Source organism: Oncorhynchus keta, chromosome 11 (genome assembly GCF_023373465.1).
Source record: "Oncorhynchus keta strain PuntledgeMale-10-30-2019 chromosome 11, Oket_V2, whole genome shotgun sequence".
In the NCBI taxonomy this organism is placed as follows: domain Eukaryota; kingdom Metazoa; phylum Chordata; class Actinopteri; order Salmoniformes; family Salmonidae; genus Oncorhynchus; species Oncorhynchus keta.
Window position 1 is genome coordinate 3,488,942 of NC_068431.1, and position 72,089 is coordinate 3,561,030.

General features: G+C 44.0%; 2 protein-coding genes and 2 long non-coding RNA genes across 6 annotated transcripts; all 4 read right to left on the reverse strand.

Annotated features, from left to right (window-relative positions):
* Positions 1-2,172: 2,172 nt before the first annotated feature.
* On the reverse strand, positions 2,173-36,138 carry LOC118390625 (transcriptional coactivator YAP1-like). Of its 2 annotated transcripts, none has more exons than XM_052529163.1 (8): positions 35,329-36,138; positions 23,811-24,010; positions 23,329-23,486; positions 22,705-22,806; positions 10,486-10,640; positions 8,442-8,530; positions 8,229-8,329; positions 2,173-2,365 (listed from the first exon to the last, which is right to left on the reverse strand). In XM_052529163.1, the coding sequence occupies exons 1-8, from the start codon at positions 35,536-35,538 to the stop codon at positions 2,217-2,219; spliced, it is 1,164 nt and encodes a 387-aa protein (XP_052385123.1). In that variant the 5' UTR covers positions 35,539-36,138; the 3' UTR covers positions 2,173-2,216. The 2 variants fall into 2 exon arrangements, with proteins under 2 accessions (XP_052385123.1, XP_052385124.1); XM_052529164.1 differs by having other exon boundaries at positions 8,442-8,515; positions 35,329-36,137.
* Positions 4,209-5,440, reverse strand: LOC127933006 (uncharacterized). Its single transcript, XR_008146743.1, has 3 exons — positions 5,306-5,440; positions 4,394-4,553; positions 4,209-4,297 (listed from the first exon to the last, which is right to left on the reverse strand). It is a non-coding gene; the product is annotated as an uncharacterized LOC127933006 (long non-coding RNA).
* LOC127933007 (uncharacterized) lies at positions 6,551-8,167 on the reverse strand. Its single transcript, XR_008146744.1, has 3 exons — positions 8,029-8,167; positions 7,597-7,884; positions 6,551-6,615 (listed from the first exon to the last, which is right to left on the reverse strand). It is a non-coding gene; the product is annotated as an uncharacterized LOC127933007 (long non-coding RNA).
* Positions 36,139-50,533: 14,395 nt separating the features above from the next.
* Positions 50,534-59,891, reverse strand: cfap300 (cilia and flagella associated protein 300). 2 transcript variants are annotated; one of them, XM_052529165.1, is made up of 8 exons: positions 59,751-59,891; positions 59,358-59,439; positions 59,191-59,260; positions 58,601-58,636; positions 56,381-56,538; positions 56,005-56,168; positions 53,557-53,623; positions 50,534-53,028 (listed from the first exon to the last, which is right to left on the reverse strand). In XM_052529165.1, the coding sequence occupies exons 1-8, from the start codon at positions 59,843-59,845 to the stop codon at positions 52,897-52,899; spliced, it is 804 nt and encodes a 267-aa protein (XP_052385125.1). In that variant the 5' UTR covers positions 59,846-59,891; the 3' UTR covers positions 50,534-52,896. The 2 variants fall into 2 exon arrangements, with proteins under 2 accessions (XP_052385125.1, XP_052385126.1); XM_052529166.1 differs by lacking the exon at positions 58,601-58,636 and having other exon boundaries at positions 59,751-59,869.
* Positions 59,892-72,089: the final 12,198 nt, after the last annotated feature.

Below are 72,089 nucleotides of genomic sequence, written 5' to 3' on the forward strand. Positions count from 1 at the left end.
CCCCCAGCATCTTCACAAGGTCCTTTGCTGTTGTTCTGGGATTGATTTGCACATTTTGCACCAAAGTACATTAATCTCTAGGAGACAGAACGCGTCTCCTTCCTGAGCGGTATGATGGCTGCGTGGTCCCATGGTGTTTATACTTGTGTACTATTGTTTGTACAAATGAATGTGGTACCTTCAGGCGTTTGGAAATTGCTCTCAAGGATGAACCAGACTTGTGAAGGTCTACAATTTTTTTCTGAGGTCTTGGCTGATTTATTTAAATTTTCCCATGATATCAAGCAAAGAGGCACTGAGTTTGAAGGTAGGCCTTTAAATACATCCACATGTACACCTCCAATTGACTCAAATGATGTCAATTAGCCTATCAGAAGCTCTCCAATTGATTCAAATGATGTCAATTAGCCTATCAGAAGATTCAAAAGCCATGACATCATTTTCTGGAATTTTCCAAGCTGTTTAAAAGCACAGTCAACTTAGTGTATGTAAACTTCTGACCCACTGGAATTGTGACACAGTGAGTTATAAGTGAAATAATCTGTCTGTAAGCAATTGTTGGAAAAAGTACTTGTGTCATGCACAAAGTAGATGTCCTAACCGACTTGTCAAAAATATAGTTTGTTAAAAATACATTTGTGGAGTGGTTGAAAAACAAGTTTTAATGACTCCAACCTAAGGTTATGTAAACTTCCAACTTCAAATGTACCTAATGTAAAAATCTTCCACTTTGACATTACTGAGTATGTTGTGTATATCGTTGACCATTAAATGCATTTTAATCCCACATGGCAACACAACAAAATGTGGAATAAGTCAAGGGGTGTGAATACTTTATGAAGGCTCTGGATGTACGTTATAACTGGTAAATTCTATTACAACTGCTGATGTGGAGGAATATTCTGTTAATCTCTCATGCCTCACAATTTAGCAGCCTGCAAGCTAAACAACATGTTGAGAAATTGTACCACTTATAAAGAAGATTGTTTGTTGATATATGTAGGCATAACTAACAATGATACATACTTATGGGAAGGGAAAGGTGTGAGGTATACAGGGATGAAAGGCAGGTGTGAGGTATACAGGGATGAAAGGCAGGTGTGAGGTATACAGGGATGAAAGGCAGGTGTGAGGTATACAGGGATGAAAGGCAGGTGTGAGGTATACAGGGATGAAAGGCAGGTGTGAGGTATACAGGGATGAAAGGCAGGTGTGAGGTATACAGGGATGAAAGGCAAACTGAAGATTCTATACCTGGATGAAAGGGAGGGAGGGTATACAGGGATGAAAGGCAGGTGTGAGGTATACAGGGATGAAAGGGGTGTGAGGAGAGAGGGAGAAAGGAGGAGGGAAGATTCTCTCTCCTGTGAAAGGGGAAGGAGGGAGGGAGAAAGGAGGAGGGAGAGGAGAGGGGGAAGGAGAGAGGGAGAAAGGAGGAGGGAGAGGAGAGGGGGAAGGAGAGAGGGAGAAAGGAGGAGGGAGAGGAGAGGAGGGAGAGGAGAGGGGGAAGGAGAGAGGGAGAAAGAGGAGAGGGGAGGAGAGGGAGAGATCGAGGAAGAAGACACTAGCCACATTCCTCAGTGTATCGCTCTATCTCCTGTCATCAAGGGCCACAGTGTCTCCTCAGTACCACATCATGTATCGCTCTATCTCCTGTCGTCAAGGGCCACAGTGTCTCCTCAGTACCACATCATGTATCGCTCTATCTCCTGTCGTCAAGGGCCACAGTGTCTCCTCAGTACCACATCATGTATCGCTATATCTCCTGTCGTCAAGGGCCACAGTGTCTACTGGGTTACATCCTGGGAAACCAGCCAATCAGTGGCCAGCTAAGTTCAAGGAAGACAGGTAACAGCCAGGAGAGGAAGTGGAGGGGCAGAGTCTGAGTCTCGTTCCCTATTGTGTAGTCTATAACCCATCAAGTCAGTTCATTATGTACTACTGTTGTGTAGAGTCTATAGCCAGGTAGGTGTGTCTATAGTGTGCGTGTGTGTGTGTCTATAGTGTGTGTCTATATTGTGTGTGCGTGTGTCTACAGTGTGTGTGTGTGTCTACAGTGTGTGTGTGTGTGTGTGTGTGTCTATAGTGTATGTGTGTGTGTGTCTATAGTGTGTGTGTGTGTGTCTATAGTGTGTGTGTGTGTGTGTGTGTGTGTGTGTGTGTGTGTGTGTGTGTGTGTGTGTGTGTGTGTGTGTGTGTGTATCTATAGTGTGTGTCTATAACCAGAGAACAGTATCCATGTCACTCAGGAGGTCTGAGCTCAGGGCTTCCTGGATGCTGGGCATTAGCTCCTCCCCATCGGTAGCCATGCACACCCCTGGGCCTGCCTCCAGGAATGCCATTGGCTGGCCTGCTCCAGAGTCACCTATCACAGCACATAATACAGTCATTAGGATGTTGTGGATGTTGCTAGAGCTCCAAGATGTAACCCCAGAGATTGAGTGCATTCATTTACACAGAGTACAACAAATGAACAACACCTTCCTAATAGTGAGTTGCAGCCCCCTTTTGCCCTCAAAAAAGCCTCAAATCACAGGGATGCTGGCCTATGTTGACTACAAATGCTTCCCACAGTTGTGTGAGGTTGGCTGGATATCCTTTGGGTGGTGGACCATTCTTGATACACACAGGAAACGGTTGAGTGTGGAAAACCCAGCCTGACACCTACTACCATACCCTTTTCTAAGGCACTTAAATATTTAGTCTTGCCCATTCACCCTCTGAATGTCACACATACACAATCATTGTCTCAATTGTCCCAAGGCTTAAAAATCCTCCTTTAACCTGTCTCCTCCCCTTCATCTACACTGATTGAAGTGGATTTAACAAGTGACATCAATAAGGGATCATAGTTTTCACTTGGTCAGTCAATGTCATGGAAAGAGTGTTCTTAATGTTTTGTACACTCAGTGTATATTAATGTGACTATGGTAACCTCCAGGTGTCAGTATATATTATTGTAACTATGGTAACCTGTCAGTGTATATTAATGTAACTATGGTAACCTGTCAGTATATATTAATGTGACTATGGTAACCTGTCAGTATATATTATTGTAACTATGGTAACCTGTCAGTATATATTATTGTAACTATGGTAACCTGTCAGTATATATTATTGTAACTATGGTAACCTGTCAGTATATATTAATGTGACTATGGTAACCTGTCAGTGTATATTATTGTAACTATGGTAACCTATCAGTGAATATTAAATGTGACTATGGTAACCTGTCAGTGTATATTATTGTAACTATGGTAACCTGTCAGTGAATATTAAATGTGACTATGGTAACCTGTCAGTGAATATTAAATGTGACTATGGTAACTTGTCAGTATATATTAATGTGACTATGGTAACCTGTCAGTATATATTAATGTGACTATGGTAACCTGTCAGTATATATTAATGTAACTATGGTAACCTGTCAGTATATATTAATGTGACTATGGTAACCTGTCAGTGTATATTAATGTGACTATGGTAACCTATCAGTATATATTAATGTGACTATGGTAACCTGTCAGTATATATTAACGTGACTATGGTAACCTGTCAGTATATATTATTGTAACTATGGTAACCTGTCAGTAACCTGTCAGTATATTAATGTGACTATGGTAATGGTAACCTGTCAGTTAATGTGACTATGGTAACCTGTCAGTATATATTATTGTAACTATGGTAACCTGTCAGTATATATTAATGTGACTATGGTAACCTGTCAGTATATATTAATGTGACTATGGTAACCTGTCAGTATATATTAATGTGACTATGGTAACCTGTCAGTATTTAAAAATGTTACTATGGTAACCTGTCAGTATATATTAATGTGACTATGGTAACCTGTCAGTATATATTAATGTAACTATGGTAACCTGTCAGTATTTAAAAATGTAACTATGGTAACCTGTCAGTATATATTAATGTGACTATGGTAACCTGTCAGTGTATATTAATGTGACTATGGTAACCTGTCAGTATATATTAATGTGACTATGGTAACCTGTCAGTATATATTAATGTGACTATGGTAACCTGTCAGTATATATTAATGTGACTATGGTAACCTGTCAGTATATATTAATGTGACTATGGTAACCTGTCAGTATATATTAATGTGACTATGGTAACCTGTCAGTATATATTAATGTGACTATGGTAACCTGTCAGTATATATAAATGTAACTATGGTAACCTGTCAGTATATATTAATGTGACTATGGTAACCTGTCAGTATTTAAAAATGTAACTATGGTAACCTGTCAGTATATATTAATGTGACTATGGTAACCTGTCAGTATATATTAATGTGACTATGGTAACCTGTCAGTATATATTAATGTGACTATGGTAACCTATCAGTGTATATTAATGTAACTACGGTAACCTGTCAGTATTTAAAAATGTAACTATGGTAACCTGTCAGTATATATTAATGTGACTATGGTAATCTGTCAGTATTTAAAAATGTAACTACGGTAACCTGTCAGTATATATTAATGTGACTATGGTAACCTATCAGTGTATATTAATGTGACTATGGTAACCTGTCAGTATATATTAATGTGACTATGGTAACCTGTCAGTATATATATAACCTGTGTATACTATGGTAACCTGTCAGTATATATTAATGTGACTATGGTAACCTGTCAGTATATATTAATGTAACTATAACCTGGTATATATTAATGTGACTATGGTAACCTGTCAGTATTTAAAAATGTAACTATGGTAACCTGTCAGTATATATTAATGTGACTATGGTAACCTGTATATTAATGTGACTATGGTAACCTGTCAGTATATATTAATGTGACTATGGTAACCTGTCAGTATATATTAATGTGACTATGGTAACCTGTCAGTATATATTAATGTGACTATGGTAACCTGTCAGTATATATTAATGTGACTATGGTAACCTGTCAGTATATATTAATGTAACTATGGTAACCTGTCAGTATATATTAATGTGACTATGGTAACCTGTCAGTATATATTAATGTGACTATGGTAACCTGTCAGTATTTAAAAACCTGTCAGTATATATTAATACTATGGTAACCTGTCAGTATATATTAATGTGACTATGGTAACCTGTCAGTATATATTAATGTGACTATGGTAACCTGTCAGTATATATTAATGTGACTATGGTAACCTGTCAGTATATATTAATGTGACTATGGTAACCTGTCAGTATATATTAATGTGACTATGGTAACCTGTCAGTATATATTAATGTGACTATGGTAACCTGTCAGTATATATTAATGTGACTATGTGACTATGTAACCTGTCAGTGTATATTAATGTGACTATGGTAACCTGTCAGTATATATTAATGTGACTATGGTAACCTGTCAGTATATATTAATGTGACTATGGTAACCTGTCAGTATATATTAATGTGACTATGGTAACCTGTCAGTATATATTAATGTGACTATGGTAACCTGTCAGTATATATTAATGTGACTATGGTAACCTGTCAGTATATATTAATGTGACTATGGTAACCTGTCAGTATATATTAATGTGACTATGGTAACCTGTCAGTATATATTAATGTGACTATGGTAACCTGTCAGTATATATTAATGTGACTATGGTAACCTGTCAGTATATATTAATGTGACTATGGTAACCTGTCAGTATATATTAATGTGACTATGGTAACCTGTCAGTGTATATTAATGTGACTATGGTAACCTGTCAGTATATATTAATGTGACTATGGTAACCTGTCAGTATATATTAATGTGACTATGGTAACCTGTCAGTGTATATTAAATGTTACTATGGTAACCTGTCAGTATATATTAATGTGACTACGGTAACCTGTCAGTATATATTAATGTGACTATGGTAACCTGTCAGTGTATATTAAATGTTACTATGGTAACCTGTCAGTATATATTAATGTGACTATGGTAACCTGTCAGTATATATTAATGTGACTATGGTAACCTGTCAGTATATATTAATGTGACTATGGTAACCTGTCAGTATATATTAATGTGACTATGGTAACCTGTCAGTATATATTAATGTGACTATGGTAACCTGTCAGTATATATTAATGTGACTATGGTAACCTGTCAGTATATATTAATGTGACTATGGTAACCTGTCAGTATATATTAATGTGACTATGGTAACCTGTCAGTATATATTAATGTGACTATGGTAACCTGTCAGTATTTCAACATGTAACTATGGTAACCTGTCAGTGTATATTAATGTGACTATGGTAACCTATCAGTGTATATTAATGTGACTATGGTAACCTATCAGTGTATATTAATGTGACTATGGTAACCTATCAGTGTATATTAATGTGACTATGGTAACCTGTCAGTATATATTAATGTAACTATGGTAACCTGTCAGTATATATTCATGTGACTATGGTAACCTATCAGTATATATTCATGTGACTATGGTAACCTATCAGTATATATTCATGTGACTATGGTAACCTATCAGTATATATTCATGTGACTATGGTAACCTATCAGTATATAGTATATATACATGTTTACCAAGCATTTCACTGTTAGTCCACACCTGTTGTTTACCAAGCATTTCACTGTTAGTCCACACCTGTTGTTTACCAAGCATTTAACTGTTAGTCTACACCTGTTGTTTATTAATGTGATTTCACTGTTAGTCCACACCTGTCAGTTATATTAAGCTATTTCACTGTTAGTCCACACCTATTAATGTGACTTTAACCTGTCAGCATTTCACTGTTAGTCTACACCTGTCAGTTTACCAAGTGATTTCACTGTTAGTCCACACCTGTTGTTTACCAAGCTATTACACTGTTAGTCTATGGTACCTGTTGTTTACCAAGCATTTCACTGTTAGTCCACACCTGTTGTTTACCAAGTGATTTCACTGTTAGTCTACACCTGTTGTTTAACCAAGCATTTATTAATGTTAGTCCACACCTGTTGTTTAACCTATCAGCATTTCACTGTTAGTCCACACCTGTTGTTTAACCTGTCAGCATTTCACTGTTAGTCCACACCTGTTGTTTACTATGCATTACACTGTTAGTCTATACCTGTTGTTTAACCTGTCAGCATTTCACTGTTAGTCTACACCTGTTGTTTACCAAGCATTTAACTGTTAGTCTACACATGTGTTTAACCAAGCATTTCACTGTTAGTCTAACCTGTCAGTTTATTAAGCATTTCACTGTTAGTCTACACCTGTTGTTGTGACTATGTAACCTGTCAGCATTATCACTGTTAGTCTAACCTGTTGTTTACCAATGTGACTATTCACTGTTAGTCCAACACCTGTTGTTTATTAAGCATTTCACTGTTAGTCCACACCTGTTGTTTACCAAGCATTTCACTGTTAGTCCACACCTGTTAACCAAGCATTTCACTGTTAGTCCACACCTGTTGTTTAACCTGTCAGCATTTCATGTTAGTCCACACCTGTTTTCACTGTTATGTCTACACCTGTTGTTTACCAAGCATTTCACTGTTATTCACCTGACTATGTTTACCAAGCATACACTGACTAGTAACCTATCAGTATATATTACCAAGTTACACTGTTAGTCTACACCTGTTGTTTACCAAGCATTTCACTGTTAGTCCACACCTGTTGTTTACCAAGCATTTCACTGTTAGTCCACACCTGTTGTTTACCAAGCATTTCACTGTTAGTCTACACCTGTTGTTTACCAAGCATTTCACTGTTAGTCCACACCTGTTGTTTACCAAGCATTTCACTGTTAGTCTACACCTGTTGTTTACCAAGCATTTCACTGTTAGTCTACACCTGTTGTTTACCAAGCATTACACTGTTAGTCTACACCTGTTGTTTACCAAGCATTACACTGTTAGTCTACACCTGTTGTTTACCAAGCATTTCACTGTTAGTCTACACCTGTTGTTTACCAAGCATTTCACTGTTAGTCTACACCTGTTGTTTACCAAGCATTACACTGTTAGTCTACACCTGTTGTTTACCAAGCATTACACTGTTAGTCCACACCTGTTGTTTACCAAGCATTACACTGTTAGTCCACACCTGTTGTTTACCAAGCATTTCACTGTTAGTCCACACCTGTTGTTTACCAAGCATTTCACTGTTAGTCCACACCTGTTGTTTACGAAGTGACAAATAACATTTGATTATGTTATTTTCCCTTTAAAATAGTCCAATTTAAACCAAGGTGTGTGTGTGTGTCTTACCTGTATCCATGAGTTCCACAGTGTTCAGCAGGTCATCAGGTGTCCGTGTGAAGCTGCTGACACTCAGACCACTGTCAGTACTCTGGTTACGGGAGTGGGCCCTACAAGCAGTGACCAACACACACAGTTGTAATATTGGCTAAAACACACACATATTTGTTTTGGAAGCGTGTACCTCCACATGCACACAGACACGAAGACAGACAGGCTCACCCGTTGAGGGCGGGGTCTACATGGTTGTTCCTCATTTTCCCATCATGCTCCAGTCCACTCCTCACCGCCACATCCTGACACAGGTTACACTATTTATTGATTATTTATTACTAGTTTACGTTATTTTACTTCCAGCATTATTATTATTGGTTCTGTAAAAACAACTAATGTTAAAAACTCTGCTGGTACTTTGCTGTTACAATAAAAACACACATTTTAAATAAATAACACCCAACATATTTACACACACATATACAGTGCATTCGAAAAGTATTCATTTTGTTGTTACAGCTAAATTCTAAAATTGATTATAATCATTATTTTCCTTCATCAATCTACCCACAATACCTCCATAATGACCAAGTGAAAACAGGTTTTAAGACATTTTTGCAAATGTATTACTTATTTACATAAGTATTCAGATCCTTTGCTATCAGACACGATATTGAGCTCAGGTGCATCCTGTTTCCATTGATCATCCTTGAGATGTTTCTACAACTTGATTGGAGTCCACCTGTGGTAAATTCAATTGATTGGGCATGACTTGGAAAGACACACACCTGTCTATATAAGGTCCCACAGTTGACAGTGCATGTCAGAGCAAAAACCAAGCCATGAGGTCGAAGGAATTGTATATAGAGCTCTGAGACTGGATTGTGTCGATTGTGTTTACCTTTATTTAACCAGGCAAGTCAGTTAAGAACAAATTCTTATTTTCAATGACGGCCTGGGAACAGTGGGTTTACCGCCTTGTTCAGGGGCAGAACGACAGATTTTTACCTTGTCAGCTCAGGGATTCGATCTAGCAACCTTTCGGTTACTGGCCCAACGCTCTAACCACTAGGCTACCTGCCACCCCGATCTGGGGAAGGGTAGGGTACCACGTTTTTTTTGCAGCATTGAAGGTCCCTAAGAACACAGTGGCCTCCATCATTCTTAAATGGAAGTAGTTTGGAACCACCAAGACTCTTCCTAGAGCTGAACACCCAGCCAAACTGAGCAATCAAGGGAGAAGGGCCTTGGTTCGGGAGGTGTCCAAGAACACAATGGTCACTCTACCAGAGTTCTGTGGAAATGGGAGAACCAGAAGGACAACCATCTCTGCAACACTCCAGCAACTGGCCTACCTGGTTAAATAGGTGAAAGGTGAAGGTGAAATAAAACATTTAAAATGTAGTAATCCGTTCACCTACTCTGCGTCTCACAAAGACACGGCGGTTGAAACCAAAAATCTTGGACTCCAGACCAAAGGACAAATTTCCACCAGACTACACTTTCCACTTCACAATAACAGCACTAATAACTGACCGTGGCAGCTCTAGTAGGGCCGAAATTTGAAGAATTTACTTGTTGGAAAGGTGGCATCCTAAGACGGTGCCATTTTGAATGTAGAATGGCCTTACTGAAGAGCTCAGTGACTTTCAAAATGGCACCGTCTTAGGATGCCACCTTTCCAACAAGTCAGTTCTTCAAATTTCGGCCCTACTAGAGCTGCCACGGTCAGTTATTAGTGCTGTTATTGTGAAGTGGAAACATCTCGGAGCGACAACGGCTCAGCCGTAGGCCACATAAGTTCACAGGACAGGACCGCTGAAGTGTGTGGCGTGTAAAATCATCTGTCCTCAGTTGCAACACTCACTACCGAGTTCCAAATTGCCTCTGGCAGTCCGACGGACAAATCTGGGTTTGGCCAATGTTTGTCTATGGAGATTGCATGGCTGTGTGCTCAATTGTATACACCTGTCAGTACCAGGTGTGGCTGAAATAGCCAAATCCACTGTTTTGAAGGGGTGCCCACATACATTTGTGTATATATAAAAGTGTTTTATTTTTCATAAATGTTTTACAAATGTTCAAATTTTTGTTCCACTTTGACAGAGTATTTTGTGTAGATTGTTGACATAACATTTTTTTTAAAGAGAATGAAATGCATTTTAAACCCACTTTGTAATAAAATGTGGTAAGTCAAGGGGTGTGAATACTTTCTGAAGGCACAGTATAGAACATAATATCCATATATATTCCAGTGTGTTTGACCCCTGACCTGTACTCTGATTGGACGGGCCAGGTCCTGTTGTTTCCGCCTCAGCCTGTCCTTCTCCACCTGCAGCTGCTGCCTGCGCTTGGTTACCACTGTCGCAATGCCAACCGGGTCAGAGGTCAGGGTTGAGGGCTTCACCTGGGCTACAGCACTCTGGACTGGAGGGAGGACAGGGTCAGAGGTTAGGGAGGGAGACAGGGTCAGGGAGGGAGAGAGGGTCAGGTTAATGTCAGGGAGGGAGACAAGGTCAGGGTTAATGGTAGGGAAGAAGACCAGGTCAGGGGTTAATGGTAGGGATGGAGACCGCGTCAGGGATTAATGTTAGAGAGGGAGACAGGGTCAGGGAGGGAGACCGGGTCAAGGATTAATGTTAGGGAGGGAGACTGGGTCAGGGGTTAATGTTAGAGAGGGAGACAGGGTCAGGGGTTAATGTTAGAGAGGGAGACAGGGTCAGGGAGGGAGACCGGGTCAGGGATTAATGTTAGGGAGGGAGACAGGGTCAGGGGTTAATGGTAGAGAGGGAGACAGGGTCAGGGAGGGAGACAGGGTCAGGGGTTAATGTTAGGGAGGGAGACAGGGTCAGGGGTTAATGTTAGGGAGGGAGACAGGGTCAGGGGTTAATGTTAGGGAGGGAGACAGGGTCAGGGATTAATGTTAGGGAGGGAGACAGGGTCAGGGATTAATGTTAGGGAGGGAGACAGGGTCAGGGGTTAATGTTAGAGAGGGAGACAGGGTCAGGGAGGGAGACCGGGTCAGGGATTAATGTTAGGGAGGGAGACAGGGTCAGGGGTTAATGTTAGGGAGGGAGACAGGGTCAGGGGTTAATGTTAGGGAGGGAGACAGGGTCAGGGGTTAATGTTAGGGAGGGAGACAGGGTCAGGGGTTAATGTTAGGGAGGGAGACAGGGTCAGGGGTTAATGTCAGGGAGGGAGACAGGGTCAGGGGTTAGTGTTAGGGAGGGAGACAGGGTCAGGGGTTAATGTTAGGGAGGGAGATAGGGTCAGGGGTTAATGTTAGGGAGGGAGACAGGGTCAGGGGTTAATGTTAGGGAGGGAGACAGGGTCAGGGGTTAATGTTAGAAAGGGAGACAGGGTCAGGGGTTAATGTTAGAGAGGGAGACAGGGTCAGGGAGGGAGACCGGGTCAGGGATTAATGTTAGGGAGGGAGACAGGGTCAGGGGTTAATGTTAGAGAGGGAGACAGGATCAGGGATTAATGTTAGAGAGGGAGACAGGGTCAGGGGTTAATGTTAGAGAGGGAGACAGGGTCAGGGGTTAATGTTAGAGAGGGAGACAGGATCAGGGATTAATGTTAGAGAGGGAGACAGGGTCAGGGGTTAATGTTAGAGAGGGAGACAGGGTCAGGGGTTAATGTTAGAGAGGGAGACAGGGTCAGGGGTTAATGTTAGGGAGGGAGACAGTGTCAGGGTGTGTGTGACTGTTAGGGAGTGTCTTATCTACCAGTTGTTCCTGTTTAACCAGACTGTTCTCTCTGGCCTTGAGGCAACTCTCCCTCTCTGTTTCGGTCTCTCGCTCCCTCCCTCCGTCTCTCCCTCCCTCCCTCCGTCTCTCGCGCCCTCCCTCCCTCCCTCCCTCCGTCTCTCGCTCCCTCCCTCCGTCAGTCTCTCGCTCCCTCCCTCCCTCTGTCAGTCTCTCGCTCCCTCCGTCTCTTGCGCCCTCCCTCCCTCAGTCTCTTGCGCCCTCCCTCCCTCAGTCTCTTGCTCCCTCCCTCAGTCTCTCCTTCCCTCCCTGTCTGTTTGTCTGTCTCTCCTTCCCTGTCTGTCTGTCTGCCTGCCTGTCTGTTTCTCGCGCCCCCCTGTCTGTCTCTCCTTCCCTCCCTGTCCGTCTCTCACGCCCCCCTGTCTGTCTCTCCTTCCATGTCTGTCTGTCTCTCCTTCCATGTCGGTCTGTCTCTCCTTCCATGTCGGTCTGTCTCTCCTTCCATGTCTGTCTGTCTCTCCTTCCATGTCTGTCTGTCTCTCCTTCCATGTCGGTCTGTCTCTCCTTCCATGTCGGTCTGTCTCTCCTTCCATGTCTGTCTGTCTCTCCTTCCATGTCTGTCTGTCTCTCCTTCCATGTCTGTCTGTCTCTCCTTCCATGTCTGTCTGTCTCTCCTTCCCTGTCTGTCTGTCTCTCCTTCCCTGTCTGTCTGTCTCTCCTTCCCTGTCTGTCTGTCTCTCCTTCCCTGTCTGTCTGTCTCTCCTTCCCTGTCTGTCTGTCTCTCCTTCCCTGTCTGTCTGTCTCTCCTTCCCTGTCTGTCTGTCTCTCCTTCCCTGTCTGTCTGTCTCTCCTTCCATGTCTGTCTGTCTCTCCTTCCATGTCTGTCTGTCTCTCCTTCCATGTCTGTCTGTCTCTCCTTCCATGTCTGTCTGTCTCTCCTTCCATGTCTGTCTGTCTCTCCTTCCATGTCTGTCAGTCTCTCCTTCCCTGTCTGTCTGTCTCTCCTTCCCTGTCTGTCTGTCTCTCCTTCCCTGTCTGTCTGTCTCTCCTTCCCTGTCTGTCTGTCTCTCCTTCCCTGTCTGTCTGTCTCTCCTTCCCTGTCTGTCTGTCTCTCCTTCCCTGTCTGTCTGTCTCTCCTTCCCTGTCTGTCTGTCTCTCCTTCCATGTCTGTCTGTCTCTCCTTCCATGTCTGTCTGTCTCTCCTTCCATGTCTGTCTGTCTCTCCTTCCATGTCTGTCTGTCTCTCCTTCCATGTCTGTCTGTCTCTCCTTCCATGTCTGTCTGTCTCTCCTTCCCTGTCTGTCTGTCTCTCCTTCCCTGTCTGTCTGTCTCTCCTTCCCTGTCTGTCTGTCTCTCCTTCCCTGTCTGTCTGTCTCTCCTTCCCTGTCTGTCTGTCTCTCCTTCCATGTCTGTCTGTCTCTCCTTCCATGTCTGTCTGTCTCTCCTTCCCTGTCTGTCTGTCTCTCCTTCCCTGTCTGTCTGTCTCTCCTTCCCTGTCTGTCTGTCTCTCCTTCCCTGTCTGTCTGTCTCTCCTTCCCTGTCTGTCTGTCTCTCCTTCCATGTCGGTCTGTCTCTCCTTCCCTGTCTGTCTGTCTCTCCTTCCCTGTCTGTCTGTCTCTCCTTCCCTGTCTGTCTGTCTCTCCTTCCCTGTCTGTCTGTCTCTCCTTCCCTGTCTGTCTGTCTCTCCTTCCCTGTCTGTCTGTCTCTCCTTCCCTGTCTGTCTGTCTCTCCTTCCCTGTCTGTCTGTCTCTCCTTCCCTGTCTGTCTGTCTCTCCTTCCCTGTCTGTCTGTCTCTCCTTCCCTGTCTGTCTGTCTCTCCTTCCCTGTCTGTCAGTCTCTCCTTCCATGTCTGTCTGTCTCTCCTTCCCTGTCTGTCTGTCTCTCCTTCCCTGTCTGTCTGTCTCTCCTTCCCTGTCTGTCAGTCTCTCCTTCCCTGTCTGTCAGTCTCTCCTTCCCTGTCTGTCAGTCTCTCCTTCCCTGTCTGTCTGTCTGTCTCTCCTTCCCTGTCTGTCTGTCTGTCTCTCCTTCCCTGTCTGTCTGTCTGTCTCTCCTTCCCTGTCTGTCTGTCTGTCTCTCCTTCCATGTCTGTCTGTCTCTCCTTCCATGTCTGTCTGTCTCTCCTTCCCTGTCTGTCTGTCTCTCCTTCCCTGTCTGTCTGTCTCTCCTTCCCTGTCTGTCTGTCTCTCCTTCCCTGTCTGTCTGTCTCTCCTTCCCTGTCTGTCTCTCCTTCCCTGTCTGTCTGTCTCTCCTTCCATGTCGGTCTGTCTCTCCTTCCCTGTCTGTCTGTCTCTCCTTCCATGTCGGTCTGTCTCTCCTTCCCTGTCTGTCTGTCTCTCCTTCCCTGTCTGTCTGTCTCTCCTTCCATGTCTGTCTGTCTCTCCTTCCCTGTCTGTCTGTCTGTCTCTCCTTCCCTGTCTGTCTGTCTCTCCTTCCCTGTCTGTCTGTCTCTCCTTCCATGTCTGTCTGTCTCTCCTTCCATGTCTGTCTGTCTCTCCTTCCATGTCTGTCTGTCTCTCCTTCCATGTCTGTCTGTCTCTCCTCCCATGTCTGTCTGTCTCTCCTTCCATGTCTGTCTCATTTTGAACAAGCATATCTCCTGTGCTGTTTGAGCTGCAGTCATGACATGTTGTACATATACAGCATTCGGAAAGTATTCAGACCCGTTGACTTTTTCCACGATTTGTTATGTTCTAGCCTTACTATAAAATGTATTCAATTGTTTTCTCCCCGCACCAATCTACACAAAATACCCCATAATGACAAAGCAAAATCTGTTCTTCAGAAATGTTAGCAAATGTATTAAAAAAACAAACAGAAATATTACATTTACATAAGTATTCAGACCATTTACTCAGTGCTTTGTTAAAGCACCTTTGGCAGCAATTATAGACTTGAGTCTCCTTGGGTATGACGTTACAAGCTTGGCACACCTGTATTTAGGGAGTTTCTCCCATTATTCTCTTCAGATCCTCTCAAGCACTGTCAGATTGGATGTTGACCTTAGCTGCCCAGCGATTTTCATGTTCGATCAGGTTCAAGTCTGGGCTATGGCTGGGCCACTCAAGGACATTCAGTGACTTGTCCCGAAGCTACTCCTGCGTTGTCTTGGATGTGTGTTTAGGGTCGTTGTCCTGTTGGAAGATGAACCTTCACCCCAGTCTGAGGTCCTGAGCGCTCTGGAGCAGGTTTTCATCAAGGATCTCTCTGTTCAATGTTCCGTTCATCTTTCCCTCAATCCTGACTATTCTCCCTATCCCTGCCTCTGAAAAACATCCCCACAGCATGATGCTGCTACCACCAAGATTCACCGTAGGGATGGTGCCAGGTTTCCTCCAGACGTGATGCTTGGCATTCAGGCCAAAGAGTTGAATCTTAGTTTCATCAGACCAGAGAATCTTGTATCACATTGTCTGAGTCCTTCAGATGCCTTTAACTGAGGAGTGGCTTCTGTCTGGCCACTCTACCATAAAGGCCTGATTGGTGGAGTGCTGCAGAGATGGGAGAACATTTCAGAAAGACAACCATCTCCACAGAGGAACTCCGGAGCTCTGTCAAAGTGACTATCGGGTTCTTAGTCACCTTCCTGACCAATACCCTTCTCCCCCGATTGCTCAGTTTGGCCAGGCAGTCAGCTCTAGGAAGAGTCTTGGTGATTCCAAACTTCTTCCATTTACGAATGATGGAGGCCACTGTGTTCTTGGGGACCTTCAATGCTGCAGAAATGTTTTGGTACCCTTCCCCTGATCTGTGCCTTGACACACTTCTGTCTCGGATCACTACGGACAATTCCTTCGACCTCATGGTTTGGTTTTTGAATACTTATGTAAATAAGGTATCCGTTTTTTTTATTGTTAATACATTTGCAAAAATGTCAAAAATGAGGATAAAAACTAAATCTATTTTAGAATAAGGCTGTAAAGTAACAAAACATGGAAAAAGTCAAAGGGTCTGAATACTTTCCAAATGCACTGTATGCAGCCTCTCATAAGCAACGGGTTTCCAATAAGGACCTACAAGCACCGCCCATTAGATGTTCTACTAATTAGTCACCCAGCAGACTTTGAACAAGCCGCCCTGCTTGCCCTATTTTGACAGAACATGGGTTCTTTTTACAAAATACACTCATTGGCCCAAGGGGGGCGTTATAGTAACACAACATAAGTCTGAATAATTTTCACTAACTGACCCAAGGCGAAGGGGGCATGTTTACTGTTGCCCATAGAACATGAGACCGTATTAGCATGGGCAGCGCCATTTCAGGCTTCCACCATTTTTATGTAGTCAACTGGGTGGCTTTACCTTCATTGGCTGATCCCTCCAGGTGACCCTGCTGGTCATGTCCAAATCAAACTTTATTTGTCACATGCGCCGAAGTATAGACCTTAGTGTGAAATGCTTACTTAGCCCTTAACCAACAGTGCAGGTCAAGAAGAGTTAAGAAAATATTTACCAAATAAACTAAAGTAAAAAATAATAAAAAGTAACGCATAATAACAAGGCTATTTACAGGAGGTACCGGTACCGAGTCAGTGTGCAGGGGTACAGGTTAGTTGAGGTAATTTTTACATGTAGGTGGGGGTGCATAGATAATAAACAGCGAGTAGCAGCAGTGTAAAAAACAAATGGGGGGGGGGGCGGGTCAATGTAAATAGTCCAGGGATCATTTGATTAATTGTTCAGCAGTCTTATGGGGGTAGAAGCTGTTAATTTATTGGCGCACCCATCCCTTAAGCGGGATCATTTTCGTCAACATCCGCTGAATTGCAGAGCACCAAATTCAAATTAAATTACTAAAAATATTTAATATTCATGAAATCACAAGTGCAATATAGCAAAACACAGTTTAGCTTGTTGTTAATCCACCTGGCATGTCAGATTTCAAAAAGCTTTACAGCAAAAGCAAACCAAGCGTTTATGTAAGGGCATCTCTCTCAGCAGACAAAGCATTACAAACAGCTAGCAGCAAAGTAGATTGGTCACGAAAGCCAGAAAAGCAATAAAATGAATCGCTTACCTTTGATGATCTTCGGATGTTTGCATTCACGAGACTCCCAGTTACACAATAAATGTTCCTTTTGTTCCATAAAGATTATTTTTATATCCAAAATACCTCCATTTGGTTGGTGCGTTATGTTCAGTAATCCACAGACTCAAGCGGTCACGACGGGGCAGAACAAAATTCCAAATAGTATCCGTAAAGTTCGTAGAAACATGTCAAACGTTTTTTATAATCAATCCTCAGGTTGTTTTTACAATAAATAATTGATGATATTTCAACCGGACCGTAGCTTTTTCAATAGGAAAGAGAGAGAAAATGTCTGCTCCAAGCTGTTGGCGCATGCAAAACTCTGCTGGCACCCAGCCATCCACTGACGCGATGTGATTGTTCTCGCTCATTTTTCAGAATAAAAGGCTGAAACTATGTCTAAAGACTGTTTAAACCATGTGGAAGCCATAGGGAAAGGAATCTGGTTGCTATCCCTTTAAATGGAGGGAAGGCATGCAATGGAACAGGGAGCTTTCAAAATAAGAGGCACTTCCTAGTTGGATTTTCCTCAGGTTTTCGCAATATCAGTTCTGTTATACTCAAACACAATATTTTGACCGTTTTGGAAACTTTAGAGTGTTTTCTATTTTAATCTGACAATTATATGCATATTCTATCTTCTGGGCCTGAGAAATAGGCAGTTTAATTTGGGTACGTTTTTCATCCAAACATCAAATACTACCCCCTACACTCAACAGGTTAAGGAGCATTTTGGTTCTAGATTTGGCTCGCCGGTACTGCTTGCCGTGCGGTAGCAAAAGAAACTGTCTATGACTTGGGTGACTGGAGACTGACAATTTTATGGGCTTTCCTCTGACACCGCCTATTATATAGGTCCTCGATGGCAGGAAGCTTGGCCCCAGTGATGTACTGGGCCATACGCACTGCACTACCCTCTGTAGCGCCTTACAGATGCCGAGCAGTTGCCATACCAGGCAGTGATGCAACAGGTCAGGAAGCTCTCGATGGTGCAGCTGTAGAACTTCTTGATCTGGGGACCCATGCCAAATCTTTTCAGTCTCCTGAGGGGGAATAGGTTTTGTCGTGCCCTCTTCACAACTGTCTTGGTAGGTTTGGACCATGACAGTTTGTTGGTGATGTGGACACCAAGGAACTTGAAACTGTCAATCCGCTCCACTACAGCCCCGTTGATGAGAATGGGGACCTGTTCGGGCTGCCTTTTCCTATAGTCCACGCTCAGCTCCATTGTCTTGCTCACACTGAGGGAGAGGTTGTTGTCCTGGCACCACACAGCCAGTTATCTGACCTCCTCCCAATAGGCCATCTCATCGTTGTCGGTGATCAGGCCTACCTACCACTGTTGTGTCGAAAGCAAACTTAATGATGGTGTTGGAGTCGTGTTTGGACACGCAGTCGTGGGTGAACAGGGAGTACAGGAGGGGACTAAGTACACACTCCTGAGGGGCCCCAGTGTTGAGGATCAGTGCGGCAGACATGTTGCCTACCCTTACCACCTGGGGCGGCCCCATCAGGAAGTCTAGGATCCAGTTGCCGAGAGAGGTGTTTAGTCCCAGGGTCCTTAGCTTAGTGATGAGCTTCGTGGGCAGTATGGTATAGGACGCTGAGCTGTAGTCAATGAACAGCATTCTCACATAGGTGTTCCTTTTGTCCAGGTGAGAAAGGGCAGTGTGGAGTGCGATTGAGATTGCGTCATCTGTGGATCTGTTGGGGCGGTATGCAAATTGGAATGGGTCTAGGTTGTCCGGAAGGATGCTGTTGATGTGAGCCATGACAAGCCTTCCAAAGCACTTCATGGCTACAGACGTGAGTGCCACAGGGCGGTAATGATTTAGACAGGTTAACTTCGCTTCCTTGGGCACAGGGACTATGGTGGTCTGCTTGAAACATGTAGGTATTACAGACTCGGTCAGGGAGAGGATGAAAATGTCAGTGAAGACACTTTCCAGTTGGTTTGCGCTTGCTTTGAGTACACGTCCTGGTAATCCATCTGGCCCTGCGGCTTTGTGAATGTTGACCTGTTTAAAGGTCTTGCTCACATCGGCTACCGAGAGTGTTATCACACAGTCATCCAGAACAGCTGGTGCTCTCGTGCATGCTTCAGTGTTGCTTGCCTCAAAGCGAGCATAAAAGGCATTTAAGCTCGTCTGGTAGGCTCACGTCACTGGGCAGCTCCGGTTTCCCTTTGCAATCCGTAATAATTTTCAAGTCCTGCAATCTTACTGTTGTATTGATGCTCTGCTTGTTTGATGGTTCGAATGAGGGCATAGCGGGATTTCTTATAAGCGTCTGGATTAGTGTCCCGCTCCTTGAAAGCAGCAGCTCGAGCCTTTATGGCAGAGGTACAATCAGTAAAATGATACAAATATCTTTGCTCCTAATGTGCACCCCTCAAATGATACAAAACAGCCAAAGTGCACTGGAAAAAACAATACAGAGGGAAGAAACAATGCAGACAGACCGAATAACCAATGCAGACAGATGGAAGAACAATGCAGACGGAGTACAATGCAGACGAGGTGACAATTCAGACAGCGAAAACAATGTAGACTGAGTGACAATGCAGACGGAGAGACAATGCAGGCGGAGTGATAATGCAGATGGATATACAATGCAGATGGATAGACAATGCAGACAGGGGGACAATGCAGATGGAGGGGCAATCCAGATGGAGAGACAATGCAGGCGGAGAGACAATGCAGACGGAGAGACAATGCAGACGGAGAGACAATGCAGGCGGAGAGACAATGCAGACGGAGAGACAATGCAGACGGAGAGACAATGCAGATGGAGAGACAATGCAGACGGAGAGACAATGCAGGCGGAGTGATAATGCAGATGGATATACAATGCAGATGGATAGACAATGCAGACAGGGGGACAATGCAGATGGAGGGGCAATCCAGATGGAGAGACAATGCAGATGGAGTAACAATGCAGACAGATGCAGACGGAAGAACAATACAGACATAATGTATGATCTGAGTGATAATCTTGGGTGCTCCCAAATCAACATTCCACAGGTCACATTTAAAAGAGAATGTTTGGTAGTTCACATTTAAAAGAGATCTAGATTAGAGAATGTTTGGTAGTTCACATTTAAAAGAGATCTAGAATAGAGAATGTTTGGTAGTTCACATTTAAAAGAGATCTAGATTAGAGAATGTTTGGTAGTTCACATTTAAAAGAGATCTAGAATAGAGAATGTTTGGTAGGTTACATTTAAAAGAGATCTAGATTAGGGAATGTTTGGTAGGTTACATTTAAAAGAGATCTAGAATAGAGAATGTTTGGTAGGTTACATTTAAAAGAGATCTAGATTAGAGAATGTTTGGTAGTTCACATTTAAAAGAGATCTAGAATAGAGAATGTTTGGTAGTTCACATTTAAAAGAGATCTAGATTAGAGAATGTTTGGTAGTTCACATTTAAAAGAGATCTAGAATAGAGAATGTTTGGTAGTTCACATTTAAAAGAGATCTAGATTAGAGAATGTTTGGTAGTTCACATTTAAAAGAGATCTAGATTAGAGAATGTTTGGTAGTTCACATTTAAAAGAGATCTAGAATAGAGAATGTTTGGTAGTTCACATTTAACCTGTTACTCCTACCCCCTACTTTTTAGAACATTCTGTTAAAAATCGCGCAAAATTTCAGCGCCCTGCTGCTCATGCCAGGAATATAGTATATGCATATGATTAGTATGTGTGGATAGAAAACACTCAGACGTTTATAAAACTGGTTAAATCACGGCTGTGACTATAACAGAACGTGCGTTTCATCGAAAAGCGCAGGAAAATCTGATCACTGAAAATGGAAATATATATCCATCTGCCACTTCAACCCATTGATAAAGGCGAACCACAATAAATGGGGCTGAGGTTGCAATACCTACAGCTTCCACACGATGTCAACAGTCTTGTCATTTGCCTAGGCTTTGTTTCTTGGTCAAACGAAGAAGAGACAAGCCATTTGTTCAAGCCTCCGACCGGATATTTTGGTTGAGATTTACCGGGACATTATTCCCAGACGGACAGCTAAAGAATATACTTCGCCTCGTGATCAATTTGATCGCTTATTAACGTTTACTAATACCTAAAGTTGCATTAGAAAAAGTATTTCGAAGTGTTTTGTGAAAGTTTATCGTCAACTTTTTTAATTTAAAAAAATGACGTTACGTTATAAGACGCTATTTTTTATGTTAACTTTTTAAACTTTTCGTCTGACGTTCGGCACAACCTGAAAGCGCTTTTGGATTTGTTTACCAAACGCCCTAACAAAAGAAGGTATTTGGACATAACTAATGGACATTATCAAACACATCAAACATTTATGGTGGAACTGGGATTCCTGGGAGTGCATTCTGATGAAGATCATCAAAGGTAAGTTAATATTTCAAATGCTATTTCTGAGTAATGGCGGGTATCTTTTTGGCTGCTTTGTTGTCTTAAGGCTGTACTCAGATTATTGCATGGTTTTCTCTCCGTAAAGTTTTTTTTAAAGTCTGACACAACGGTTGCAGGAGAAGTTTATCTAAAGTTCCATGTATAATAGTCATATCTTAATCCATGTTTATTATGACTATTTCCAGAAATTGATGTGGCTCTCTGCAATATCACCGCATGTTCTACTGAACTGTGGCTGGATTAACGAGAATTGATGTGGCTCTCTGCAATATCACCGCATGTTCTACTGAACTGTGGCTGGATTAACGAGAATTGATGTGGCTCTCTGCAATATCACCGCATGTTCTACTGAACTGTGGCTGGATTAACGAGAATTGATGTGGCTCTCTGCAATATCACCGCATGTTCTACTGAACTGTGGCTGGATTAACGAGAATTTTATATTTAAAATGGCGTAAAATACTTGAGGAATTTTAATTATGAGATTTTTGTTGTTTTGAATTTGGCGCCCTGCACTTTCACTGGCTGTTGCGGGGGGGTTCCGCTAGCGGTCCTAGACAGGTTAAGCATGTCCCAGTTTAGGTCACCTAACAGTACGAGCTCTGAAGATAGATGGGGTTCTACTGAACAATCAATTCTAGAACTGTGCTGGGGGCTGAGGGAATAATAATCAATGTTCTACGGAACTGTGGCTGATACTTGTTTCTGGAGAGATGGAAAGTAGAAGCTCAAACTGTTTGGGCACAGACCTGAAAAGTAAGACAGAACTCTGCAGGCTATCACCGCATGTTTACTGATGTCTTGATGGAAAATGTTGGCTCTGGAAATTTCTGAATTTTGAACTTGGCCTTCCTACTGTTGACCTGACTGAACTGTGGCTGGATTAACTGGGTTAAAATGGGTCTACTCTGAGGAATTTTAATTATGAGATTTTGTTCTTTTGAATTTCTGCACTTTCACTGGCTGTTGTGGGGGGTCTCTCTGTCTCAGGTTAAGCATGTCCCAGTTTAGGTCACCTAACAGTACGAGCTCTGAAGATAGATGGGGGGCAATCAAGTCACATATGGTGTCCAGGGCACAGCTGGGGGCTGAGGGAATAATAATAATAAGCGGCAACAGTGAGATACTTGTTTCTGGAGAGATGGAAAGTAGAAGCTCAAACTGTTTGGGCACAGACCTGAAAAGTAAGACAGAACTCTGCAGGCTAACTCCGCCCCCTTTAGCAGATGTCTTGATGGAAAATGTTGTACGGAAATTTCTGAATTTTTGTTGGCCTTCCTACTGTGACCTAGGTGTGGGTCTCTCTGTCTCTTGCTCGCTCTCTCTCAGTGTCTCTCTCTCTCATTACTGTTACCTAGGTGTGGGTCTAACCAGGAGGTGGTCTTGGTGATGTGGTTGATGTAGTAGACCTCTCCTTCAGGAGTCACTGCCTGTTCCCAACCCTCTGGGAGGGGGCCTGGAGCGGACACACAGGACAGAGGGAGGCATGGAGATAATGGAGAGCACTACATTTAGTGGAACTGTCAACAAGAATGAAATATAATCAATTAATACAAAATTTAAGGAGAGAAAAAGACAGAGACAGAAAGACAGAGAGAGAGAGAAAGACAGAGAAAGAGACAGAGACAGACAGATCACAGACAGATCAGAGAGAGACAGACAGATCAGAGAGAGACAGACAGATCAGAGACAGACAGATCAGAGAGACAGAAAGACAGAGAGAGAGACACAGAGACAGAAACAGACAGATCAGAGAGATAGAAACAGACAGAGTGATAGAGAAAGAGAGACAGAGACAGCGAGAGAGAGAAAGAGAGACAGCGAGACAAACAAACAGACAGAGAGAGAGACAGACAGACGTGACAGACAGACAAGCAGAGACAGCGAGAGAGACAGCGAGAGAGAGAGACAGCGAGAGAGGGACAGGCAGATAGAAAGAGAGAGTGACAGACGGAGAGAGAGAAAAAGAGGGTGGTACCTGTGTTGGAGCTGGTGTTACTCTGTGTGTGTGTGTTGGGTGCAGGGTGTGCGAGGGTGTGTGTGTGTGGCGGGGGAGCAGAGAGCAGGTGGGCCGCTGCGTTGGTCTGGAGATGGGAGAGACGGGGGTCATGCCATGTGGTCGTCTGGTCCAGGTGACTACACACACACACACACACACACACACACACACACACACACACACACACACACACACACACACACACACACACACACACACACACACACACACACACACACACACACACACACACACACGCACACACACACAAGTTAGGAGACAGTAGAGGATGTAGATTTCTGAGCCATGTAATTGGTTGTTGGTTAGCCAGTCAGATTGGTTAGTGTTGTTTCTCCACGTGAGGTTTTTCCCTAACAGGCTTCCGTAGTCTGCTGCAGTTTAGGAGCTGGTTTATCCTGCTGATTTAGGACTGGTTTTACCTGCCACACAGAGACACCTACTTGAGGAAGTAGCACTGTCCTGAGGGAGTCTTGGTCATCTCCCAGCCCGGAGGGAGGGGTACGTCGTCAGGGAGCGGCTGTGTTGCCATGGCACTGGTTGCTGGGGCAGAAAGGGCATTGATGGGGAGCGAGGCGGGAGAGGAGTGGGCACGCACATGATGAGGTGTCAGAGACCCAACGATGGTCCCATCTGAACTGGCCTAGACAGACACACAAGCACACATTTAGATCAGTGTCTAGGGGCAAGTTCAACTGATTGAGGTCTATAGGTCCAATATGTGGAACACTAGTCTGTGGCGACCTAAATGCCAGAACAGACAAGAACCTGACACCCTCAGCACACAGGGGGACAAACACCTGCCTGGAGGTGACAACATTCCCTCCCCAATATGCCCCCCTTAGGCACAACTATGACAACATAGTCAACAAAAACAGGTCACAACTCATGCAGCTCTGTCGCACGCTGGGTATGTACATAGTCAATAGGCTTCGAGGGGACTCCTATGGTAGGTACACCTATAGCTTATCTCTTGGCAGTAGTACTGTAGACTACTTTATCACTGACCTCAACCCAGACTCCCTCAGAGCGTTCAGTCAGCCCACTGACACCCCTATCAGATCACAGCAAAATCACAGTCTACCTGAACAGAGCAATACTCAATCATGAGGCATCAAAGCCAAATGAACTGAGTAATATTAAGAAATACAATAGATTGAAGAAATGTAGTGTGGAAACCTACCAAAAAACAATTAAGCAACAACAAATTCAATCCCTTTTAGACAACTTCCTCAACAAAATGTTTCACTGTAATAGTGAAGGTGTAAACTTGGCAGTAGAAAACCTAAACCGTATATTTGACCTCTCAGCTTCCCGATCAAATCTAAAAATCTCAAATAGAAAACCTAAGAAAATGAACAACAATGACAAATGGTTTGAAGAAGAATGCAAAAATTTAAGAAAGAAATTGAGAAACTGTCCAACCAAAAATAGAGAGACCCAGAAATCCTGAGTCTACGCCTTCACTAAAACAATACAGAAATACACTACGGAAAAAGAAGGACCAGCATGTCAGAAATCAGCTCAATGTAATTGAAGAATCCATAGCCTCTAACCAATTCTGGAGAAAATTGGAAAACACTAAACAAACAACAACACAAAGAATTATCTATCCAAAATGGAGATGTATGGGTAAACCACTTTCCCGATCTTTTTGTCCCTATAACAAAGAACAGACATAAAAAACATACACATGAATGGCCTCCCGGGTGGCACAGTGGTCTAAGGCACTGCATCGCAGTGCTAGCCTTGCCACCAGAGACTCTGGGTTCGAGCCCAGGCTCTGTCGCAGCCGGCCGTGACCGGGAGGTCCATGGGGGCAAAGCGTTGTCCGGGTTAGGGAGGATATGGCTGGTAGGGATATCCAGGGTAGCCTAGTGGTTAGAGCGGTGGAATAAAGTTCAAACCCCCGAGCTGACAAGGTACAAATCTGTCGTTCTGCTGAACATGCACTGTTCCTAGGCCGTCATTGAAAATAAGAATTTGTTCTTAACTGACTTGCCTCGTTAAATAAGGATAAAATAAATCTGTGTCTCATTGCGCAGTGCACGCTGGTGCTTCCAGGTCTTAAGAAGCAGGACAAAATACAATGAAATTATGAAATAATAAATTCCAATTTGCTTAAACTCTTTGGCATCCCCAATATTTGGAACACCCCAATCCACAAAATGGAGCCAAACTTGACCCCAATAACTACCATGTACCATGTTTTCACAGCAACCTTGGGGAAATCATCTGCATTAACAGCAGACTTGTACATATCCTCAGTGAAAACAATGTACTGTACTCAAATTGGCTTTTTACCAAATTATCGAACGAAAGACCACGTAATGCACACCCTAATTGACAAACAAACCAACCAAAACAAAGGTAAAGTCTTCTCATGCTTTGTTGATTTCAAAAAAGCTGCGTTCGACTCAATTTGGGGTCTGCTATACAAACTGATGGATAGTGGTGTTGGGGGAAAAACATAACATTATAAAATCTATGTAAACAAAACAAGTATGTGGTTAAAACTGGCAAAGAAAACACACATTTCTTTCCACAGGGCTGTGGGTTAAGACAGGGATTTAGCTTAAGCCCCACCCTCTTCAACATACAGTTGAAGTCGGAAGTTTACATACACTTAGGTTGGAGTCATTGAAACTCGCTTTTAAACCACTCCACAAATTTCTTGTTAACAAACTATAGTTCTGTCAAGTAGGACAGGACATCTACTTTCAGCAATTCTTCCAACAATTGATTATTTCACTATATAATTCACTGCATCACAATTCCAGTGGGTCAGAAGTTTACATGCACTAAATTGACTGTGCATGTAAACAGTTTGGAAAATTCAAGAAAATTATGTCATGGCTTTAGAAGCTTCTGATAGGCTAATTGACATCATCTGAGTCAATTGGAGGTGTACCTGTGGATGTATTTCAAGGCCTACCTTCAAACTCTGTGCCTCTTTACTTGACATCATAGGAAAATCAAAAGAAAACAGCCTAGACCTCAGAAACAAATTGGAGACCTCCACAAGTCTGGTTCATCCTTGGGAGCAATTTCCAAACGCCTGAAGGTACCACGTTCATCTGTACACACAATAGTACGCAAGTATAAACACCATGGGACCACGCAGCAGTCATCCCGCTCAGGAAGGAGACGCGTTCTGTCTCCGAGAGATGAACATACTTGAACATACTTTGGTGCGAAAAGTAATCCCAGAACAACAGCAAAGGACCTTGTGAAGATGCTGGAGGAAACAGGTAAAGTATCTATATCCACAGTGAAATGAGTCCTATATCGACATAACCTGAAAGGCCGCCCAGCAAGGAAGAAGCCACTGCTCCAAACCCACCATAAAAAAAGCCAGACTACGGTTTGCAACTGCACATGGGGACAAAGATCATACTTTTGGAGAAATGTCCTCCGGTCTGATGAAACAAAAATAGAACTGTTTGGCCATAATGACCATCGTTATGTTTGGAGGAAAAAGGGGGAGGCTTGCAAACTGAAGAACACTATTCCAACCGTGAAGCACGGGGGTGGCAGCATCATGTTGTGGGGGTGCTTTCTGCAGGAGAGACTGGTGCACTTCACAAAATAGATGGCATCATGAGGGAGGGAAATTATGTGGATATATTGAACCAACATCAGTCAGGAAGTTAAAGCTTGGTCACAAATGGGTCTTCCAAATGGACAATGACCCAAAGTATAATTCCAAAGTTGTGTCAAAATGGCTTAAGGACAACAAAGTCAAGGTATTGGAGTGGCCATCAGAAAGCCCTGACCTCAATCCTATAGAAAATTTGTGGGCAGAACTGAAAAAGCGTGTGTGAGCAAAGAGGCCTTACAAACCTGACTCCGTTACACCAGCTCTGTCAGGAGGAATGGGCCAAAATTCACCCAACCTATTGTGGGAAGCTTGTGGAAGGCTACCTGAAACGTTTGACTCAAGTTAAACAATTTAAAGGCAATGCTACCAAATGCTAATTGAGTGTATGTAAACTTCTGCCCCACTGAGAATGTGATGAAAGAAATAAAAGCTGAAATAAATCACTTTCTCTACTATTATTCTGACATTTCACATTCTTAAAATAAAGTGGTGATCCTAACTGACCTAAAACATGGGATTTTTACAGGGATTAAATGTCAGGAATTGTGACAAACTGAGTTTAAATGTATTTGGCTAAGGTGTATGTATGTAAACTTCCGACTTCAACTGTATATATCAACGAATTGGCGCGGGCACTAGAACAGTCTGCAGCACCCGGTCTCACCCTGCTAGAATCTGAAATTAAATGTCTACTGTTTGCTGATGATCTGGTGCTTGTGTCACCAACCAAGGAGGGCCTACAGCAGCACCTTGATCTTCTGCACAGATTCTGCCAGACCTGTGGCCTCATTTATAAAACTGTGCGGAGGATTCACGAAACACAGAAAGTGCTCAAGCACAAAAATATTCTGATTTAGAAAAGTGCACACGCATGTCCCATGTCGGTTTCCCTTTATAAATCACAATCAACTCAAAATTTGGCGCATGTGAGCGAGTGTCTTTTTTTCTCTCACCCTTTTAACGCCCATAGTTAACTATAAAGTCAGTGAAATGCCCCTAATTAATATTCATCCTTATTGACTGCATGACGACAAATCCCGACAAAGGCAAAAAAATAAATAATAATTTGCCCAGTGTGAAATGGAAGTTACTGAATGCACACTTATTTTAACTTAATATAATACATCAATAAAATAAATGTAGCCTCAAATAAATAATGAAACATGTTCAATTTGGTTTAAATAATGCAAAAACAAAGTGTTGGGGAAGAAAGTAAAAGTGCAATATGTGCCATGTAAGAAAGCTAACGTTTAAGTTCCCTGCTCAGAACATTAGAACATATGAAAGCTGGTGGTTCCTTTTAACATGAGTCTTCAATATTCCCAGGTAAGAAGTTTTAGGTTGTAGTTATTATAGGAATTATAGGACTATTTCCCTCTATACCATTTGTATTTCATTAACCTTTGACTATTGGATGTTCTTATAGGCATTTTAGTATTGCCAGTGTAACAGTATAGCTTCCGTCCCTCTCCTCACTCCTCCCTGGGCTCGAACCAGCAACACAACGACAACAGCCACACTCGAAGCAGCGTTACCCATGCAGAGCAAGGGGAACAACCACTCCATGTCTCAGAGCGAGTGACGTTTGAAATGCAATTAGCGCGCACCCTGCTAACCATTTCACATCGGTTACACCAGCCTCATCTCGGGAGTTGATAGGCTTGAAGTCATAAACAGCGCAATGCTTGACGCACAACAAAGAGCTGCTGGCAAAACGCACAAAAGTGCTATTTGAATGAATGCTTACGAGCCTGCTGCTGCCTACCACCGCTCAGTCAGATACTTGTATGCTTGTATGCTCAGTCAGATTATATGCAATGTCCGGACACGCTAGATAAACTAGTAATATCATCAACCATGTGTAGTTAAACTAGTGATTATGATTGATTGTTTGATTGTTTTTTATAAGTTTAATGATAGCTAGCAACTTACCTTGGCTTACTGCATTCACGTTACAGGAGTGCAACGAGAGGCAGGTGGTTATAGCGTTGGACTAGTTAACTGTAAGGTTGCAAGATTGGATCCCCTGAGCTGACAAGGTGAAAATCTGCCGTTCTGCCCCTGAACGAGGCAGTTAACCCACCGTTCCTAGGCTGTCATTGAAAATAAGAATTTGTTCTTAACTGACTTGCCTAGTTAAATAAAGATTAAATAAAGGCGTAAAAAAATATATATTTTAAAAAATGGCCAAGTCGGTGTCCAAATATACCGATTTCCGATTGTTATGAAAACGTCAAATCGGCCCTAATTAATCGGCCATTCCGATTAATCGGTCGACCTCTAATTATCAATGTCTACACTGTATTTCTGATCAATTTGACGTTTTTAAATTGATTTTTTTTTTTGCTTTTCGTTCAAAAACAAGGACATTTCAAAGTGACCCCAAACTTTTGAACGGCAGTGTATATAATTATTTTATTTTGTATTATTATTATTTTCGCTAAGTCGTCACTGGGCCTACTATATTTATTTCTTAACTTTCCTAATATTAAGCACATTTCTAATCTTTACCGCAGGAGTATAGCCTGCCTGGCATTCGCTATTTAACTGCAAAGATGACATGTATGTTTTCCCGCTGCCCCGGTTTCGATAAATGATAATAATAATAATATTCCATTCTAAATCAAAACTACTGTCACAGTGTGAATGACAGCCTAGCCCGGATGGGAGTGATGGAGTGCTGCATCAGATGACCTGGCCTCCACAATCACCCGACCTCAACCCAATTGAGATGGTTTGGGATGAGTTGGAACGCAGAGTAAAGGAAAAGCAGCCAACAGGTGCTCAGCATATGTGGGAACTCCTTCAAGACTGTTGGACAAGCACTCCAGGTGAAGCTGTTTGAGAGAATTCCAAGAGTGTATCAAGGCAAAGGGTGGCTATTTGAAGAATCTCAAATATATTTAGTTTTGTTTAACACTTTTTTTGGTTACTACATGATTCCATGTGTTATTTCATAGTTTGTCTTCACTACTATTCTAAACTGTAGAAAATTGTAAAAAGAAAGAAAACCCCTTGAATGAGTAGGTTTTTCTTCCATTTAATTGAAGTTGCAGGTTACAGTGACATTTTTTAAATATTTTTTTTAACTAGGCAAGCCAGTTAAGAACAATTTATTATTTACAATGACAGCCTACCAAAAGGCCTCATGTGGGGACGGGGGCCTGGGATTAAAATAAAAAATAAATACAATATAAATTTAGGACAAAACACACATCACAACAAGAGAGACAACACTACATAAAGAGAGACCTAAGACAACAACATAGCATGGCAGCAACACAACATGACAACAACATGGTAGCAACACAACATGACAACACAGCATGGTAGCATCACAACATGGTACAAACATTATTGGGCACAGACAACAGCACAAAGGGCAAGAAGGTAGAGACAACAGTACATCACGCAAAACAGACAATTGTCAGTAAGAGTGTCCATGATTGAGTCTTTGAATGGAGATATTGAGATAAAACTGTCCAGTTTGAGTGTTTGTTGCAGCTCATTCCAGTCGCTACCTGCAGCGAACTAAAAAGAGGAGCGACCCAGGGATGTGTTTGCTTTGAGGACCTTTAACAGAATGTGACTGGCAGAACGGGTGTTGTATGTGGAGAATGAAGGCTGCAGGAGATATATCAGATAGAGGGGAGTGAGGCCTAAGAGGGTTTTATAAATAAGCATCAACCAGTGGGTGTGTCCACACTTTTGACTGGTACTGTATATGTGTAGGTCTATGCCTTTCCAAACATTTCCCTTGGGAATAAAATAATACATCAAGTGTGAAAGAAATTGTGTTGGGAGAAAGTTGAGTTTTGACTAGACTGGTGGGGGAGGGAGTTGAGTTATTGACTAGACTGGTGGGGGAGAAAGTTGAGTTTTGATTAGACTGGTGGGGGCCGAGGAGAGAATTTAGTTATTGACTAGACTGGTCAGGGAGTTGAGGTATTGACTAGACTGGTCGGGGAGAGAATTTAGTTATTGACTAGACTGGTGGGGGTCTGAGAGAGAATTTAGTTATTGACTAGACTGGTGGTAGAGAAAGTTGAGTTTTGACTAGACTGGTCGGGGCCAGAGAATGTAGTTATTGACTAGACTGGTGGGGGTCTGAGAGAGAATGTAGGTATTGACTAGACTGGTGGGGGTCGGGAGAGAATGTAGGTATTGACTAGACTGGTGGGGGTCGGGGGAGAGAATGTAGGTATTGACTAGACTGGTGGGGGTCGGGAGAGAATGTAGGTATTGACTGGACTGGTGGGGGTCGGGGAGAGAATGTAGGTATTGACTGGACTGGTGGGGGTCGGGAGAGAATGTAGGTATTGACTGGACTGGTGGGGGTCGGGGAGAGAATGTAGGTATTGACTAGACTGGTGGGGGTCGGGGGAGAGAATGTAGGTATTGACTAGACTGGTGGGGGTCGGGGAGAGAATGTAGGTATTGACTGGACTGGTGGGGGCCGGGAGAGAATGTAGTTATTGACTAGACTGGTGGGGGAGGGAGTTGAGTTATTGACTAGACTGGTGGGGGAGAAAGTTGAGTTTTGATTAGACTGGTGGGGGCCGAGGAGAGAATTTAGTTATTGACTAGACTGGTCAGGGAGTTGAGGTATTGACTAGACTGGTCGGGGAGAGAATTTAGTTATTGACTAGACTGGTGGGGGTCGGGAGAGAATTTAGTTATTGACTAGACTGGTGGTAGAGAAAGTTGAGTTTTGACTAGACTGGTCGGGGAGAGAATGTAGTTATTGACTAGACTGGTGGGGGTCTGAGAGAGAATGTAGGTATTGACTAGACTGGTGGGGGTCGGGGAGAGAATGTAGGTATTGACTAGACTGGTGGGGGTCGGGGAGAGAATGTAGGTATTGACTAGACTGGTGGGGGTCGGGGAGAGAATGTAGGTATTGACTGGACTGGTGGGGGTCGGGAGAGAATGTAGGTATTGACTGGACTGGTGGGGGTCGGGGAGAGAATGTAGGTATTGACTGGACTGGTGGGGGTCGGGGAGAGAATGTAGGTATTGACTAGACTGGTGGGGGTCGGGGAGAGAATGTAGGTATTGACTAGACTGGTGGGGGTCGGGGAGAGAATGTAGGTATTGACTGGACTGGTGGGGGCCGGGAGAGAATGTAGTTATTGACTAGACTGGTGGGGGCCGGGGAGAGAATGTAGGTATTGACTGGACTGGTGGGGGTCGGGGGAGAGAATGTAGGTATTGACTAGACTGGTGGGGGTCGGGGAGAGAATGTAGGTATTGACTGGACTGGTGGGGGCCGGGAGAGAATGTAGGTATTGACTGGACTGGTGGGGGCGGGGAGAGAATGTAGTTATTGACTAGACTGGTGGGGGCCGGGAGAGAATGTAGGTATTGACTAGACTGGTGGGGGTCGGGCATGCAGGTGGTTGACTAGACTGGTGGGGGTCGGGCATGCAGGTGGTTGAATAGACTGGTGGGGGTCGGGCATGCAGGTGGTTGGCTGGACTGGTGGGGGGCGGGCATGCAGGTGGTTGGATGGACTGGTGGGGGGCGGGCGGGCATGCAGGTGGTTGGCTGGACTGGTGGGGGCGGGAGAGAATGTAGGTATTGACTGGACTGGTGGGGGTCGGGAGAGAATGTAGGTATTGACTGGACTGGTGCGGGTCGGGGAGAGAATGTAGGTATTGACTGGACTGGTGGGGGTCTGAGAGAGAATTTAGTTATTGACTAGACTGGTGGGGGCCGGGAGAGAATGTAGTTATTGACTAGACTGGTGGGGGCCGGGAGAGAATGTAGGTATTGACTGGACTGGTGGTGGGGCCGGGGAGAGAATGTAGGTATTGACTGGACTGGTGGGGGCCGGGGAGAGAATGTAGGTATTGACTGGACTGGTGGGGGTCGGGGAGAGAATGTAGGTATTGACTGGACTGGTGCGGGTCGGGGAGAGAATGTAGGTATTGACTAGACTGGTGGGGGTCGGGAGAGAATGTAGGTATTGACTGGACTGGTGGGGGTCGGGGAGAGAATGTAGGTATTGACTGGACTGGTGGGGGTCGGGGAGAGAATGTAGGTATTGACTAGAATGGTAGGGGTCGGGGGAGAGAATGTAGGTATTGACTGGACTGGTGCGGGTCGGGGAGAGAATGTAGGTATTGACTGGACTGGTGGGGGTCGGGGAGAGAATGTAGGTATTGACTGGACTGGTGGGGGCCGGGAGAGAATGTAGTTATTGACTAGACTGGTGGGGGCCGGGAGAGAATGTAGGTATTGACTGGACTGGTGGGGGTCGGGGAGAGAATGTAGGTATTGACTGGACTGGTGGGGGTCGGGGAGAGAATGTAGGTATTGACTAGACTGGTGGGGGTCGGGGAGAGAATGTAGGTATTGACTGGACTGGTGGGGGTCGGGAGAGAATGTAGGTATTGACTGGACTGGTGCGGGTCGGGAGAGAATGTAGGTATTGACTGGACTGGTGGGGGTCGGGGAGAGAATGTAGGTATTGACTGGACTGGTGGGGGTCGGGGGAGAGAATGTAGGTATTGACTGGACTGGTGGGGGTCGGGGAGAGAATGTAGGTATTGACTGGACTGGTGGGGTCGGGGAGAGAATGTAGATATTGACTGGACTGGTGGGGGTCGGGGTTCAGAGAATGTAGGTATTGACTGGACTGGTGGGGGTCGGGGAGAGAATGTAGGTATTGACTGGACTGGTGGGGGTCGGGGAGAGAATGTAGGTATTGACTGGACTGGTGGGGGTCGGGGAGAGAATGTAGGTATTGACTAGACTGGTGGGGGTCGGGGAGAGAATGTAGGTATTGACTGGACTGGTGGGGGTCGGGGAGAGAATGTAGGTATTGACTGGACTGGTGCGGGTCGGGAGAGAATGTAGGTATTGACTGGACTGGTAGGGGTCGGGGAGAGAATGTAGGTATTGACTGGACTGGTGGGGGTCGGGAGAGAATGTAGATATTGACTGGACTGGTGCGGGTCGGGGGAGAGAATGTAGGTATTGACTGGACTGGTGGGGGTCGGGGAGAGAATGTAGGTATTGACTGGACTGGTGGGGGTCGGGGAGAGAATGTAGGTATTGACTGGACTGGTGGGGGTCGGGAGAGAATGTAGATATTGACTGGACTGGTGGGGGTCGGGGAGAGAATGTAGGTATTGACTGGACTGGTGGGGGTCGGGAGAGAATGTAGGTATTGACTGGACTGGTGGGGGTCGGGAGAGAATGTAGATATTGACTGGACTGGTGCGGGTCGGGGAGAGAATGTAGGTATTGACTGGACTGGTGGGGGTCGGGGAGAGAATGTAGGTATTGACTGGACTGGACTGGTGGGGGTCGGGGAGAGAATGTAGGTATTGACTGGACTGGTGGGGGTCGGGGAGAGAATGTAGGTATTGACTGGACTGGTGGGGGTCGGGGAGAGATGTAGATATTGACTGGACTGGTGGGGGTCGGGGAGAAATGTAGGTATTGACTGGACTGGTGGGGGTCGGGGAGAGAATGTAGGTATTGACTGGACTGGTGGGGGCCGGGGAGAGAATGTAGGTATTGACTAGACTGGTGGGGGTCGGGCATGCAGGTGGTTGACTAGACTGGTGGGGGGCGGGGCATGCAGGTGGTTGGCTGGACTGGTGGGGGCGGGGCATGCAGGTGGTTGGCTGACATTTGATAGAGGATGTCTTAGTAAAGACAAACAATAAAAGATCTTTGTACTTTTTAAAGAGCTGTTCACATGTTAGGCTATTGATTACATGTACAACACAATATTGATTATTACTTTCCTTTGATCTAGTTCAGTCTTATCAATCACTTAAACATATTTAATAACGATCTCTTACCTAGTTTGATGATTGTGGGTGTTTTTGCTTACTTTTGTTTGTTCTAAATAGAGACAGCTAGAAGAGCCATGGGTCATAATGGATTGTATAGAAATGCGAAATGCAGGAAATGTGCTTCAGATACCAAAGAAATTGTGGGGGAGGACCCCAAGACCCCCTGTCTGGTTACCCTCCCACCCACTTCTGAAACTAAAGTTGCCCTCATTACTGAATGTAGTCAATCACATAAACAATCAAAAAAATTCACATCAATGTGATTTTAATCCTTGCTGGGAACAAACTCATTCTTAGCTCTTTAGTTGTTTGTCTTCCAAATCAAATCCTGTCCTCAGTGGAAAAGTTGGGCTGTTCTCCAACACCATCCATCCATGATGAGCCTGTCCTGCACTGAAGCATAGCCTCTGAACACCTCATATCCTCCCAACTGTGTGTAGCCTCTAGCAGCAGCCCTCTAGTAGCCATCTCTTGTTTGGATAAATACCATAATAGTGTGTTACCTACCACGTCTGGAGTGTGTGTGCGTGTGTGAGGCGGGTTACCTACCTGTCTGGAGTGTGATCGGGGATCCGGCTGTCTGAAGAAGGAGTCTGGAAGTTTCCTCATCCTCATAGGCAGAGAGGAGGGGGGCAGGGCGGAGGTTTTAGGGTTCATCACGGAGTTAAACAGAGCCTCCAGATCCGTCTGGGAGTCCCCGCGGACGTGCACGATCTGCTGCCCCACCGGGGGCGCGCACTGACCCTGTCGCGCGTCCATGTTGCCTTCCAGAGGTGATGCGTCCAATTAAAACAACTGAACAGTTAATTATGAATGATAACGAATGATTCCAAAACGAGAAATGGTTCAGAGTTAAATGGAAGACGACCCCTAAACTGACTACAAAGAACGGATATTCTTTGTAGTTTAATTTGTTTTTGTGGATTTTAATTTTAAAGTTCTTATAGTGTTTTGTGTAATTCGTTATTTAATAAACTGGCAAAACATTATTATCCTGCACCATCAAATGAAATAGTTATGTTAGTTTCCTTCGTGAATTTCCAAACTCCTCGGCGCTGAAAACACGCATCCAGCCAGCCAGACGGCCCGTCCCACAAACCTCAGACAGACGAGTTGCACTCAACTTTTTTCCCCTACAGAAACTTCGTCTGATGATCGCTTTTCTTCAACCGCTGGACTCGAAAACCGTCCCAGCTACTCCCAAATGTGATTTCTGCATACTGTCCGAAATTAAGTCCTCTACATAGTTTCATTTGGTGAAAAATAGGTGTTTACGTGGTAATAAATCTCAGTTTTCCAAAGTTGTTCCAAACTGTCGATAGGACAGGCTACAGCCTTAGAGTCTCATGTGACCAGTGAGAGGCGGGGTTACAAGGTTATTTTTACAGTCTATGGTTAAAGGCTCCCAGCAGAGGGCAATGTCTCCTTTATTTCTTCTTCTTCCACTGGAGTGTAAATCAGTACACCGTGAAACAAAATAAAAAGCAAAACAATTACCCTGCCAACTAACCCTTCACTTATAAATACATTTGAAAAAACACCACCCCATTCCACTACTTTGACCCTTTCTGACCCTTCACCACCAGGTCAACAGCCTGGGACGACTGTACACTACAATCCAACACTCCCTGTCACTCCTCTGCAGTAAAATGCCATAAACCCAAGTACTTCTCTGCAGCTGCCACCACAAAACTATTTTCTGTGATTGATATTCCATTTCTGCGGTACAGTTGATAACTATGGCAATGAATGCAAAAGGTCTACTATTCACTGGGAGCCTCTTAGGATCCCTCACCCTTCCTCTACTTTCTTCACTGCCTCAGCATACAAAACCCTCTGTGCTACTCTGACACTGGCAACCTCAACCTGTCTCTCTCTCACCACACCCCAGCAACATGGGCACCCTTACAGTTAACACATTCCGCTTCTTTTGCCAAAACTACACATTCCTTTGTCTCATGCCCTCCTGGAAACTTCTCACATTTAGGAATCCCCCTCCGACACACTGTTGCAACAGCACCATAAGCTTGGCACCTGAAACAAGGTAGTGGGTTCGGAACAAGAAAGAGAGATCTAGGATATTTCAGGAAAACGGATATATCCTAACAATAGCCTTGTTATTGTTATTTTATTGTGTTGCTTTTTATTTACATTTTTAAAGACAGTGACTCTGCTGTTTCACCATGCTCGCCACCGGGCCTGAGTCGCACCAGAAGGCAGACGTCACAGACACAGGGAATCTTCAACTTTCGTTGATCCATCTCCACCCTTCCCACCACCACAGTAATCACTCCTTTCAATGGTGCCCTGTTTATTTATCTGTTATTTTACCAGGTAAGTTGACTGAGAACACATTCTCATTTGCAGCAACAACCTGGGGAATAGTTACAGGTGAGAGGAGGGGTGAGAGGAGGTGAGAGGAGGTTACAGGTGAGAGGAGGGGGATGAATTATTAGGAGACCGTGATGGTTTAATGGCCAGATTGGGAATTTAGCCAGGACACCGGGGTTAACACAGCTACTCTTACGATTAGTGCCATGGGATCTTTAATGACCGCAGGAAGGGGTCCAATTTCTCCAAAAATGTCACTCCTACTGGACCAGATTAATTGTTATCTTGATCATCGATTTTCACCACACCTGCGACCTCACATACTTCAGAGATCTTCACCATAACTGCCACATCAGGTACTTCATTAGAGATCTTCACCACACCTACCACATCAGGTACTTCATCAGAGATCTTCACCACACCTACCACATCAGGTACTTCATCAGAGATCTTCACCACACCTACCACCTCAGGTACTTCATCAGAGATCTTCACCACACCTGCCACATCAGGTACTTCATCAGAGATCTTCACCACACCTACCACCTCAGGTACTTCATCCTCTGGCCCCCTCCCAGTTAGGGGGAGTGATGAGCTCTACAGCAGAGTCTCACAACTCAATCACTGGTTGAAAACTGTTTTCTGTCCCTCTCAAAATATAGAATTTGTAGATAATTGGCCCTCTTTCTGGGACTCACCCACAAACAGGACCAAGCCTGGCCTGCTGAGGAGTGACGGACTCCATCCTAGCTGGAGGGGTGCTCTCATCTTATCTACCAACATAGACAGGGCTCTAACTCCTCTAGCTCCACAATGAAATTGGGTGCAGGCCAGGCAGCAGGCTGTTAGCCAGCCTGCCAGCTTAGTGGAGTCTGCCACTAGCACAGTCAGTGTAGTCAGCTCAGCTATCCCCATTGAGACCGTGTCTGTGCCTCGACCTGGGTTGGGCAAAACTAAACATGGCGGTGTTCGCCTTAGCAATCTCACTAGGATAAAGACCTCTTCCATTCCTCTCATTATTGAAAGAGATCGTGATATCTCACATCTCAAAATAGGGCTACTTAATGTTAGATCCCTCACTTCCAAGGCAGTTATAGTCAATGAACTAATCACTGATCATAATCTTGGTGGGATTGGCCTGACTGAAACATGGCTTAAGCCTGATGAATTTACTGTGTTAAATGAGGCCTCTCCTCCTGGTTATATTAGTGACCATATCCCCCGTGCATCCCGCAAAGGCGGAGGTGTTGCTAATATTTACGATAGCAAATTTCAATTTACACAAAAAAATGACATTTCGTCTTTTGAGCTTCTAGTCATGAAATGTATGCAACCTACTCAATCACATTTTATAGCTACTGTTTACAGGCCTCCTGGGCCAAATACAGCGTTCCTCACTGAGTTCCCTGAATTCCTTTCGGACCTTGTAGTCATAGCAGATAATATTCACATTTTTGGTGATTTTAATATTCATATGGAAAAGTCCACAGACCCACTCCAAAAGGCTTTCGGAGCCATCATCGACTCAGTGGGTTTTGTCCAACATGTCTCTGGATCTACTCACTGTCACAGTCATACGCTGGACCTAGTTTTGTCCCATGGAATAAATGTTGTGGATCTTAATATGTTCCTCATAATCCTGGACTATCGGACCACCATTTTATTACGTTTGCAATCACAACAAATAATCTGCTCAGACGCCAACCAAGGAGCATTACAAGTCGTGCTATAAATTCTCAGACAACACAAAGATTCCTTGATGCCCTTCCAGACTCCCTCTGCCTACCCAAGGACGTCAGATGACAAAAATCAGTTAACCACCTAACTGAGGAACTCAATTTAATCTTGCACAATACCCTAGATGCAGTTGCACCCCTAAAAACTAAAAACATTTGTCATAAGAAACTAGCTCCCTGGTATACAGAAAATACCTGAGCTCTGACGCAAGATTCCAGAAAATTTGTGCCACACCAAACTGAAAGTCTTCCGACTAGCTTGGAAAGACAGTACCGAAGAGCCCTTACTGCTGCTCGATCATCCTATTTTTCCAACTTAATTGAGGAAAATAAGAACAATCCAAAATTGATTTTTGATACTGTTGCAAAGCTAACTAAAAAGCAGCATTCCCCAAGTGAGTATTGCTTTCACTTCAGCAGTAATAAATTCATGAACTTCTTTGAGGAAAAGATAATGATTATTAGAAAGCAAATTACGGGCTCCTCTTTAAATCTGCGTATTCCTTCAAAGCTCAGTTGTCCTGAATCTGCACAACTCTGCCAGGACCTAGGATCAAGAGAGACACTCAAGTGTTTTATATCTCTTCACACAATGATGAAAATAATCATGGCCTCTAAACCTTCAAGCTGCATACTGGACCCTATTCCAACTAAACTACTGAAAGAGCTGCTTCCTGTACTTGGCCCTCCTATGTTGAACATAATAAACGGCTCTCTATCCACCGGATGTGTACCAAACTCACTAAAAGTGGCACTCACTAAAATTTTAGATAAAGCTGTTGCGCAGCAACTCAATGACTTCCCGAAGACAAACAATGTATATGAAATGCTTCAGTCTGGTTTTAGACCCCATCATTACACTTAGACTGCACTTGTCAAGGTGATAAATGACCTTTTAATGGCGTCAGACCGAAGCTCTGCATCTGTCCTCATGCTCCTAGACCTTAGTGCTGCTTTTGATACCATCGATCACCACATTCTTTTGGAGAGATTAGAAACCCAAATTGGTCTACACGGACAAGTTCTGGCCTGGTTTAGATCTTATCTGTCGGAAAGATATCAATTTGTCTCTGTGAACGGTTTGTCCTCTGACTAGTCAACTGTAAATTTCGGTGTTCCTCAAGGTTCCGTTTTAGGACCACTATTGTTTTCACTATATATTTTACCTCTTGGGGATGTTATTCGAAAACATAATATTAACTTTCACTGCTATGCGGATGACACACAGCTGTACGTTTCAATGAAACATCGTGAAGCCCCAAAATTGCCCTCGCTAGAAGCATGTGTTTCAGACATAAGGAAGTGGATGGCTGCAAACTTTCTACTTTTAAACTCGGACAAAACAGAGATGCTTGTTCTAGGTCCCAAGAAACAAAGAGATCTTCTGTTGGATCTGACAATTAATCTTGATGGTTGTACAGTCGTCTCAAATAAAACTGTGAAGGACCTCGCCGTTACTCTGGACCCTGATCTCTCTTTTGAAGAACATATCAAGACTGTTTCAAGGGCAGATTTTTTCCATCTACGAAACATTGCAAAAATCAGAAACTTTCTGTCCAAAAATGATGCAGAAAGATTAATCCATGCTTTTGTCACTTCTAGGTTAGACTACTGCAATGCTCTACTTTCTGGCTACGTGGATAAAGCACTAAATAAACTTCAATTAGTGCTAAATATGGCTGCTAGGATCCTGACTAGAACCAAAAAATGTGATCATATTACTCCAGTGCTAGCCTCCCTACACTGGCTTCCTGTTAAGGCAAGGGCTGATTTCAAGGTTTTACAAAGCATTACATGGGCTTGCTCCTACCTATCTCTCTGATTTGGTCCTGCAGTACATACCTACACGTACGCTACGGTCACAAGACGCAGGCCTCCTAATTGTCCCTATAATTTCTAAGCAAACAGCTGGAGGCAGGGCTTTCTCCTATAGAGCTCCATTTTTATGGAATGGTCTGCCTACCCATGTGAGAGACGCAGACTCAGTCTCAACCTTTAAGTCTTTACTGAAGACTCATCTCTTCAGTGGGTCATATGATTGAGTGTAGTCTGGCCCAGGAGTGTGAAGATGAACGGAAAGGCTCTGGAGCAACGAACCACCCTTCTGTCTCTGCCTGGCCAGTTCCCCTCTCTCCACTTTGATTCTCTGCCTCTAACCCTATTTCAGGGGTTGAGTCACTGGCTTACTGGTGCTCTTCCATGCCGTCCCTAGGAGGGGTGCGTCACTCGAGTGGGTTGAGTCACTGACGAGATCCTCCTGTCTGGGTTGGCTCCAGATATGTTGGTGGTTGAAGATATCCCTCTAGAGGTGTGCGGGCTGTGCTTTGGCAAACTGGGTGGCGTTATATCCTTCCTGTTTGGCCCTGTGCTGAGGTATCATCGGATGGGGCCACAGTGTCTCCTGACCACTCCTGTCTCAGCCTCCAGTATTTATGCTGCAGTAGTTTATGTGTCGGGGGGCTAGGGTCAGTTTGTTATATCTGGAGTCCTTCTCCTGTCTTATCCGGTGTCCTGTGTGAATTATGTAGTATGTTCTCTCTAATTTTATCTTTCTCTCTTTCTTTCTCTCTCTCGGAGGACCTGAGCCCTAGGACTTTTAAGTATGTTCCCTCTAATTCTTTCCCTCCCCTCCCGGTGGCCCTGAGCCTAGGACCATGCCCCAGGACTACCCAGCATGATGACTCCTTGCTGTCTCCAGTCCACTTGGCCATGCTGCTGCTCCAGTTTCAACTGTTCTGCCTGCGGCTATGGAACCCCGACCTGTTCACCGGACGTGCTACCTGTCCCAGACCTGCTGTTTTCAACTCTCTAGAGACAGCAGGAGCGGTAGAGATACTCCTAATGATCGGCTATGAAAAGCCAACTGACATTTACTCCTGATGTGCTGACTTGCTGCACCCTCGACAACTACTGTGATTATTATTATTTGACCATGCTGGTCATTTATGAACATTTGAACATCTTGGCCATGTTCTGTTATAATCTCTACCCGGCACAGCCAGAAGAGGACTGGACTAGAATCCTTTCATCAGAATCCTCAGTAACCAGGTTTCCATCCAACCTTTTTATGCAAGTAAAGTACATTCGGATAAAACATTTCCCAAAATGAACATTTGTCTGTAAACTTTAAAAAATATCCCGACAGGCTGATGGAACAGAACATTTGTCGGTAAGCTTTCAAAAATGTCCTGACCGGCCAGATATCAAGAAAACAAAATATTCATCAGGGTCAACCAGGGAAGACCCAATGAGGTCTTTCTGTGTCTGGAAAATTAATTATATTTTTACATCTGAGCTCCTAGAGTGTGCGGCTCTCTTTTATTTTCAAGTTTCTACTCCGCTAGCCAGCACCTTGTCTTAATAGGTGTGCTTTTCTTTTTCTTCTGGAAAATTAATTATGCCAGAAATGCCATGCTGAATGCTAGGCTTAATGCTATGCTAGGCTATCAATACTCTTACACAAATGCTTGTTTAGCTATGGTTCAAAAGCATATTTTGAAAATCTGAGATGACAGTGTTGTTAACAAAAGGCTAAGCTTGAGAGCTAATATATTTATTTCTTTTCATTTGCGATTTTCATGAATAGTTAACGTGGCGTTATGCTAATGAGCTTGCGGCGATAATTACACTCCTGGATACAGGTTTTTTTCGTAGCCAAACGTGATGAACAAATCGGAGCGATTTGTCCTACACAAATAATCTTTTTGGAAAAACTGAACATTTGCTATCTAACTGAGAGTCTCCTCATTGAAAACATATGAAGTTCTTCAAAGGTAAATTATTTTATTTGAATGCCTTTCTTGTTTTTGTGAAAATGTTGCATGCTGAATGCTAGGCTTAATGCTATGCTAGGCTATCAATACTTTTTTCTTTACTGACCATGACTTTCACTTGTCTGTCCGCTTGCATGATGACGAGTTTCTCACACGACTGGCCTATCTGGGTGATGTTTTTTCTCGCCTGAATGATCTGAAACTAGGATTACAGGGACTCTCCACAACCATATTCAATGTGCTTGACAAAATTGAGGCTATGATTAAGAAGTTGGAGCTCTTCTCTGTCTGCATTAACAAGGACAACACACAGGTCTTTCCCTCATTGTATGATATTTTGTGTGCAAATGAACTCAAGTTTACGGACAATGTCAAATGTGATATAGCGAAGCACCTCAGTGAGTTGTGTGTGCAATTATGCAGGTACTTTCCCGAAACGGACGACACAAACAACTGGATTCGTTATCCCTTTCCTGCCCTGTCCACTTACCGATATCTGAACAAGAAGCCCTGCCAGATTTCTGGATTAGGCTTCGCTCAGAGTATCCTGCCTTGGCAAATCGCACAGATTATTTGTGCCCTGGTCCTATAAGAGCTCTTTGTCACTTCCCAAGAACCGGGTTGTGACAAAAACTCACACTCATTCTTATGTTTAATAAATGTATTGTTTAGTGTGTGTGTGTAGCAGGCTTACAATGATGGCAAAAAACAACATTTGAGAGTGCGCTGACCTGGTGCTAGAGGGGGTACAGCTGGAGGTTGAATGTTTGAAGGGGTCGGGACTATAGTAAGCTTGGGAACCACGGTCTGATACACACCGCTCTAACTCTGTCACCTTTCACTACAGATGGGATGTCTCATGGTCTGATACACACCGCTCTAACTCTGTCACCTTTCACCACAGATGGGATGTCTCATGGTCTGATACACACCGCTCTAGCTCTGCCACCTTTCACCACAGATGGGATGTCTCATGGTCTGATACACACCGCTCTAACTCTGTCACCTTTCACCACAGATGGGATGTCTCATGATCTGATACACACCACTCTAACTCTGTCACCTTTCACCACAGATGGGATGTCTCATGGTCTGATACACACCGCTCTAGCTCTGTCACCTTTCACCACAGATGGGATGTCTCATGGTCTGATACACACCGCTCTAACTCTGTCACCTTTCACCACAGATGGGATGTCTCATGGTCTGATACACACCGCTCTAACTCTGTCACCTTTCACCACAGACGCGGAAGGGCCTTCTGTGGCTCAGTTGGTAGAGCATGGCGCTTGTAACGCCAGGGTAGTGGGTTCGATTCCCGGGACCACCCATACATAGAATGTATGCACACATGACTGTAAGTCGCTTTGGATAAAAGCGTCAGCTAAATGGCATATATTATTATTATTATATAAGGGCGATCTCTAGTTTAAACAGACACATTTTGATGGAGATGTTTTTATTATGTTAATTCGATTTCCGCGGGGCCACAGAAATTGTAGGCACTTTATGTGCAAAGTAATATATGCCATTTAGCAGACGCTTTTATCCAAAGCGACTTACAGTCATGTGTGCATACATTCTACGTATGGGTGGTCCTGGGAAAAAGTAAAACTTAATCCACAGTTATTAATACCTTCCTAATATTGAGTTGTACCCCCCTTTTCCCTCAGAACAGTCAATCAATCAAATGTATTTATAATGCCCTTTTAACATCAGCAGATGTCACAAAGTGCTGTACAGAAACCCAGCCTAAAACCCCAAACAGCAAGCAATGCAGATGTAGAAGCATAGTGGCTAGGAAAAACTTCCAAGAAGGCAGGAACCTAAGAAGAAACCTAGAGAGGAACCATGCTCTTCTGGCTGTCCAGTCCTCCTCTGGCTGTGCCGGGTTTCGATTATAACAGTACATGGCCAAGATGTTCAAACGTTCATAGATGACCAGCAGAGTGAAATAATAAGAATCACAGTGGTTGTAGGGAGTGCTAAGGTCAGTTAGCTTTTCATAGCCGAGCATTCAGAGTTTGAGACAGCAGGTGCGGTAGAGAGAGAGAGAGTCGAAAACAGCAGGTCCGAGACAAAGTAGTACGTCCGGTGAACAGGTCAGGGTTCCATAGCCGCAGGCAGAACAGTTGAAACTGGAGTAGCAGCATGACCAGGTGGACTGGGGACAGCAAGGAGTCAACAGGCCAGGTAGTCCTGAGATAATTAGAGGGAACATACTTAAATTCATACAGGACACCGGATAAGACAGGAGAATTACACCAGAAATAACAGACTGACCCTAGCACCCTGACACAAACTAGACAAGGCTGAGTATAGCCCACAAAGATCTCCACCATGGCAAGAGGGGGGTGTGATCCCGGACAGGAAGATCACGTCAGTGACTCAACTCACTCAAGTGACGCACCCCTCCTAGGGATGGCATAGGTAGGAGCAAGCCCATGTAATGCTTTGTAAGTTAGCAGTAGAACCTAGAAATGAGCCCAAGCTTTAACAGTAAGCTAGTGTACAGAGGCTAGCACTGGAGTAATATGATCACATTTTCTGGTTCTAGTCAGGATTCTAGCAGTGTTTAGCACTAACGGAAGTTTATTTAGTGCTTTATCCGGGTAGCCGGAAAGTAGAGCATTGCAGTATCAAATCAAATCAAATTTATTTATATAGCCCTTCGTACATCAGCTGATATCTCAAAGTGCCGTACAGAAACCCAGCCTAAAACCCCAAACAGCAAGCAATAATAATATAATATGCCATTTAGCTGACGCTTTTATCCAAAGCGACTTACAGTCATGTGTGCATACATTCTACGTATGGGTGGTCCCGGGAATCGAACCCACTACCCTGGCGTTACAAGCGCCATGCTCTACCAACTGAGCCACAGAAGGACCACAAAGCAATGCAGGTGTAGAAGCACGGTGGCTAGGAAAAACTCCCTAGAAAGGCCAAAACCTAGGAAGAAACCTAGAGAGGAACCAGGCTATGTGGGGTGGCTAGTCCTCTTCTGGCTGTGCCGGGTGGAGATTATAACAGAACATGGCCAAGATGTTCAAATGTTCATAAATGACCAGCATGGTCGAATAATAACAAGGCAGAACAGTTGAAACTGGAGCAGCAGCACAGTCAGGTGGACCAGGGACAGCAAGGAGTCATCATGTCAGGTAGTCCTGGGGCACGGTCCTAGGGCTCAGGTCCTCCGAGAGAGAGAAAGAAAGAGAGAATTAGAGAGAGCATATGTGGGGTGGCCAGTCCTCTTCTGGCTGTGCCGGGTGGAGATTATAACAGAACATGGCCAAGATGTTCAAATGTTCATAAATGACCAGCATGGTCGAATAACAGTAAGGCAGAACAGTTGAAACTGGAGCAGCAGCATGGCCAGGTGGACTGGGGACAGCAAGGAGTCATCATGTCAGGTAGTCCTGGGGCATGGTCCTAGGGCTCAGGTCAGTTGAAACTGGAGCAGCAGCATGGCCAGGTGGACTGGGGACAGCAAGGAGTCATCATGTCAGGTAGTCCTGGGGCATGGTCCTAGGGCTCAGGTCCTCCGAGAGAGAGAAAGAAAGAAGGAGAGAATTAGAGAACGCACACTTAGATTCACACAGGACACCGAATAGGACAGGAGAAGTACTCCAGCTATAACAAACTGACCCTAGCCCCCCGACACAAACTACTGCAGCATAAATACTGGAGGCTGAGACAGGAGGGGACAGGAGACACTGTGGCCCCATCCGAAGACACCCCCGGACAGGGCCAAACAGGAAGGATATAACCCCACCCACTTTGCCAAAGCACAGCCCCCACACCACTAGAGGGATATCTTCAACCACCAACTTACCATCCTGAGACAAGGCTGAGTATAGCCCACAAAGATCTCCGCCACGGCACAACCCAGACAGGATGACCACAACAGTGAATCAACCCACTCAGGTGACGCACCCCCTGCAGGGACGGCATGAGAGAGCCCCAGTAAGCCAGTGACTCAGCCCCTGTTATAGGGTTAGAGGCAGAGAATCCCAGTGGAAAGAGGGGAACCGGCCAGGCAGAGACAGCAAGGGCGGTTCGTTGCTTCAGAGCCTTTCCGTTCACCTTCCCACTCCTGGGCCAGACTACACTCAATCATATGACCCACTGAAGAGATGAGTCGTCAGTAAAGACTTAAAGGTTGAGACCGAGTTTGCGTCTCTGACATGGGTAGGCAGACCGTTCCATAAAAATGGAGCTCTATAGGAGAAAGCCCTGCCTCCAGCTGTTTGCTTAAATTCTAGGGACAATTAGGAGGCCTGCGTCTTGTGACCGTAGCGTACGTGTAGGTATGTACGGCAGGACCAAATCAGAGAGATAGGTAGGAGCAAGCCCATGTAATGCTTTGTAGGTTAGCAGTAAAACCTTGAAATCAGCCCTTGCATTGACAGGAAGCCAGTGTAGAGAGGCTAGCACTGGAGTAATATGATCAAAACATTTTGGGTTCTAGTCAGGATTCTAGCAGCCGTATTTAGCACTAACTGAAGTTTATTTAGTGCTTTATCCGGGTAGCCGGAAAGTAGAGCATTGCAGTAGTCTAACCTAGAAGTGACAAAAGCATGGATTAATTTTTCTGCATCATTTTTGGACAGAAAGTTTCTGATTTTTGCAATATTACTTAGATGGAAAAAATCTGTCCTCGAAATGGTCTTGATATGTTCTTCAAAAGAGAGATCAGGGTCCAGAGTAACGCAGAGGTCCTTCACAGTTTTATTTGAGACGACTCTACAACCATTAAGATTAATTGTCAGATTCAACAGAATATCTCTTTGTTTCTTGGGACCTAGAACAAGCATCTCTGTTTTGTCCGAGTTTAATAGTAGAAAGTTTGCAATTTGCAGCCATCCACTTCCTTATGTCTGAAACACATGCTTCTAGCGAGGGCAATTTTGGGGCTTCACCATGTTTCATTGAAATGTACAGCTGTGTGTCATCCGCATAGCAGTGAAAGTTAACATTATGTTTTCAAATAACATACCCAAGAGGTAAAATGTATAGTGAAAACAATAGTGGTCCTAAAACAGAACCTTGAGGAACACCGAAATGTACAATTCATTTGTCAGAGGACAAACCATCCACAGAGACAAACTGATATCTTTCCGACAGATAAGATCTAAACCAGGCTAGAACTTGTCCGTGTAGACCAATTTGGGTTTCCAATCTCTCCAAAAGAATGTGGTGATCGATGGTGTCAAAAGCAGCACTAAAGTCTAGGAGCACGAGGACCGATGCAGAGCCTCGGTCTGACGCATTTAAAAGGTAATTTACCACCTTCAAAATTGCAGTCTCAGACCTATGATGGGGTCTAAAACCAGACTGAAGTGTTTTGTTTACATTATTTGTCTTTAGGAAACAGCTTTTATTTTAATTGAGAGGAATGGGAGATTTGATATAGGCAGATAGTTTTTTACATTTTCTTGGTCAAGGTTTGGCTTTTTCAAGACAGGTTTTATTACTGCAACTTTTAGTGAATTTGGTACACATCCGGTGGATAGAGAGACGTTTATTATGTTCAACATAGGAAGACCAACCACAGGAAGCAGCTATTTCAGTAGATTAGTTAGAACAGGGTCCAGTATGCAGCTTGAAGGTTTAGAGGCCATGACTATTTTCATGAATGTTTCAAGAAATACACTACTGGTCAAAAGTTTTAGAACACCTACTAATTCAAGGGATTTTATTCATCCTGTTTGGGTTAGGGGGCAGCATTTTCACATTCGGATGAAAAGCGTGCCCAGAGTAAAGTGCCTGCTATTCAGGCCCAGATGTTAATATATGCATATTATTAGTAGTATTGGATAGAAAACACTCTTAAGTTTCTAAAACTTGAATGATGTCTGTGAGTATAATAGAACTCATATGGCAGGCAAAAACCTGAGAAAAATCCAACCAGGAAGTGGGAAATCTGAGGTTTGTCGTTTTTCAACTCATTGCCTATCGAATATACAGTGTCTATGGGGTCAAATTGCACTTGCTAAGGCTTCCACTAGATGTCAACAGTCTTTAGAACCTTGTTTGAGGCTTCAACTGTGAAGTGGGGGCGAATGAGAGAGACTTCCGCCCTGGTAAACCCCTGCATTAACCCGTCTCTTTCTGTGTCCCTTGTAGCAGCTAGCTGACTAAGTTTTCAATTAATGCCTAGTCCACACGGAAAAGCAGGACATTCTCATTTTCAGCAGCGGCCAGTACCGCCGAGCAACCTATGTGAAGCTAGTCACAATAGTGGAATTTGTGGTTAGCCTTCAAAATAAAAGTCCTGCATTGAAACTGATGCAAACAGATACAAATAGTTGAATTATGCCGTATCTGGATCAGATAATGCTTAACAAGTTTGGAATGTTATATAAATTCAACAAAAGACAATAATGAGTTCATTTGGTTCTCCATAATAGAGAGATCCGCCTACATGTACTGTACTTGTTTGGTCAGGCGAAGGGCAGATCAGTGAAGTTGATTTATACCTAATTATAAGGAGAAATCTCTGTTTAGGATGCTGACGTTACTGGTGTAACACAATACATACTGGTGAATTCCTGTAAAACATATGCATATTATTGTTGTATGACTATAATTCAAACAAATCACTAATGTATTATAGAAGAGGCGTCACTACAGACCCTGGTTCGATTCCAGGCTGTATCACAACCGGCCGTGATTGGGAGTCCCATAGGGCGGCGCACAATTGGCCCAGCGTCATCTGGGTTAGGGGTTGGCCCGGGGTAGGCCGTCATTGTAAATAAAAATGTGTTCTTAACTGACTTGCCTAGATAAATAAAGATACAAAAATGACTGGTATATCAATCCAATCCAAAGTGACATCCTAACTAGCTGTAAAGTTAGGAGAGTCATAGATATATAGACATTATATACAAATAAAATCATTGATAGAAATAACATTTTCACAACAATAATTTTATTGATAAACACAAAAGGACAAGACCATCAATAGTGTGAAGAGTTGCATTACATCTGGAGTATTGGAACAGTCAGACAGTAGCTGTAGACGGAACAGTCAGACAGTAGCTGTAGACGGAACAGTCAGACAGTAGCTGTAGACGGAACAGTCAAACAGTAGCTGTAGACGGAACAGTCAGACAGTAGTTGTAGACGGAACAGTCAGACAGTAGTTGTAGACGGAACAGTCAGACAGTAGTTGTAGACGGAACAGTCAGACAGTAGTTGTAGACGGAACAGTCAGACAGTAGCTGTAGACGGAACAGTCAGGCAGTAGCTGTAGACGGAACAGTCAGACAGTAGTTGTAGACGGAACAGTCAGACAGTAGTTGTAGACGGAACAGTCAGACAGTAGTTGTCAGACGGAACAGTCAGACAGTAGTTGTCGACGGAACAGTCAGACAGTAGTTGTAGACGGAACAGTCAGACAGTAGTTGTAGACGGAACAGTCAGACAGTAACAACAGTCAGACAGTAGTTGTAGACGGAACAGTCAGACAGTAGCTGTAGACGGAACAGTCAGACAGTAGTTGTAGACGGAACAGTCAGACAGTAGTTGTAGACGGAACAGTCAGACAGTAGTTGTAGACGGAACAGTCAGACAGTAGTTGTAGACGGAACAGTCAGACAGTAGTTGTAGACGGAACAGTCAGACAGTAGCTGTAGACGGAACAGTCAGACAGTAGTTGTAGACGGAACAGTCAGACAGTAGTTGTAGACGGAACAGTCAGACAGTAGTTGTAGACGGAACAGTCAGACAGTAGTTGTAGACGGAACAGTCAGACAGTAGTTGTAGACGGAACAGTCAGACAGTAGTTGTAGACGGAACAGTCAGACAGTAGTTGTAGACGGAACAGTCAGACAGTAGTTGTAGACGGAACAGTCAGACAGTAGTTGTAGACGGAACAGTCAGACAGTAGCTGTAGAACGGAACGGAAAGTCAGACAGTAGTTGTAGACGGAACAGTCAGACAGTAGTTGTAGACGGAACAGTCAGACAGTAGTTGTAGACGGAACAGTCAGACAGTAGTTGTAGACGGAACAGTCAGACAGTAGTTGTAGACGGAACAGTCAGACAGTAGTTGTAGACGGAACAGTCAGACAGTAGCTGTAGACGGAACAGTCAGACAGTAGCTGTAGACGGAACAGTCAGACAGTAGCTGTAGACGGAACAGTCAGACAGTAGCTGTAGACGGAACAGTCAGACAGTAGTTGTAGACGGAACAGTCAGACAGTAGTTGTAGACGGAACAGTCAGACAGTAGTTGTAGACGGAACAGTCAGACAGTAGCTGTAGACGGAACAGTCAGACAGTAGCTGTAGACGGAACAGTCAGACAGTAGTTGTAGACGGAACAGTCAGACAGTAGTTGTAGACGGAACAGTCAGACAGTAGTTGTAGACGGAACAGTCAGACAGTAGTTGTAGACGGAACAGTCAGACAGTAGTTGTAGACGGAACAGTCAGACAGTAGCTGTAGACGGAACAGTCAGACAGTAGCTGTAGACGGAACAGTCAGACAGTAGCTGTAGACGGAACAGTCAGACAGTAGCTGTAGACGGAACAGTCAGACAGTAGCTGTAGACGGAACAGTCAGACAGTAGTTGTAGACGGAACAGTCAGACAGTAGTTGTAGACGGAACAGTCAGACAGTAGCTGTAGACGGAACAGTCAGACAGTAGCTGTAGACGGAACAGTCAGACAGTAGTTGTAGACGGAACAGTCAGACAGTAGTTGTAGACGGAACAGTCAGACAGTAGTTGTAGACGGAACAGTCAGACAGTAGTTGTAGACGGAACAGTCAGACAGTAGTTGTAGACGGAACAGTCAGACAGTAGTTGTAGACGGAACAGTCAGACAGTAGTTGTAGACGGAACAGTCAGACAGTAGTTGTAGACGGAACAGTCAGACAGTAGTTGTAGACGGAACAGTCAGACAGTAGTTGTAGACGGAACAGTCAGACAGTAGTTGTAGACGGAACAGTCAGACAGTAGTTGTAGACGGAACAGTCAGACAGTAGTTGTAGACGGAACAGTCAGACAGTAGTTGTAGACGGAACAGTCAGACAGTAGCTGTAGACGGAACAGTCAGACAGTAGCTGTAGACGGAACAGTCAGACAGTAGCTGTAGACGGAACAGTCAGACAGTAGCTGTAGACGGAACAGTCAGACAGTAGCTGTAGACGGAACAGTCAGACAGTAGTTGTAGACGGAACAGTCAGACAGTAGTTGTAGACGGAACAGTCAGACAGTAGTTGTAGACGGAACAGTCAGACAGTAGTTGTAGACGGAACAGTCAGACAGTAGTTGTAGACGGAACAGTCAGACAGTAGCTGTAGACGGAACAGTCAGACAGTAGCTGTAGACGGAACAGTCAGACAGTAGCTGTAGACGGAACAGTCAGACAGTAGTTGTAGACGTAACAGTCAGACAGTAGTTGTAGACGGAACAGTCAGATAGTAGCTGTAGACGGAACAGTCAGATAGTAGTTGTAGACGGAACAGTCAGACAGTAGTTGTAGACGGAACAGTCAGACAGTAGTTGTAGACGGAACAGTCAGACAGTAGTTGTAGACGGAACAGTCAGACAGTAGTTGTAGACGGAACAGTCAGACAGTAGTTGTAGACGGAACAGTCAGACAGTAGCTGTAGACGGAACAGTCAGACAGTAGCTGTAGACGGAACAGTCAGACAGTAGCTGTAGACGGAACAGTCAGACAGTAGTTGTAGACGTAACAGTCAGACAGTAGTTGTAGACGTAACAGTCAGACAGTAGTTGTAGATGTAACAGTCAGACAGTAGTTGTAGACGGAACAGTCAGACAGTAGTTGTAGACGGAACAGTCAGACAGTAGTTGTAGACGGAACAGTCAGACAGTAGTTGTAGACGGAACAGTCAGACAGTAGTTGTAGACGGAACAGTCAGACAGTAGTTGTAGACGGAACAGTCAGACAGTAGTTGTAGACGGAACAGTCAGACAGTAGCTGTAGACGGAACAGTCAGACAGTAGTTGTAGACGGAACAGTCAGACAGTAGTTGTAGACGGAACAGTCAGACAGTAGTTGTAGACGGAACAGTCAGACAGTAGCTGTAGACGGAACAGTCAGACAGTAGTTGTAGACGGAACAGTCAGACAGTAGCTGTAGACGGAACAGTCAGACAGTAGCTGTAGACGGAACAGTCCATCCTAGCAGGCCACTTACTGAGACAATAGACCAACTCAGCCTCTCCTCATTCTCCCTGAAGTAGGAACTCATTCACTCCCCCTACCAGATTGTCCAAAACATTGGATTGGATTGGTGTGTATGTTACAGTGTGAAGGCGCCTACTCCATAACAGTGGTAGAACACATAGACATGTCTTCTGAAGGGGTCCACTATGAGGTAGGAGAATGACTGATCCTCTTCTTCTCTGGCTGGGTAACACACACCAGATACATCCTGAAGAGAACACAGGATAAGATACGGCTGAGAGTCTCTCTCTCTCTCAATTTCAATATCATTTCAAATTAAAGGGCTTTATTGTCATGGGAAACATTGTGTTTACATTGTCAAAGCAAGTGAAATAGATAATGAACAAAAGGGAAATAAACAATAAAAACTGAACAGTAAACATTACACCCATTACACAAAAGAATAGAGACATTTCAAATGTGTTATATGTCTATACTTATTATTTTACCTTTATTTAACCAGTTAAGAACAAACTCTTATTTTCAATGACGGCCTAGGAACAGTGAACTGCCTGTTCAGGGGCAGAACGACAGATTTGTACCTTGTCAGCTCGGGGGTTTGAACTTCCAACCTTTCGGTTACTAGTCCAACGCTCTAACCACTAGGCTACCCTGCTGCCCCCGTGTTTTAATGATGTGCAAATAGTTAAAGTAGAAAAGGGAAATATAGGTTGCATTTACAATGGTGTTTGATAATAATTATCTTTCAATAGCAGTAATAATAATATAATGTTACCAAAGCAGAGACTTTGATGACAGTGGAAACCACACTGATCTCCTTGCTCTCTGGATTCTTCTGAACACTGGAACACAAAGCATCACAGACACCATCTACTAGTGCAGGGGTGTATGGTGTGGTGTGTGGGTGTATGGTGTGGGTGTATGGTGTGTGTTTAGGGTGTGGGTGTATGGTGTGGTGTGTGGGTGTGTATGGTGTGGTGTATGTGTGTATGTTTAGGGTGTGGGTGTATGGTGTGGTGTATGTGTGTATGTTTAGGGTGTGGGTGTATGGTGTGGGTGTATGGTGTGGTGTGTGGGTGTATGGTGTGTGTTTAGGGTGTGGGTGTATGGTGTGGTGTGTGGGTGTATGGTGTGGGTGTATGGTGTGTGTTTAGGGTGTGGGTGTATGGTGTGGTGTGTGGGTGTGTATGGTGTGGTGTATGTGTGTATGTTTAGGGTGTGGGTGTATGGTGTGGGTGTATGGTGTGGTGTGTGGGTGTGTATGGTGTGTTGTATGTGTGTATGGTGTGTGTTTAGGGTGTGGGTGTATGGTGTGGTGTATGTGTGTATGGTGTGTGTTTAGGGTGTGGTGTGTGGGTGTATGGTGTGTGTTTAGGGTGTGGGTGTATGGTGTGGTGTATGGGTGTGTGTTTAGGGTGTGGGTGTATGGTGTGGTGTGTGGGTGTGTATGGTGTGGTGTATGTGTGTATGGTGTGTGTTTAGGGTGTGGGTGTATGGTGTGGTGTGTGGGTGTGTATGGTGTGTGTTTAGGGTGTGGTGTGTGGGTGTGTATGGTGTGTGTTTAGGGTGTGGGTGTATGGTGTGGTGTGTGGGTGTGTATGGTGTGTGTTTAGGGTGTGGGTGTATGGTGTGGTGTGTGTGTGTATGGTGTGTGTTTAGGGTGTGGGTGTATGGTGTGGTGTATGTGTGTATGGTGTGTGTTTAGGGTGTGGGTGTATGGTGTGGTGTATGGGTGTGTTTAGGGTGTGGGTGTATGGTGTGGTGTGTGGGTGTGTATGGTGTGTGTTTAGGGTGTGGTGTGTGGGTGTATGGTGTGTGTTTAGGGTGTGGGTGTATGGTGTGGTGTGTGGGTGTGTATGGTGTGTGTTTAGGGTGTGGGTGTATGGTGTGGTGTATGTGTGTATGGTGTGGTGTATGTGTGTATGGTGTGTGTTTATGGTGTGGTGTGTGGGTGTGTATGGTGTGTGTGTAGGGTGTGGGTGTATGGTGTGGTGTATGTGTGTATGGTGTGTGTTTAGGGTGTGGGTGTATGGTGTGGTGTGTGGGTGTGTATGGTGTGTGTTTAGGGTGTGGGTGTATGGTGCAGTGTATGTGTGTGTATGGTGTGTGTTTAGGGTGTGGGTATATGGTGTGTGTGTGTGTTTGTGTGCTGTACGGTGTATGTTTATGGTATGGTGTGTGTATGGTGTGGTGTATGGAATGGTATATTGGTATACAGTGTGGTGTATGGCATGGTGGATGGTATACGGTATGGTGTGTGTGTGTAGTGTATGTACGGTGTATGGTGTGGTATATTGGTATACAGTGTGGTGTGTTTATGCTGTGGTGTATGGTATACGGTATGGTGTGTATGGTGTGGTGTGTATGGTGAGTATGGTGTGGTATATGGTGTGGTGTATGATGTGTGGGTGTATGGTGTGGTGTACAGTGTGGTGTGGGTGTATGTGTATGTGTGGTGTACGGCGTGGTGCACGGTGTGTGAGTATGGTGTGGTGTATTGTGTGGTGTATGGTGTGGTGTATGGTGTGGTGTACGGTGTGGTGTACGGTGTGTGAGTATGGTGTGGTGTATGGTGTGGGTGTATGGTGTGGTGTATGATGTGTGGGTGTATGGTGTGGTGTACAGTGTGGTGTGGGTGTATGTGTATGTGTGGTGTACGGCGTGGTGCACGGTGTGTGAGTATGGTGTGGTGTATTGTGTGGTGTATGGTGTGGTGTATGGTGTGTATGTGTGTACATGGTGTGGTGTATGGTGTGGTGTACAGTGTGTGAGTATGGTGTGGTGTACAGTGTGTGAGTATGGTGTGGTGTACGGTGTGGTGTATTGTGTGGTGTACGGTGTGGTGTACGGTGTGTGAGTATGGTGTGGTGTATGGTGTGTGGCATGGTGTGGTGTATGGTGTGGTGTACAGTGTGTGAGTATGGTGTGGTGTACAGTGTGTGAGTATGGTGTGGTGTATTGTGTGGTGTACGGTGTGTGAGTATGGTGTGGTGTATGGTGTGTGGCATGGTGTGGTGTACAGTGTGTGAGTATGGTGTGGTGTACAGTGTGGTGTATCGTATGTGTGGTGTATGGTGAATGTGTGGTGTATGGTGTGGTGTATGTTGGGGTGTATGGTGTGGTGTATGTTGGGGTGTATGGTGTGGTGTATGTTGGGGTGTATGTTGTAGTGTATGTTGGGGTGTATGGTGTGAGTATGGTGTGGTGTACTGTGTCTGTATACCTGACCAGATCCCTATAAATGGTTCTGGTGGTGTCTATGTAGGGGTTGATGGTATCTTCATACTGACACAGCTCTCCTCCCAGAGTCATGTGTTTAAACAATAGGAACAGGAACTCTCTCCTCTCCATCACTCCATACTCCTCACTGCCATCCTCCTGCAACATCTACACACACACACACACACACACACACACACACACACACACACACACACACACACACACACACACACACACACACACACACACACACACACACACACACACACACACACAATTATGATAGCATAATAGGAGCATAAAGACTATTAAGTTGCATAAATAGCGTTAATGTGTGTGTGTTTGTGAAGGTGTGTGTGTTTGTGTGCATATGTTACCTGTCTCAGTAGGTCGTAGTCAGGGTGTGTGTCATGGAAACATTTGGTGATGTGTCCAGAGGATGTGATGATTCCACTGGAGTAGAGAGGGTCAAACATCTCCATACTGACCTTACTGCACGGCACTACCTCTGCCTGTACACACACCACCTCACCCTCTGGAACACACACACTGTTCTGATGGAAGACGGGCTCCTGACCAATGATCTTAACTTTTTTTACATAACGTCTCTGCCATCATTACCTATGACTGAAACAGCTTCTGGACATCAGAACAGAGATCACTAACCTCAATAAGTTGGCAGCTCTGGCCGTTCGGCTTACCCCGGACTCTAAAGAGGCAAGAAGGGCCGCGACAAGACAAGACTACGTCCATCTACCCTACCACTGTTTTGTTGGCAGTCACTGGAGAACAAACTGGGTGAGCTCCGTTCCAGACTATCTTATCAACGACACCTGAAAAACGGTAATATCCTCTGTTTCTTGGAGCCGTGGCTGAACGAGGGCATGGATGTACAACTTGATAGTTTTTCTATGCATCATGAAGATCGTCAAGACCAGACGGCAGACTCGGGTAAGGCTAGAAAGGGAGGGGTGTGTCTTTGTTAACAATAGCTAATGTTAAGAAAGTCTCAAGATTTTGCTTGTCTGAGTTAGAATACCTCATGATAAGCTGCAGACCATACTATTTACCTAGAGAGTTCAGATATATTTTTCATAGTGGTCTATTTACTACCAAAAACCGATGCTGGCACTAAGAAAGTACTCAATGAGCTGTACAGGTCCATAAGCAAACAAGGAAATGCACATTCAGATGCAGCATTTCTCATGGCCAGTGATTTTATTGCAGAACACTGAAATCTGTTTTACCTCATCTTTACCAGCATGTAACCTGTGCAACTGGAAGCGAAAAAACATGTGACAATTCTCTTCAGGGTTAGGAGAGTTTGTAAACAAATTAAGTGGAAGGCCGACAACAAGATCACACCAGAGAGAGCTCTTTCGAACAGGACAGTGCCCGAATGTTTGTTTCTAGACCCCCCAGGCCGCAGGCGTGGTCGAGGACAGCAGGGTTCGGTACACAAATCGGGTTCTCGGTAGATCAGGGTCCAAAACCGCCAACAGTCCAAACAGTCCAGGTCATACACGGTAAATCCATCAGATATATTATCACTTCCTCTTTCTCAATGGTTCACAGGTCCACAGCTCCTTGCGATCTCTCTCTTCCTGGTGTGGCTTGACCCGTAATATGTGGGTCGGCCCCACCTTGCTAGCGTTCCCTTTGCTTCTGGGTATTGTCGTTTTTGGCGGTCGACTATTTTGGGATCTGTAGTTCTTGTAGGGGTGGCCATTTTGTGCTTTGTAGTTCACCATCTGGCCATCCCTTAGTGAGAAGTCAGAGCCTGTGTATTAGTTCTGCCCTCACATATCTGCCATTTATCACTCGGCCCCCTTCTTTGCCATTAACTCTAGATCACCTTTACTCCACACAGAGAAACGCATACAAGGACCTCCCTCGCCTTCCCTTTAGCAAATCAGACCATAACGCTATCCTCCTGATTCCTGCTTACAAGCAAAAACTCAAACAGGATGTACCGGAAGTGGTCCGATGAAGCGGTTGCTAAGCTACAGGACTGTTTTGCTAGCACAGACTGGAATATGTTCCAGAATTCATCCGATAATATTTACATCAGTCTCCTTCATTAATAAGTTCATCTACAACATTGTCTCCACAACAACCGTACATACATACCCCAACCAGAAGCCATGGATTGCAGGCAGCATCCGCACTGACCAATCGGTTAGAGCTGCCGCTTTCAAGGAGCGGGACATTAACCCGGACAATTATAAGAAATTACACTACGACCTCTGACGAGCCATCAAACAGGCAAGGCATCAGCAATAGTCTTGGTAGCCATTTTCCATAGATTAGGGCCTAATTAATTGATTTCAATTGACCTATTTCCTTATATGAACTGTAACTCATGAAATTGTTGAAATTGTCATGTTGAGTTTATATTTTTGTTCAGTATAGATGCCTATAGGCTATCTAAGTTAACTTATTTTCTTTGATCTGCATGTTTCTTTACTTGATTTAGTTTTATTATATTTACAATGTCACTTTGATTCCTTTACTATGTCACTTTTGTTGCCATTTTACTGTGTGAGAAGCCTGTCAATAAAACATTTCATTTGATTTGACTATTTATTTTTTGTCACCTGTTGATCCAGGTAACCAGGACTGGCCCTCACTATCTGATATTTTACACACACGCACGCACACACACACACACACACACACACACACACACACACACACACACACACACACACACACACACACACACACACACACACACACACACACACACACACACACACACACACACACACACACACACACACACACACACACACACACACACAATAATTTACAGTATTTATAAATACTTATAGGAAATCCCCAACTGTTTTTCAAATGAACATGGCATCCAATGTATCTTAAATAATACAAATAGATCCAAATAAGTGGTGACAGGGAGTATGCACGCCACTGGCTTGACGCTGAAAAAGCATCTTGCCTCCGATTGGCAGCTGTGGTGTAGCGGGTTGGGAGAGGGACGGTAGGCTGCGTGAGGAAAACGGCACGTGACTGGCAGGACCAAGGCTGCTGCTTGACAAAGTGTCATATCACCCCATGAATGAGGCAATTGGCAAAAAAAACTATTGCACAGCGTGAGACCACTCTGGAGGGACACAGGCCTTTGGATTGCTAACTGGGTAGAGGTGATAGAGGTGAAATGACATACCCAGAGTAACCCAGGCTCCAGCCTCCATCTTCCTGAGGTTGGTCAGCACACAGGGGTCTCTGAAGAAACTCTTGACACACACACACACACACACACAGACATTACTATTGGCCCTTTACAAGGTGCAGTGCCTGGAAACAAACGTGTGTGTGTGTACGTTAACTCACCAGAGTAAAGTCGTGGCTGTTGTATGGGTAGAAGTTCTGGTCAAAGCTGAAGGCCTGGGCTGAGATGCGCCCGAGCATGGACCTGACACACACACACACACACACACACACACACACACACACACACACACACACACACACACACACACACACACACACACACACACACACACACACACACACACACACACACACACACACACACACAAATCCATTAGCTGGTTTCACTAGAGAACTGACACACTGATATACCTAGCTAGTTTGTCTTGTCTACATAGCTGGTCGGCTAACGTTAGTAACAGTAGCTAGCTAGGATGATGTTGATAAGTATAGCTAACTAGCTATAAACATAGACAAATAAATGACACAAAACCATAAGATCTATAACGTAACCATTTCATGAGTAGTTGTAGCGTGCTTTTGTCCTGAAGGAAGGAAAATGTCTTGGTTGGGAGGAGGTTGAAGGAAAACTTAGTCTCAGATGCCATGTCGACCGTCGGGTTGTTGATGTCTATTGGTCACCATGGCGACGGAACCAACCAAAAGGCGCGTTCGTAAATTCTCTGGCGCTATGGAAAGCCAAAATGTTCAGATCGTCCAACAAGCAATTCGTCTTAACACTTGTAATTAACATTTTTCACAAGCTTTTTTAGGAGTCAAAAGTAATTTTTACATTACACCTGTCCAGTATGTATTTACAGGTGATTAGAACACTTGTTATGGTCATTTTTACATATATTCATTACACCTGTCCAGTGTGCATTTACAGGTGATTAGAACGCTTGTTATGGTCATTTTTACATGTGTTCATTACACCTGTCCAGTGTGCATTTACAGGTGATTAGAACGCTTGTTATGGTCATTTTTACACGCGTTCATTACACCTGTTCAGTGTGCATTTACAGGTGATTAGAACGCTTGTTATCGGCAGTTTTACATGCGTTCATTACACCTGTTCAGTGTGCATTTACAGGTGATTAGAACGCTTGTTATGGGCAGTTTTACATGCGTTCATTACACCTGTTCAGTGTGCATTTACAGGTGATTAGAACGCTTGTTATGGTCATTTTTACATATATTCATTACACCTGTCCAGTGTGCATTTACAGGTGATTAGAACACTTGTTATGGTCATTTTTACATATATTCATTACACCTGTCCAGTGTGCATTTACAGGTGATTAGAACGCTTGTTATGGTCATTTTTACATATATTCATTACACCTGTCCAGTGTGTATTTACAGGTGATTAGAACGCTTGTTATGGTCATTTTTACATATATTCATTACACCTGTCCAGTGTGTATTTACAGGTGATTAGAACGCTTGTTATGGTCATTTTTACATATATTCATTACACCTGTCCAGTGTGTATTTACAGGTGATTAGACCGCTTGTTATGGTCATTTTTACATATATTCATTACACCTGTCCAGTGTGTATTTACAGGTGATTAGAACACTTGTTATGGTCATTTTTACATATATTCATTACACCTGTCCAGTGTGCATTTACAGGTGATTAGAACACTTGTTATGGTCATTTTTACATATATTCATTACACCTGTCCAGTGTGTATTTACAGGTGATTAGAACACTTGTTATGGTCATTTTTACATATATTCATTACACCTGTCCAGTGTGTATTTACAGGTAATTAGAACGCTTGTTATGGTCATTTTTACATATATTCATTACACCTGTCCAGTGTGTATTTACAGGTGATTAGAACACTTGTTATGGTCATTTTTACATATATTCATTACACCTGTCCAGTGTGTATTTACAGGTGATTAGAACGCTTGTTATGGTCATTTTTACATATATTCATTACACCTGTCCAGTGTGCATTTACAGGTGATTAGAATGCTTGTTATGGTCATTTTTACATATATTCATTACACCTGTCCAGTGTGTATTTACAGGTGATTAGAACGCTTGTTATGGTCATTTTTACATATATTCATTACACCTGTCCAGTGTGTATTTACAGGTGATTAGAACACTTGTTATGGTCATTTTTACATATATTCATTACACCTGTCCAGTGTGTATTTACAGGTGATTAGAACGCTTGTTATGGTCATTTTTACATATATTCATTACACCTGTCCAGTGTGTATTTACAGGTGATTAGAACGCTTGTTATGGTCATTTTTACATATATTCATTACACCTGTCCAGTGTGTATTTACAGGTAATTAGAACGCTTGTTATGGTCATTTTTACATATATTCATTACACCTGTCCAGTGTGCATTTACAGGTAATTAGAACACTTGTTATGGTCATTTTTACATATATTCATTACACCTGTCCAGTGTGCATTTACAGGTAATTAGAACGCTTGTTATGGTCATTTTTACATATATTCATTACACCTGTCCAGTGTGTATTTACAGGTAATTAGAACACTTGTTATGGTCATTTTTACATATATTCATTACACCTGTCCAGTGTGCATTTACAGGTAATTAGAACGCTTGTTATGGTCATTTTTACATATATTCATTACACCTGTCCAGTGTGTATTTACAGGTGATTAGAATGCTTGTTATGGTCATTTTTACATATATTCATTACACCTGTCCAGTGTGCATTTACAGGTAATTAGAACGCTTGTTATGGTCATTTTTACATATATTCATTACACCTGTCCAGTGTGCATTTACAGGTAATTAGAACACTTGTTATGGTCATTTTTACATATATTCATTACACCTGTCCAGTGTGCATTTACAGGTGATTAGAACGCTTGTTATGGTCATTTTTACATATATTCATTACACCTGTCCAGTGTGCATTTACAGGTGATTAGAATGCTTGTTATGGTCATTTTTACATGTGCTTCATTACACCTGTCCAGTGTGTATTTACAGGTGATTAGAATGCTTGTTATGGTCATTTTTACATATATTCATTACACCTGTCCAGTGTGCATTTACAGGTAATTAGAATGCTTGTTATGGTCATTTTTACATGTGCTCATTACACCTGTCCAGTGTGTATTTACAGGTAATTAGAACGCTTGTTATGGTCATTTTTACATATATTCATTACACCTGTCCAGTGTGTATTTACAGGTAATTAGAACGCTTGTTATGGTCATTTTTACATATATTCATTACACCTGTCCAGTGTGCATTTACAGGTGATTAGAATGCTTGTTATGGTCATTTTTACATGTGCTCATTACACCTGTCCAGTGTGTATTTACAGGTGATTAGACCGCTTGTTATGGTCATTTTTACATATATTCATTACACCTGTCCAGTGTGTATTTACAGGTGATTAGAATGCTTGTTATGGTCATTTTTACATGTGCTCATTACACCTGTCCAGTGTGTATTTACAGGTGATTAGACCGCTTGTTATGGTCATTTTTACATATATTCATTACACCTGTCCAGTGTGCATTTACAGGTGATTAGAACGCTTGTTATGGTCATTTTTACATATATTCATTACACCTGTCCAGTGTGCATTTACAGGTAATTAGACCGCTTGTTATGGTCATTTTTACATATATTCATTACACCTGTCCAGTGTGTATTTACAGGTGATTAGACCGCTTGTTATGGTCATTTTTACATATATTCATTACACCTGTCCAGTGTGTATTTACAGGTGATTAGACCGCTTGTTATGGTCATTTTTACATATATTCATTACACCTGTCCAGTGTGCATTTACAGGTGATTAGAACGCTTGTTATGGTCATTTTTACATATATTCATTACACCTGTCCAGTGTGTATTTACAGGTGATTAGAACGCTTGTTATGGTCATTTTTACATATATTCATTACACCTGTCCAGTGTGTATTTACAGGTGATTAGAACGCTTGTTATGGTCATTTTTACATATATTCATTACACCTGTCCAGTGTGTATTTACAGGTGATTAGAACACTTGTTATGGTCATTTTTACATATATTCATTACACCTGTCCAGTGTGTATTTACAGGTGATTAGAACGCTTGTTATGGTCATTTTTACATGTGCTCATTACACCTGTCCAGTGTGCAATTACAGGTGACATTAACTCTCTAACCCAGTTACTGTGTGGGCTGAAGGGGGGGCGTACCAGGGGGCGCAACTACAGCCAGCCAGCTCCCTACCCCAGTGATATGGGGGAGAGGGACAGAGAGGGCTGAGGCTGACCCAGAGAGGGGGGCCTGACCCCCGGAAAAGGGTGCCTAACCCCGCCCATGGCCACAAGTCCGGCTAGTCGAAAACCTATCAACTAGACTCCGTAACATCATCCTTTTCAATTGAAATTGCAAACATAACGGCATAACATTAAGTTCTTAACAGTCAAGTCATAACAATTGAAAAAGCATGACATTTTCTTTTTACTTCAGTTGTCATCTTCCTTTTATTTATTTTTTTAAATTAACAGAGGACAAGTTAACAATCTCTTGCTTACAGAGTAAGCCTGTCCGGTGGCTTGCACAGCCGGCCCACCCGTGAGTAAGTCTTGAGTCGTGACGTTTAAGTAGTCTGCCTGATTGATCTGTTGAACATCTTGTTGTTCCTGCTGTAGCGAACAGATGGCCTGCCACTGATAGACAGTGCCTCTGCCTGTACATTGTGCTGTTGCCCTGCTCAGTGTGTCGCTGATGTATATCTCTGGTCCTGGCTTGTAAATTACCTTCAGGCTGTAGTTTTGCAGATTCAGGAGCATGCTTTGAAGCCTCTTGGGCGCGTTGAGGAGAGGTTTACTGAATATGGCAATGAATGGTTTGTGGTCAGTTTCAGCGGTGACCAGCTCTCGACCATATAAGTAGTGATGGAATCGCTGGCAGGAGAAAATGATGCTGAGGCACTCTTTCTCAATTTGTACACAGTTTTGTTCGGTGGGGGTGAGCGCTCTCGAGGCAAACGCGACAGGCTGGCCTTCCTGCATAAGGCAACATCCAAGTCCACTTTGGCTGGAGTCGCTCTGGATTGTGACAGGCTTCGTGATGTCGTAGTAGCGCAACAGTGCCATGGTGTGTCTTTGTCCAGCCATGGTGTGTCTTTGGGTCCGGCTTCAGGCCTTTTTCCGAGAGAATGTGGCCATGGTGGACGTCTTTCACCTTGAACTGCAGCTTCTTCAGGCCAAGAAGAAGCTTAACTGATCGGCAGCGCTCCATCAGTGCCAGGAGCTTCACATCGTGGTCGTGTTCTGCTTCTTCGTCTGTGTTACCACAGCCTACGATAAGGACATCATCGGCGATGGGTTCAATGCCCTTGAGCCCAGCCAGTTGGTCTACCTCAGGTGCCACTGAGACACCAAACGGGAGCTTGAGCCAGCGTTTCCGACCCCAGGGGGTCCAGAAGGTAGTCATGAAGCTGCTTTCTTCGTCCAGCTTGCATTGAAGGAATGCATCTCGGGCATCCACCAAGGTGAAAATCCTGGTCTTGGGAAGCTTATAGAGGACATCCTCTATAAGGGATCGTTTCAGGGCTTGGTTCAGATGCTTTGGGTCGATGCAGACCCTCAGCTTCTCTGTTTTTTTCACTATGACCATATTGATGATCCAGTCCGTTGGTTCAGTCACAGATGTCATGTGGCCATCGGCCTCATACTTGTCCAGCTGGGCCTTCACAGCCACTTTCAGTGCGCAGGGCACATTGCGAGGAGCACACTGGACTGGAGTGATACTCTCATCCACTTCAAAGTGTACCTCCCCAGGCACAGATTCAACGGGCATGTTGAATACATCGTCATATCTGCTGAGTAGTTGTTCTTTGGACAGGGGTCCATGCTGGACATGATCCACAATGTGCAGGTCATTTGGTACAGTGAACTGCATCAGTCCCAGGCGTTCGCATGTAGAGCCTGAGAGGAGAGGATGTTGACTGGTTTTCACAATCTCAAACTCTAGCTTGTGTTTGCGTCCCCGAATAACACATTTGGTCTCAAAGGTGCCCATAGAGCTCATTAGCTCTCTTGAGTACAGCTTTAGTCTAGTATCACTGGGCAATAGATGTGTGTCAGGTGCCAGATTGATTTTGTCTTTGTAGCTCATTACATTGCATGTAGCACCGGAATCCAGTTGACATTGTTGTTGCTTGTTGTGTAATTGTAGTGTCACAAACCATTTTTTCCCTCTTTAGTGTACAGCCCCAATGGATTCATGCATGTAAATGTCACTTTCACTGTTCAGTTCTGAACATTGAGTGACATCTTCAACACAGTGAATCTTGCCCTCACTCACCCTTCTTTTGCTTTTGAGACACACTTTTGCAAAGTGATTATTAGTTCCACAAGCTCTGCCGTAGGCAGGGCAGTGCTCTTTGCCACGTGTGTGTGTATTCCCACAGTATTTACATGCTACGGGGCTCTCTGTGTTCACCGTTCGTGGTGAATTACTCTGCCTCGATTGGTTTAGTCTGAATGTCTGCCTAGCAACAGCGTGAAAAGTATCAACGTCAGAGCGTGGGGTTTCCATTTCCATTGCTCTCATTCTCATGTCAGTGACTTCAGCAGTGCGGCACATTTCAATGGCAGTTACTAATGTTAAGCCTCTCTCTCTCAGTAGACGCCGGCGTGTATCCTCATTTGCAATTCCCAGCACTATTTTGTCACGAATCAATTCATCTTTCAATCCCCCATATTCACAAGTGGCGGATGTTTCTCTCAAACGGGTTACAAAGTTGTGTACTAACTCACCCTCTTCCTGTTTGCAGCTTCCGAAAACGAACCGCTCGTAAATGACGTTTCTGGCGGGTTTGAAGTAATTCTCCAATGCATCCAATATAGCCTTTGCATCACACTGTTGTCATGCTGTGAGGGTGAGATTGTGCCGGTAGATTCGCTGCCCATTAAACTCCTCAGAGTTGCCGCTTGTACCTCGTTGGGTTTCTCATGTAGACTGGTTGCCAGCGCACAGTCCTCAAATTCATCCCTGAAGTTGTCCCAATTAGTATTCCAGTCCCCTGTGAGAACCATGGGATTTGGTTGCGGAATGTTCGCTGCCATGGCAATGGAATAGGAGATTTCTTTGCCTTCAGTCATCGAGGTAGGTAGTGATGCTAGCTAGCCAGCTAACAACGAGTTGATCAGTGTTGTGACTAGCAGTAGGAAACGGTGTGTGTTTTCATATGGAATGTAACTGTGCCTATATAAATATTAGATATTACTTGAACTCGCTGGCCTGAATGTCATGCTTCACGTCTGGAGGAAACCTGGCACCATCCCTATGGTGAAGCATGGTGGTGGCACCATCCCTATGGTGAAGCATGGTGGTGGCACCATCCCTATGGTGAAGCATGGTGGTGGCACCATCCCTATGGTGAAGCATGGTGGTGGCACCATCCCTATGGTGAAGCATGGTGGTGGCACCATCCCTATGGTGAAGCATGGTGGTGGCAGCATCATGCTGTGGGGATGTTTTTCAGCGGCAGGGACTGGGATACTCGTCAGGATTGAGGGAATGATTAATGGCGCAAAGCACAGAGAAACCTGCTCCAGAGTGCTCAGGACCTCAGACTGGGGCGAAGGTTCACCTTCCAACGGGATAATGACCCTAAGCACACAACCAAGACAACGCTGGAGTGGTTTTGGGACAAGTCTCTGAATGTCCTTGAGTGGCCCAGCGAGAGCCTGGACTTGAACCCGATCGAACATTTCTGGAGAGACCTGAAAATAGCTGTGCAGCAACGCTCCCCATCCCATCTAAAATGTCCTTAAGTGGCCCAGCCAGAGCCCAGACTTGAACACAATCGAACATCTCTGGAAAGTGCTGAAAATAGCTGTGCAGCAACGCTCCCCATCCAACCTGACAAAGCTTGACAGGATCTGCAGAGAAGAATGGGAGAAACTCCCCATATACAGGTATGCCAAGCTTGTAGCGTCATACCCAAGAAGTAATCACTGCCAAAGGTGCTTCATCAAAGTACTGAGTGAAGGGTCTGAATATCTAAAAACCTGTTTTTGCTTTGTCATTATGGGGAATTGTGTGCAGATTGGAAAATAAACGATTGAATCCATTTTAGAATAAGGCTGTAACCTAACAAAATGTGGAAAAAGTCTAGGGGTCTGAATTCTTTCCCAAATCACTGTAATATATGGCACTTATCAGATTATTTTATCTTTAGCAATTTATAGTAATTCTTTTATACATTTTACATATGGGTGGTCCCTGGATTTGAACCCACTACCTTGGCGTTACAAGCTTTACCAACTGAGCTACAAAGGACCTTTAAAACCCAGGGGTGTGTTGAGCATGTGTGTGTGTCTGCTCAGTGTCAGGGTGTTGACAGTGCTGAGTGTCTCTCTGGGTGGTCTATTGTGTGTATGACTGGACTGATGGATGGATCTCCACACACTGAGTCAATGTGTTAACACTCCAGTAGAATGTGTGTTGTCACCAGCCAAGACAAAGCAGAGAGGTGTTGACATAACTGTGTATAAAAGGACATTTAGCCTGGCATTCAATCCAATCGTGGTGTGACTGCTAGGAGCCATTTAAAGTTTGGGACAGTCAGACAACACTGCAGCATAGCGTACTTCAACAAGTGCAATTCACAGGAGTGAATTTGATATACTACTTTTCACAGAGTCTTTGTGTGAATATGTGTGTGTGTGGGGGGGGTGTTTGTGTGTGTGTGTGTGTGTGTGTGTGTGCGTGTGTGTGTGTGTGTGTGTGTGTGTGTGTGTGTGTGTGGGGGGTGTTTGTGTGACACAGCAGTGTTTATATTTAGATTGCAGGGTTTGTTCTGTTCTGAGGAAGACTAAACAGAATTACAGCTGGCATGACATCAAACCCCCCCCCCCTCTCCACTCTGCCCCCTCCACCCTATCCTCCCTCTCCACTCTGCCCCCCCTCCACCCTATCCTCCCTCCATTCCTTCCTCATAACTATTATCAAACGTTACCAGAACCATGGCTAAAAATACATCACTCACCAACTAACTGGGTTAGCAGTAACTAGTTAGCTATGACAGGTTAGCAGTAGCTATCTAGCTATGATGAGTTACTAGCTAGCTACCATGGGATAGCAGTCACTAGCTAACACTTGCTAGCTTCAATGGTGGGTTAGCGCTCAGTAGCTAGATTGGTTAGCAGTGACTAGCACTCATTAGCTTGCTACGATGGGTCAAATCCCACTAGCACTCACTAGCTAGCTTTGCTGGGTATGATGTGTTAGCGTTCACTAGCTAGCTACGATGGGTATGATGAGTTAGTGCTCACTATGATAGCTCTGTGTGAAACAAGTGAGAGCAGCAGAGAATACCTTTAAGGGCACTGGAGTACAACCCTAGGCCACCGGATAAGGCTACAAATACTGCCTAACTCTGTTGCTGTGTGTGTATAAACAGACATGAGGAGAAACTGTCTTCCCATGACCCTCTCTGGCTTACCTTGACCCCCAACCAGCCTCATGTCTCTCTCTCTCACTCAGACACACACACTGACTGTTACTGTATGAAACAAAAATTAAGAGTAACTATGTGAGTCTGGAATGGGGGTGCTGTGTGTGTGTGTGTGTGTGTGTGTGTGTGTGTGTGTGTGTGTGTGTGTGTCTGTTATAGGGGTGTGTGTGTGTGTGTGTGTGTGTGTGTGTGTGTGTGTGTGTGTGTGTGTGTGTGTGTGTGTGTGTGTGTGTGTGTGTGTGTGTGTGTGTGTGTCTGTTATAGGGGTGTGTGTGTGTGTGTGTCTGTTATAGGGGTGTGTGTGTGTGTGTGTGTGTCTGTTATAGGGGTGTGTGTGTGTGTGTGTGTGTGTGTGTGTGTGTGTGTGTGTGTGTGTGTGTGTGTGTGTGTGTGTGTGTGTGTGTGTGTGTGTGTGTGTGTGTGTGTGTGTGTGTGTGTGTGTGTGTGTGCAGCAGTTTTCCCACAGTGGAAAGGGATCATTGGAGCGGAGCAGGAAGCACAGTCTTCTGGGAAAACAGACCCTGAGGAATCTCATCTGCTGTTCATCACACACACACACACACACACACACACACACACACACACACACACACACACACACACACACACACACACACACACACACACACACACACACACAGAGCAGGTTTAATAGTTTGAGGCCTGGCCACTGGAGGAGTTAAAGTGTTGTGACAGACGGGTTAGAGTTAGCGATATTCCCACGAGGCTTCAGGGCGAATGACCAGCAACTACTGAATGTTGTATTAACAGTGATATTAACCCGGGCTCCCGAGTGGCGCAGCGATCTAAGGCACTGCATCTCAGTGCTAGAGGTGTCACTACAGATCCTGGTTTGATTCCAGGCTGTATCACAACCGGCCGTGATTTGGTTGTCCCATAGGGCGGCGCACAATTGGCCCAGCATCGTCTGGATTAGGCTTTGGCCGTCGTTGTATATTAGAGTTTGTTCTTAACTTAGGGCTAGGCGTCCCGCCAGCGGGACATCTTTTCGACAACTTCCGGTGAAATTGGACCGAGCGCAATTCAAATAAATAATCATAAAAATGACGGATATTAAACATTTAGGTGCATACAAGTGTTTTATATAGATTAAACACTTAAATTCTTGTTCATCAAACTAAAACTCAAAATTCTTCCTCGTTTGGGAAGATACAAGCCTGAAACCGTGAAAAAAGACTGTTGACATCTGGTGGAAGCCATAGGAATTGCAATCTGGGAGCTGGATTTGGATATGACCCTAAACCTTCCATTGTCAAAAAAAAAATATATGGTTGGTTTTTCTTTAGATTTACTCCAACCATATCTATTGTGTTATAATCTCATACATTATTTTTAACATATCTACAAATGTCAAAGTGTTTTCTATCCAATGATACCAATTATTTGCATGTCCTGGCTTCTGGGCCTGAGTAACAGGCAGTTTACTTTGGGCACGTCAGTCAGGGAGAAATTCAGGAAAAAGGACCCGAGCCTGAAGAGGTTTTTAACAGACTTGCCTAGTTAAATAAAGGCTTAATATGTTGTAGTAACAGTTATTCATCAGTAAACTGGACTGTATGTTGTATTAAAATGTATTAATTACTAAACTGTACTGTATGTTGTATTAACTGTTATGAATTACTAAACTGTACTGAATGTTGTATTAACAGAGTTATTAATTACTAAACTGTACTGACTGTTGTGTTAAGATTGATTAATTACTAAACTGTACTGAATGTTGTATTAACAGTAGTATTCATCACTAAACTGTACTGAATGTTGTATTAACAATGGTATTAGTTACTGAACTGTACTGAATGTTGTATTAACAGAGTTACTAATTACTAAACTGTACTGAATGTTGTATTAACTGTTATTAATGACTAAACTGTACTGTATGTTGTATTAACTGTTATTAATTACTAAACTGTACTGAATGTTGTATTAACAGAGTTATTAATTACACAACTGTACTGAATGTTGTGTTAACTGTAGTATTCATCACTAAACTGTACTGAATGTTGTGTTAACTGTAGTATTCATCACTAAACTGTACTGAATGTTGTGTTAACAGTAGTATTCATCACTAAACTGTACTGAATGTTGTATTAACAGAGTTATTAATTACACAACTGTACTGAATGTTGTGTTAACTGTAGTATTCATCACTAAACTGTACTGAATGTTGTGTTAACTGTAGTATTCATCACTAAACTGTACTGAATGTTGTGTTAACAGTAGTATTCATCACTAAACTGTACTGAATGTTGTGTTAACAGTAGTATTCATCACTAAACTGTACTGAATGTTGTGTTAACAGTAGTATTCATCACTAAACTGTACTGAATGTTGTGTTAACAGTAGTATTCATCACTAAACTGTACTGTATGTTGTGTTAACAGTAGTATTCATCACTAAACTGTTGTATAAACAGTGTTATTGTGACGTCCCTCCCACTCTGTTTTCTCAGATCTCCTGTTTGGTAGTCTGCTTGTTGCAGGAGGCCAGTGGGCAGAAATGGGAGGATTGTAAAGCTGATGTGGAGCACCTGGGCAGGCTTCGCTGGCAGGCTATAAAGGGTTAGCACAAATGCCAATACTTTCTTTTCACCATACAACACTGTTTCTCTTCCCTGACTGGCAGGCTGGCTTCCTCCACCTTTTGGTTGCTGGTCTGTTTCCACCAGACAACACTGTTTCTCTTCCCTGACTGGCAGGCTGGCTTCCTCCACCTTTTGGTTGCTGGTCTGTTTCCACCAGACAACACTGTTTCTCTTCCCTGACTGGCAGGCTGGCTTCCTCCACCTTTTGGTTATTGGCCTGTTTCCACCAGACAACACTGTTTCTCTTCCCTGACTGGCAGGCTGGCTTCCTCCACCTGTTGGTTATTGGCCTGTTTCCACCAGACAACACTGTCTCTCTTCCCTGACTGGCAGGCTGGCTTCCTCCACCTGTTGGTTATTGGTCTGTTTCCACCAGACAACACTGTCTCTCTTCCCTGACTGGCAGGCTGGCTTCCTCCACCTTTTGGTTATTGGTCTGTATCCACCATACAACACTGTCTCTCTTCCCTGACTGGCAGGCTGGCTTCCTCCACCTTTTGGTTATTGGCCTGTTTCCACCAGACAACACTGTCTCTCTTCCCTGACTGGCAGGCTGGCTTCCTCCACCTTTTGGTTATTGGTCTGTATCCACCATACAACACTGTCTCTCTTCCCTGACTGGCAGGCTGGCTTCCTCCACCTTTTGGTTATTGGTCTGTATCCACCATACAACACTGTCTCTCTTCCCTGACTGGCAGGCTGGCTTCCTCCACCTTTTGGTTATTGGTCTGTTTCCACCAGACAACACTGTTTCTCTTCCCTGAC

What these genes read in the sequence shown, in the direction of transcription:
- cfap300 (XM_052529165.1), bottom strand. Translation starts at nt 59,845, where the DNA reads ATGGCATCTGAGACTAAGTTTTCCTTCAACCTCCTCCCAACCAAGACA. An exon ending in CTGGTTACCTGGATCAACAG is followed by an intron (nt 56,539 to 58,600) that starts GTGACAAAAAAT and finishes TGTGTGTTCCAG; the next exon opens with AGGGTGAGGTGGTGTGTGTA. An exon ending in ATTTATAGGGATCTGGTCAG is followed by an intron (nt 53,624 to 56,004) that starts GTATACAGACAC and finishes TTTGTGTTCCAG; the next exon opens with TGTTCAGAAGAATCCAGAGA.
- LOC118390625 (XM_052529163.1), bottom strand. Translation starts at nt 35,538, where the DNA reads ATGGACGCGCGACAGGGTCAGTGCGCGCCCCCGGTGGGGCAGCAGATC. An exon ending in TAACACCAGCTCCAACACAG is followed by an intron (nt 22,807 to 23,328) that starts GTACCACCCTCT and finishes TGTCCGCTCCAG; the next exon opens with GCCCCCTCCCAGAGGGTTGG. An exon ending in CTGGTTAGACCCACACCTAG is followed by an intron (nt 10,641 to 22,704) that starts GTAACAGTAATG and finishes TCCTCCCTCCAG; the next exon opens with TCCAGAGTGCTGTAGCCCAG.